The sequence below is a fragment of the Cucumis sativus genome, chromosome 5 (genome assembly GCF_000004075.3).
Source record: "Cucumis sativus cultivar 9930 chromosome 5, Cucumber_9930_V3, whole genome shotgun sequence".
NCBI lineage: Eukaryota > Viridiplantae > Streptophyta > Magnoliopsida > Cucurbitales > Cucurbitaceae > Cucumis > Cucumis sativus.
In genome coordinates, this window is record NC_026659.2 from 8,438,652 (window position 1) to 8,510,740 (window position 72,089).

Sequence of the window (72,089 nt, forward strand, 5' to 3'; positions counted from 1 at the left end):
CCTATTTCTCTGTAGTCTGCACTCCATCTCGTGATCTAAAAAAAACAATGGAGTTTGCCCTATAAAAAGGAAAGAGGAAAAAAGAAAAGGAGGGAGGATCTTTTTTTTATTATTGGAGGATTTAGAAAGAGGTGAAGAGTGAAAGAAGATCAAAAGGAATAACCTTTGGCATTGAAGGGCAGACCTGCCGGTAAGTTTTTTTTTTTCTTTTTCCTCTTTTTATTCTTATTCTTGTTTAATGATTTTTTTTTTCTTGTTTGATATACTGCTTTTAATTATGAACTATCGTGTTCATCATTTTACCATCATTTAACATGTTAATTTTATTATTTGTATCTTTCTGAGCATTCTACCTTCCATTCTATATTAAATTTTTTATTTTTTATTTTTAAATATTGAACATTCTGTTCTGTGTTAATTTTTTTTTAATTGTTGGGTATCCATTCTGTGTATCCATTATGTATATCCATTCTGTGTTAATTTTTAAATATTGAACATTCTGTTCTGTGTTAATTTCTTTTTAATTGTTGGGTATCCATTCTGTGTATCCATTATGTATATCCATTCTGTGTTAATTTTTAAATATTATGTGTTAATTTTCTTTTATTATTGGGCATCCATTCTGTGTTAATTTTCTTTTATTACTGGGCATCCATTCTGTGTTAATTTCTTTTTAATTAATTAGCATCATATATTTGTATTTGGATACTCATTCTTCATTGACACCCATTTTACAGTTAATTACTTATATCCATATGGCATGCCTTAATAATTATGCATAATTAATCAATTAGCCTTTTGTATTTGGTAATACTCATTCTTCATTGGCATCCATTTTACAGTTTTTGTTAATTACTTTATCCATGTATCCATATGACATACTCTGTTAATAATTACTGTTATCCATATAGTATCCATGTTAATAATTATGCATGATATAATTAAATTTTGGCAACAACCATTTTTCATTTGGCCTATTAATTAATTAGCAACTTGTATGCGACATTTTCATTCCCTCATTCTAATTATTTGCATGATGTATTAATTAATCAGTATGCATATGTGGCTATAATTATTTGATATTTATTTTGGTGTGAATCGCAATATTATTTATTTGCATATTGGGCCAAATCTACTTTAGCATTCAACTGTTAATTATTATTTGATATCCATTTGGCCTCGTTTAATTATGCATTAATCAATTATTTTGCATCCTGCATTAATCAATTATTTTGCATCCTGCATTAATCAATTATTTTGCATCATTTTGATTTAATTAATTATGTTGCATGTGTTGTATTAATTAATTATCTTGCATCCTACATTAATATCTTTTACATTTGGCATATATTATCAATGTATTTATTTTATCTCAGCATATTACTTCTAAGTATTTTTCAAATTTCATAATGTTTTGCCATTGTTATTATTCTTTTTTTATTTAAATATAATAATGTAAATTGGAGAAAAAGTATTGTTTTTTATGGATTTTATAATTTAAAATCTATAAATACATGAAATTTTTCCGTTTGAAATTTAATTAATAGATTATTTTTTTTTAAATTAACACATTTCATATTTTAAATGAAACTGAGTAGTATTTTCTATGAATTTATTAATTCTAGATATATGAAATTTTTCATTAAACACCTATGATAGAGATTAAAATATCAAGTGTTGGTATCTTAATATTCTTAAGGTGAATAAAAATATTTTAAAACAAAAATAAACTTAATTTTTCTAATGGCTCCTATGCCACTCATAATCATCAATTCATGCTTAGGTTTTACTTTCTTCGATATGAATTGATAAACATGGGACATTTAAACAAAACCTAAATAAAAATTTTATTTTGTGAACCTCTATAATTTAATTTAAAAGATAAAATTGGGTAACCATTTTTTGGGTGTTGTAGGGTGCTAACACCTTCCCTACACACAACTGACTCCCGAACTTAAATCTCTGAATGTACGTAGACCATTTTTTTTTTTGGGTGACCAATCACACCCTAATATGGTTGGTGGCGACTCCAAAACTATTTATTAAAATTAAATAAACGGGGAGGTCGGCCGCTCCGCGTAGCGATCACGTCGCGACAGTATTTAAGCTTGAGAATGATTTTAGCATGTTTTAGTCTATACCTAAATTGTTCTAAGATATATAGCAATCCTTCGGGGGGAAAATTGCCCATGCATAGAAGGTTGTTTGATGAGTGTATTCAGTATATACCTAGTTTCCATCACTGGTACTTGTTAATGAGATGAGAGCCTTTACAGATTCCTAGTTTTCATCTCAAGAGATGAGAGCTTGTAAGAACACCTAGTTTTCCATCTGATTGTAGCTATAACAAGGGAGGGCACTATTGATGTCTAGTTTCTATCTTGTAAAAATCATATCATAGGATGATGGCTTCCATGCCTAGTTTCCGTCCTTATGATTCTCATGGTATAGTAACTGAAAGAGAAAGTTGAGATAAACTATTTGAATTTGATATTTATTTATGTTAAGTATTAAAATTTAATGTTTAACTATTTAAAAGACATGTTTTATAAAACTGTCACTCATTGAGGTATTTAACTTACCATTTCAAAATATTTTCCACTTTTTAGCAAGAGATAATGAATCGCAAGGCTGACCTTCTGTCACCAATCTGCTGTGTTAGTTATTGTTAGATTTTGTTTACTTAGTGGTTTGTATTTCAAGATAAAGCTACGTTGTGAACATATGTTCTAAGTTAAGTTAGTCAAATTGTTTTGATTTTCGTTCTATTGTTGAGGCGTTGATATGTAATTAATGACATATAGCCTTAACATGTTTCGAGGATTATGTAATAAAGTTTGTTTAACCTATAACTTAGCATTGGCCCACTAATTAAATTCTAAGAATGTTAAGTTGCATTATTACGTTAAAAGTTAGTAGTTAAGGGTCAACTGGTGTTTTTTAAAAGGAAAACGACATCGTTTGATTTCACATTGTCTCTCGAGTCAAGATTAGGTGATTCGAAAGGGAGTGTGACAGTGTGTTAGAGTCGAGGGAGGAAATCATGTGTTGAGTTTGAGATTTGTGCCAAACGTCGAGTGTCGCACTACCAAGAAATGTTGATATTTCTCTTGCACGTCTCTATCTTAATTTAAGAGGTAAATCAGGAGGGATGTGACATGAACTACATTAACCCACTTTACCTATATGAAGTTGAGGGTGAAATGTAAAAAATGAACTAAAATAGCCCAATACTCGAGAAGTTTCCACCGCTAAGTTATAAATAGTGCTATATGATAAATGAAGATTAAAATAGCAGCCCATTAAATTCATTCTAAATGAGTGCTTTCGGCATGTGAAGTAAACCTCCCTAAAATGAAAATTGGTCCTCTATTCTATTTACGTAATTAACAAAAAAAAAAGAAAAGAAAAAAGAAAGAAAAAAGGAAAAAAAAGGAAAAAAAAGGAAAAAAAAGGGAAAAACACTTTTACGTGAACTCTTTCGCACAGTATACGCCGAACGGCGGTCGTTCCTTTCGTCTTCTTCTTCTTCATTTCTAACAGTCTTCACCGCCGGAAAATTCTCTCAACTTCTCCCTTACAGCATGAAGCGCGTCTTCGAAGAAATTTCCGACGAAGAGTGGTCCAATCACTCCTTCAAGCCCTCTCGCGTCTTCACAAAACCACAGACTGAACCTTCGATCCCTCCTCCGATTGAATCTTTCGCATACCGACCCCACCAGCTCTATATTTCCGACGAGAGTAGCGACGATTGTGTCGTAGTCATGGAAAGTTCCAAAAATTATGAGGAAAATTTGGAGGACGAGGATGTCGAGGTTGAGGGAGTGAAATCCACCACGGCAGTGAGTCGTGGCCGTCGGTTTGTGGTTGATGACGAAGATGATGAAAGTGAGAGGGAATTGACTGAGGTTTGTGATGTAAAGTCGACGAGCGAGGAGGAGCTGGAGGAGGGTAGGGAGGATGACGATGATGTCGTCGGTAAGGCTTTGCAGAAGTGTGCAAAATTATCTGCCGAGTTGAAGAGAGAGCTGTACGGCTCTTCGGTTTCTGCCTCTGAACGATATTCAGAAGTGGAGTCTTCTTCCGTTAGGATAGTCACCCAGGTACATCTCAGAGTTCAATCTGAATTGGAGCGCTTTTATTTCCTCAGCATAATTATGGATTGATGTTGAATGGTCTTCTTGCTCGGTTTTGTTTTGTCCCTTAACAGATTTAATAGTTTTTGTTTAATAAGTGGATGCCATAAATCAACATCTAACCCTTTTATGATCCGTTAAATGTGTATATTGTTTGTTCTTTTTGTAAAACGAACCTCACAAGGAGAAATGAAAAAAATGAACAAGAACAAAGCCCGTACAATTGAGCCAAAGACTTTGCAGGATAGAGCTTCAATTGTTGCCATTTTTTTTTTGTTTGGTATGAAATAATTTTATTAATGTTGTGAAATTTACAAAAAAAAAAAGAAAAAGAAAAAAAAGAGGAGAATCTTCTTAGAGATGACAAGAGGTTTCCAATTTGTTTAAAGGGAAGCATAGGTATAAGACTTAAAGGAAGTTGGCACTGTACACCAGGATATAGCAAGATAAATTACCTGATCATAAGACCTATTGCAAGCATGTTTCTTATAGTAGACAGAATTCTTTTATTTCTTTTCATCTAAAAGGTCCCAAAAGAAAGACATAAAAATGTGCAACCACAACAATGCCTCATCCTTCTTTAGAAGGTGGCCAGAGAGGATGGTGAAGCGAAGGGTCTTCATGTCAATAGGGAGGGTCATCCCTCTTGACGATCTTCAACCTTTTACTCCAATTTTTCTGGTTTGGAGATTAATATGGCGAAGTGCCAACTCTTGGGGTAAATTGTCATTTGAACACAACTTGGGGTAAATTATCATTTGAACAAGGTGGGTAGGTGCGTTGATATGGTTGGATGTGAGGTGGGGTCCTTCCTTTATCTTGTCTTGGTCTTCCCGCTGGTCATAGCTTAAAATGTCTAAAGTCTTGGGATCCTGTGGTGAGTAAGAGTAAGATTTGAAAGAAGTTGGCACTTTGGAAGGGGGTTTTTGTCTCTTGAAAAGAGGCAGGATCCTGATCTAGTATTTCTATGTTTTGAGTTGGATTCCAACCTACTTCCTATCTCTCTTCAGGATTTGGTGTCAGTTTGTAAACTTTAGAGAAGATCAGGAGTGATTTCCTTCAAAATGATGGTGGAGGAGAGGAAAGGGGCACACTTAATAAATTTGTGCTGTCCTCTTTTGAGTTGATCCTTTATCTCTCTTTCTTTTCCTAATTATAAGTGAAGTCCTTGTGCTTTTGTTTCTCGAATTCATGAGAATGGAGTTTTTGAAGGTCTCATGGTGGAAAAAGATAAAATTCACGTCTCAATTTCGCAAGAAACAACTCTTGTGGTTGGATGATCCACTTTTATTCTGCAAGTATAATGAAGCTATGTTGGATATTCTGATCCAAACTATTAGGTTCTTTGAATGGTGCTCCGGACTCAAGGTAAAGGAACAAATCATTCTTCTGTGGTGTTAATGTTGATGATAAATTTATGCTTTCTACCTTCTCCATCTCCAAGCTGAAATGTAAAGCTGAAAAGCTACTGTTTTTGTATTTGGGTTTCACTTTCGGTGAGATATCCAAAGCAACTATCTTTTTCGTGGCTAATTATAGATAAAGTTTATAAAAAGCTAGACAGATGGGGTGGGGGCAGTATATTCGCAGGAGGTTGATTAACTTTGAGTAATGCAGTTTTGGCAAATTTACCTGCCCATTATATGCCAATGTTCCTAATGCCCAGTTTGGTGATCTCAGAAATGGAAAGAACTATTTGCTCATTCTTATGGGAAGTTTAAAAAGGGAGTAAACTGGAACATCTTGTGAATTAGGATTCCACTTCAAAGTCTTTACAGGGTGGAGGTATCGACTTGGGAAACTTGGAAAACAGGAACTTGGCTTTATTAAACATATGGAGTTGGAGATTTATTAGGAAACCTGATGCACTTTGGTGCAAAGTAATAAAGAGCATTCATGGTGTTACTTGTTAGCACCTTTCAGTGACATACATTAGGAAAGTATGGTTTGAGTTTGAGAAGCCCATGTTTTAGGATTTCAAGATTTGGAGTAAATTCTACTATCTAGTTAGGAAATGGGGGGAATATTTACTTGTTGCTTGATGTTCGGAGTCTTGATTCTTCATTCGAACTGCATTTCCCTCAACTATTTGATATAGCTTCATTCCCAAATGGTAATATATTTGATAATTGAGATTTAGAAACTTGTTCAAGTAACTTTCTTTTCCAAAGCAACTAAATGATAAAGAAATTTTAAAATTTACAACAGTTGAGGAGGAGCAATTTGGCTGACAAGCATTAATCTCAATCACCTCTTTTCTATTCTGGGTGATGACCATTGGATTCTTCAAGGAAATTTACTGTTAAGTGCTAACTCCTCATCCAACCACTTGATTACCTCGTCCCCTTTAAGAAAAGGAGATTGATTAGGCTTTGTGGAAATCTAAGAGCCCTGAGCTTATTAATATTTTGGTGTGAATAATTATTTTTGGAATCCTGAATTGTTCTACTACTTTGCAACATAAGCTTCAGGTGCACTAACTTTTGCCTTCTATTTGTACATTATGTATGGTGAACTGTGAAGATTTACAACAAATCTTGGTTGGCCCCATATTATCTTCAATGTCAAATATTACTGTTCAATATAGTCAAGGGGACCCACTCTCCCCTTTCTTATTTCTTCTGGTAAGTGAAGTTTTGAGTTCTTTGATTGCAAGACTACACGAAAAGGGGCTGTATTAAGGATTTTGGGTTGGAAAAGAAAAGGTGTATGTCTCTATTCTCCAATTCGCTGATGACACCTTAATTTTCTGCAAGTTTGATGATGAAAATGCTTGATAATCTTGTGCACCAGAAAATAAATTGGGAAAGATTTGCTGTACGTGGCATTAATGTTGATGATGGGAAACTTCTCTCAGTGGCAGCAAGGCTAAATTGTAAGGTGGAGCACCTTCCACTTGTGTATCTAGGCCTACCCTTGGGTGGCTGTCTGAAGGAGGTGGAGTTTTGGCAACCGGTTATTGATAAATTACAACGCAAGCTGGACAAGTGGAGAAGATACAATCTTTCTCGAGGAGGAAGAGCTACCCTTTGCAAATCAGTTCTCTCTAACCTTCCTATTTATTACATGTCTTCCTCCAGGTAAGGTTTTATCAAAGATAGAACAAGTTCTGAGGAACTTCTTTAAGGAAGGGAACAAAGGTGGAAAAATTAATCATCTCTCTTTGGCTTCTCCGCTTGACATGGCTCTAAAGAAGGCTTTTTGGAGGACGAGAAGTCCTAGACGAGTTAATATTCTGGTATGGATTATAATAGTTGGTCACTTAAATTGCTCCTCGGTCTTACAAAGAAAGTATCCTTCCCATTGTGTGTCTTCAAGTATTTGCGCACTGTGCAAAGGAGAAGAGAAAGACATTCAGCACATCCTCTTTGAGTGCGGTTATGCTCAAAACTGTTGGTTTGCATTATTTTAAATTTTTTGGCATCAGCTGGGTTTTTGGAAAAACAGCCGCGAGCAATGTTTTTCAGATTTTGGTGGGGCCAAAGCTTAAAAAGAATCAATAAATCCTGTGGATTAATGGGATGAAAGCTGTGTTGACTTATTGTGGTTTGAAAGAAACCAGAGGGTCTTCCATGATAAGGAAACTCCTTGGTTACTAGATTTGAAGCAGCTCGATTGAACGCATCCCTTTGGACCTCTCTCTCCGAGGCTTTTGCTGATTATTCAAGTCAAGATATTAGTTTAAACTGAAGTGTTCTCGTTTCCATGAATCGCGGATGATACCTTAGTTTGCTTGGTTTTTCAGTTTTAAGAAAACTTAAAGGTTGAAGAAGTGAAAACTTGAAGGTTGAAGAAGTGAGTGAGTTTCAGATTATTAAGGGGCTTTAGTCACACAGGAAAGAAAGGGTTGTAATCAACCAAAGTTAGTGGTTGTTGGCTCCTATTGGAAATTTTTGAGTTAATTCATTCCTCCGAGTTAAAGCTGTAATAATTCTATGGTATTACAGAAGTCTTAGTCGAAAATCGTTAATCTAATTTGGAAAATGGCTTTTGGTCACTGCTTGTCTTCTTCAATCTGCACTTTTGCTTTGCTGCTAGTGACTCTTCACACAACCTAGTTTTGATTGCTTATTGTCAACTTGTTTGCATCGTTTTCAGAATTTTGTGTTTGGGAAGATCCTAGAGATTTATTTTCGAGCAAGCTTCTCAGCGTAAGACCTCGATGGAGTCGTCAACTTTTAGCCTCCTCGTGGTGTTCCTTCTCCAAGGATCTCGAGTTTGTCTCAGTGCGAGTTGATGGATGTTTAGTCTGATATAGTCTTTTAGTCCTTTTATTTGTATTTGTATTTCTTTGTACTTCTTTTGGTTTTGCTTTGCCTTTGGACATTACTCATTTGTTTTGGTTTTTAGCTTGTTTGGATATGACGAGGGTGTTATGGGGTGTCAACCAGGTTGAGATGTCCAGGTGCACCTCATGATCCATGGTTGCATGCTCATTGTATAATTCTCTTGTACTATGAGCTTTCGTCTCATTATTATTATATTAATAAAGAGGCTGTCTCCTTTTCAAAAATAAAATTTGTTGACAGTAGTTGTAGATAAGATGGCTCTTCCTCTACTACAATTCATAGTCTTGTTTTGTTATTTTTATTATTCCTGGCAATGATTGTAAATTTTTAGTCTTTATCAATTTTTTTTTTGAAACAGAGACAAGCTTTTTTATTAATAAGAACTCAGAGTACAAGAGAATTATACAATGAGTAATAAAGAAGTCTAAATTAGGGAACTTGGGGGATCAGGAGGCGCACTCAGACATCTCAACTAGGTTGACACCTCCTTAGCGCCAATCATCATATTCTGAGAATACAAAAACAAAACTTTCTAAAATTAATTAATGTCCAATGTAATACAAAGGGGCCAACAGGCAATAAAAAACTAGAAGAAAATCTAACACCCGATAAGGCCAAAAACATAAAAACATAAAAACATAAAAGTTCTAAGGCTAAAAATGAAGAAATCCACCAAGACTTCAAAACACAGAAAAAGGCCTACGGTAAGAACTAAGAATCTTTCCAAGTTATTTGTAAGATTCTTTTTGTAGGTAATGACGATGCTAAGAGGGTGTTAACCTAGTTGAGATGTCTGGGTTGTATCTTTATGCTTGTTGTTTCCTTTGTACTTTGAGCATTAGTCTCATATCATTATCTTAATGAAGAGGCTCGTTTCTTGTTCTAAAAGAAGTTATAAGCCAATACTGAGCAAAAGCAAATACAAAGATAGTCATTAGAAAAAGCAAGCAGTACTGGAGCTAAAATATGACAAATATCAAAGGGAGCTGTCCACCGAACATGAAGGGCAAAGCATCAACTTGGAGGGAAGATAAAAGCTTGCCAATTCAATAGTCTCTTGCAAAGAGTAGTCCTGGAAGGTTTTGGATAAAGAGCACCACGGTGTTGCATAAGAAACCTTAGATTTATCAGTGAGGAGAAAACCCACGTGAGATGGGATGATCATCAATAAAGGTCACATACCATCGTTTTTCTGGAGAGGTTATAATACTCTAGGTACGCCAAACATCACTACGAATAAGAGTGAAGGGTTGAGAAGGTTTATAAGGTTGGGGCAGAAAGGTGACTCTATGCTGTTTTGCATGATCACAAGATAGAGAAGAGATATAAACTTTATTAAATAAATGAGGAAATAAATATTTTATGTATTGAAAAGTTGGGTGATCAAGGTGAAAATGCCATAACATACCATATTTTTCTGAAGTTGGAAATTGAGAAGACAACAAACTAGTCCCATAACAATTCCTAGAGGGAGCATTATTGTCAAGGAGATAGAGTCTCTTATTGAGACGAGCGGTGCCAATCGTCTTCCCCAAGCTCAAGCCCTGAAAGAAAACATTGTAGGGTTAGAAGGAAAATTAACAATTTAGGTCACTTGTTATTTTACTAACAGATAGTCAATTGTAAGATATTTTGGGTACATGCAACACGTTTTGTAAAGTTAAACCATCAAAGGGAGAAATATGACCCTTGCTTGCAATAGGAGCACAGGACCCATCTGCCATTTGAATCTTTTCATTACCAGCACTCGAGGAATAAGATAGAAAATTATAATAGGATCTAGTCAAATGATAAGTGTCCACTGAATCAGGTATCTATGGCTTCTTACCATTTATGCTTAGGAAACTTAAGGATTTAGAGGTATCTGATTGAACAATGGCCCTAAAGGAAGAGACACCGTGGTTACTTTGACAATTCACCCGAGATTGTGGTTGGGGGGCACTCGCCAATTCTCTTAACAGCTTGACTAGGGCTGGGCTTGTCATTTGAAGGGCGTCTTTTGCCATTTGATGGTCAATCGTGTAACTTCTAGCACTATTCTTTCGTATGCTAGGGTTTCTTGCCAAGTTCACACACCGGGGTTTGTTTCCCATTTTGTTTCATTGTAAGAACCCGATAATTTTGCATTGAAAGAAGCAAAATCAGGAGGAGATACCATCATGATGTTCATAGCACTGACTTTGTCTTCCTCTAGATCCACCTTAGGACACTTCTATAAGAGAACGTATAGGCTTTTGTCCCAATATACGGCCTCGCACTACATCGAACTTGGAGTTCAAATCAGCTAAGAAATCATAAACACGATCAACTTCCTCAAGCTTGGAATATTGGACACTTTCGCACGGACAATCCTAGATATAATTTCACGACACATATCCATCTTTGACCAAATTAGGGGCAATTTGTTAAAGTATGAAGTGACATCTATCGTCCCCTGTTTGCACTTATGAGCATGTTTACGCAAAGTGTAAAGATGAGATGCGTTCTTTCTTTTATAATATATTTTTGAACTGCATCCCAGATATCTTGAGCAGTTGCAACATACAATGGTTTCCCTATTTGAGGTTCCACATTATTGCTTAATTAGCTGTGATCGAAGGAGGGAGTTTTCCCCTTTCCAAATATGCTCTCTCTGGTCTGGGTCTTGGTATCTAATCGGTGGACACTCAAACTTGTGACGTCCCTCAAGGACCATCGGTAAATTGAAAGGAATGCCTGAATTCATTGTTCTAGAATTTAGGTTTGTGGAAGCACCTAGGGCTGCCCAAAGAGCAGAGATTTGCTGAAAATTTGTCTGAAGATTAGCTAATTGTTGTTGTAACATTATCGGGGACAAACCATTGAACCTTGATGTTCATAACTAGGCAACACATGATGAGCAAGACTCGATTGTTGCTAGAAGTTTGTTGCCGTGACATGGAATTTACCTTTGTGCTAGGCAGACGACTCACTAATCTCAGTTTCATGGTGTATGTTTCGGCTAGGGTTTTCGTCAAAAGTTTATGGTGGCACCATAAATGAACGGATATGCAAGAACTGAAGATAACAATCAATAACGACTTGGACAACAGTGACGGCAGGCTGCAGTGGAAAAGTTGGCGACGCTGGCTATGATTCTGTCGACGTTGGCCGTTGTGGCAGTTGTGGCTTGGACAAGACTGGTGCAGAGCTCAGGTGATCTTGCACCGGATAGTTTTCGCCAATGGCGGTTAGGTTTCGTCACCTCTCTATGATACCATGTTAAATGGTAGAGAAGAGAACCCAAAGTTTACGTGGAAAACCCTAGAACAGGGAGAAAGAGGCACGACAGAGAGTCTAGTCCTAATATAAAAAAGGAAATGAAAGTATAGTTACAGTTTGGACTGTGTTTTCTGTTCTGTTCTTACAATCAATAATCTTGTTCATTATTATTTTTCTATTTCTATTGATTTATAATCCTAAATTTTTTAAAAAAGAATTTCAATGCACAAGTTGCTTCTGTAAGACAAAAATGCAATTTAATGAATTTTAATATCCTAATATAGGATGATATTAATGCGGCTTGCAAGGCTGAAGATTCTGATTTTGAGCCTGTTCTCAAGCCATATCAGCTGGTTGGCGTGAACTTTCTTCTTCTTTTGTATCAGAAGGGAGTTGGTGGAGGTACTGAATACTGCTCTTACCATCATAATGTGTATAACATAAATTTGTAGTAACTGCCATGGGTAACATCATGTTTACTTTTATATCTGATTCTAGTTTGACCATGCTTGGTAAAAGCTGTCGTTGTCCAACTGCGGAGTCTTTGTGAAACTGAATTAGCTCATATTTTATGTACAGCTTTGAGCTTAAGTGACTATCAAATTGTGCTGTTCGATTTCTTGTGGATTTTGATTTCATACCACTGGATTGAAATATTCAATAAACGCATGGCAAAAAGTATTGTTGAGTTAACAAACTGGTTACTAATTGAGCAATTTTATTTGGGGACTTTTGGTTGGATTTTGCTAATTAGATAAACTGTTTTATGTAGTCATTGGGGTTTTCTTATGATATCAAAATAAGCTGGCTATGTAGCAAAGAACTATAATCATGGGCGATAATTTTATATAATATATTGAATAAATCAAAATAATTAAGAGTACATATGACCTTTTACATAGGGAAATAAGTAGAAGACCTCAAAAGAGCTACTGAAGGAAAATAGTAATGGAAAATACTAATAATCCATAAACCCTAATTTTCCTTTTTAACTCTCTCAAACTCAAGGTGGTAGAATCACAAATAACTTGAGTTTGGTAAGAAAATGTCTCAATCAAATCTGAAAATGTAAGCTTCTGGTTTTTTTTCTTGAAAAGGAAACAGAATATTTCATTGATATAATGAGAACGGGAAATCCAAATACAAGAGACAACACAGGACAACGACAACCACAATGGCAACAAAAATCAAAACAGATACAATAAATGGAGAAATAACAAAACCAGAACCAAGGCCACACTAAACAATACAAAACAACTATACAACCAAACAAAACAACTTCAAGAAAATAAAAAAGGAAAATTTTCAAAGAATGTATCGTCAGCTGCTGCAATCCAAGAAAAGACTGACAACCAGGGGACAGAACAAGCCAGAGATGACACCAGCTCTGAGGAAGGAAACAACTTCAGTCACCACAATGGCAACACAAAAGCAAGGATAGCTAGAACACTTGAATAAACACTGAACATCATCCAATGATAAAACCCAAGGTAGAAGAGCGCTCAAGCCATAATTAAGTCACAAGTTTCAACAATGAATCTCAAGTGAGCTGGAATTTTTGAAAGGGACAAAGGGGTTCTATTGAAAAGCTCGTCCACTTTTGAAGCCAAATCATCATCATGAAACAAAGCAGCCAAATCTTCACCCAAGATTTCTATTTTCTTCGGAGAGGTTTGAGCTAAAGACTCAATGCTGTCACAAGAATCCTGAGTGCTCACACTAAAGGGAGAACCAACTTTGGACTCTAAAATCTTTTTTTGGTTGGAATGCGGTGGAGAGCATGGAATGCTCTTTGAAAATGAACATCCGAATTAGGATTAAAGGCTGAGAATTTGAATTTCTGTGGTAGGGAAGGGGCAGATTTCTTGGTAGAAGGTGGTAACTGAGCATGCAAACAACGGACTTCTAAAAGATCTAGGTTGGAATCTGAAAAGGAAAAATGAGGAGCGAGATTTCTTTTCTTTTTCTTGAAAAATGCTTGGGATAGGGTTTCAACAACCGAGAAAACTTGTGATGCTGTTGGAACCCAGTTTCCAACACAGATTCAATATGAAATTGAACTAAAATCTTTATTGCTAATAGTATAGTTTGGATTACAATGAAAGATTTCAAATTGAATATTAACTTTCAATTCGATGTACAAGAACTCTCCCTCACCAATCTGTATCCTATCTCTCAAGGATGCACAGAACTGATTACATCAAAGACTAGCCAACTTTTCCCTCCCACTTATTTTCTATTTATATCACTCTCGTCTACCCTGTGGTTCCCCCTTCAGTTATATTTACAGCTAACTCCTTCAACGACTTATTCTCTTTATTTTTCCCCCTTCTACTGTATTGATGAATTATTGGTGGTCTATCATTGCATTACCGCTCCAAATTCACCTTGTCCTCAAGGTGGAAATGAGGAAAGGATTGTTGGAAGTTATCATAAGTCTCCCAGGTTGCCTCATGTTGTGGTAACCCCTTCCAACTCATCAAAACCTCCCAAACTCCCTTATCATTCTTTTTATAACCATAGACTTCGTCCAGTACAGCAGTCCATTCATGATTCTCAGTCATGTAGGGCACTAACTCTTGTTTATCCTTACATTCACTAAATGCTCTTTTCAATAAACATGGAAAACAGGATGAATGGTAGCTGAAGCTGGCAACTCCAACTTGTAAGCCACAGATCCAATTTTCTTAAGAATTTGATATGGACCAAAGTATTAGGGGACAGTTTCTCATTTCGCCTCTTTCTCATTGATACCTGTCTATATGGGTGGGTTTTCAAGTACATATCTCCTTCTTTAAACTCTACATGTCTTCGCTTAAGGTCAACATAGCTCTTCATCTTCTCTTATGCTACATGTAAATGATCCCTCAATGCCCCCAAAGCTAAGGGGAAGGTTCTTAACTGTGAGCCACCCTCCATACCTTGTAATGTGTTGCTTTTCTATGCATCATCCCACTTTTCATATAATAGGTGAAATTTTCGGTAGTTAAACCATTTTCCGGGTTTGATAGTTACATCTTCAACCTTTCCTTTGGTTACTTTGATGACGGCTTTATTGGCATATAACGGGTTAATGTTGAACAAGTCTTCAAGATGGGTCTTTTATGTCCTTCCATTCATCAAAGGCAAATAAACATGATAATATCTAGAGGTTAGAGAAGTCTTCCTTAATGCAATCGTCTGATTTTCGAACCCAATGCATTTTGCCCAAAATTTGATTTTTTTCCTTTGTGCTCGATTGAGAATTGCTCATGGCATCCTTTACTTTATTTGCATAGCTTAAACCTAGGGAGTTTGCTGGAGGAGGCCGTGATTTTGTATTCAGTGAGTCATGTTGTAGGGAGGAATGCTACTGTTTGTATTAAAAAGTCCTTAATCATATTAAGAAATGAAGACCATCCCTTCTTAGAATCACCCGAAAAGATGTGAATAATGGAGAAGTCACTGTATCCCTTTCATGTTACACACCTCATGAACCACCCTGAAGGAGTTCGAAATTTAGTTAGTCTTGCTGATTCACGTCCTTCATTTCTGTTTTCCAAAAAGAACTTCAATTCTGGTTCTTTTACTAGGTTCGTAATAGCTTCCATGAACCATTCAAGTTGGAGCTTAGACACTTTGAGAATATTTCTGAAATCTACATCCTCAATATGGAAATATCCTCTTTCAAACCATATGCAGTAAAACGAATCTTGGATTTTCCAGTTTTTCACCTCCATGTCTAAAACTAATTATCTTGCTAGAATTAGAGGGTGCCGAAGTCAGGGAGAAGCTGTGGAGTGTGGGGGGAGGAGAGAGGAGAGAGGAGAGAGGAATTACCTTCCCCTCTCTTTTTACTTTGTTTCATTGTATTTGGCTTAACTTTTTTCTTACTTTATTTTGGGTTATGTTGTTTTGGTGCTTAGGGGGTGTCAACCTAGTTCAGTTGCCCGGGTGCACCTTCTGATCCCCTTTGCTTATTGCTCTCTAGGCATCTTTATTACACTCATTGTATAACTCTCTTGTACTTTGAGTTTTATTATTAACAAAGAAGTTTGTCTCCGTTTCTAATAAAAGAACCTTCAATTTGGGATTGTGGTGATGGTGAATGGCATGAGGACTATTTTGCTGCCCATCCAAAGTAGCTCAGATATTCTCTCGCCTCTTATGTTGGGCTTGAACATCATATTGCCATTGCCATTGCCGACCCAAAAACGATGCCTTGCATTCATGCAAGGACACTTGTGCACATCTCTTAGTCTCTTTCGTGAGATAAGTGGGTGGTCGGAACTTTTCTACAATAGCTTCACCAAAGCTTTGAATTTCCAATCCTTGTAGCTATATTAGTTCATTTACAGAAGATCCTTTCTCTGGCCTTATGTGGTCTTCAGTGAGATGATTTCTTTGATTCATCTTCACTTTTTGTCTTTTTGCTTTATGTCAATGCCTTTGTGGATTCTAATTAGTTTTGATTTGTTTTTTATTGGATAAGATTTCTGGCCAGGTTTTTCTAGTTGTGGTTCAAGTTGTTGGCTGCTGTTCCTTTTCAAGATTTCTCTGAAGTTGGGCTTTGGTTGTTTGGTCTTTCTTGTTTTTTAGTTGTTCTTGTTTTATTGTATTTGTTTTAAGATCTTGTTGTTTTTTCCCACTCCCTTTTGGAATTTGTTTCCACATTTTCGAAGTTGTTCTAGTTAAAAAAAGGTAGAAGAAAAAACCTCGGCAAGCTTGATCTTTTGTACAATTTTTTTTCTTGTCAATTAAATAGTTTTCTAACTAGAATCATAGAGTTAAGAAAAAGAAATTAAATTAGTTAACTCGTCTTTTAATCTGCAAATATAGTTTTTTTTTTCTTTTTATAACAATGGTGTTAGCACATGATAGTCAACCGATCTTTTTATTATATATAAGGTGTTGCAAATCTGTCATAGTGGGTCGTTGTGCTGTCTCAGTTTTGGTGGCTTTTGGCCATGTTATATGTAAAACATTATTGATCCAAATTCCACATGAATCTAATGGGAATCCATTTGATAGAAATGGGTTATGAAGTTAGTAAGAACCCTTCGGGATTTTTGTTTTGTTAAGCAGTATTTTATTTTTGATTGGCTTTTGTACTTTTCAGCCCCTTTGTGCTTGTTCTGGTGGTTGTTGTTCAGGGCTTTTTGACTACAGCGGTGTGGACGGCTATTGTTTTGTATCTTTGTATGTTTGTGGTCTTTTTGGCAGATATGATGAGGGTGCTAAGGGGGTGTCAATCTAGATGAGATGTCTGGGTGCGTCTATTGATCCATAGGCTCCTTCTTGTTTTTGATGCTCTTTGTATAACTCTTTAGTTTGAGCATTTGTCACAAATTTTAATAACAATGACTGGTCTCTTTTTCAAAGAAAACAAATTATAGCACCACCATTCGAGATTTGCATATACCTTTTCTAGATTCCTATAAATGAAACACGCACACACATGACGTAACACTATCTGCATGTACTTGCTGGATTTTACATGTAGAAGTAAGATTTTACTTGAACTGGCGGTTGAGGTTATTAATCTTTTGAATTCAAGTAATGCATTTTCAGCTCAATTCAACATTTCAAGTAATAACCAATTGACATGGTGTCAATTGATCTGTTGTTGCGATAGATTTGCATTGAAGATTGGTGTAAAATACATTTTGAGACAGTTTCATGCCTTGCCTTGCACCAATAGTGGGCTATTTCATGCATCTCTCCTATAGGATTCTGGATTCTGTAGTGAGCTCAACAGAAAGGTAGGGTGTTCAGATCATGCAACATAGTTTTGCAAGGAGCCATGGACTGGCAGAAAAGATAGAATTTATTTGGTTCTAGTTCTCTTTCTGACAAGCAACTAGCTTGCTGAAGTTTGAAGAATGAAAGTCTCTTGTGTCAGTTATATATTGAAGCCATCAGGTGCAATTATCTTAAGGTATATTATCTATATAATTTCTCCATATGTTTTTACTTGGCAAATTACACAGTAAAAACATGTTTTAGTTGCCATCCATTGGTACATCGTGAAAAGAAGTATTAAGCACTTTTAGTTATGGCAAATGTTTAACTATCTTTTCTAATGTCATAGGATGTGAAAGATTGTCAATATTATTATTCTGTTTCCTTTTGAAAAGAAAAAAAAAATGTCATAGGTGATGTGAAAGATGGTCAATATTATCTATGCCTATGTACTTATTTTGAGAGAAGTATTTGCTTTTGATATTTGGGAGTTTTTTTTTTTTTTTAAATTTTTAAAAAAGGAAACAAGTCTCTTTATTAATATAGATATCAATAATGAGACAATAGCTCATTGGACAAGAGAATTATACAATGAGCAATAAAAATTTTAGATTAGTAGATGCACCCATACATCTCAACTTGGTTAACACCATGGAGCGTTATCATCATCTCCATAGTTACAAAATGAACAAGTTGGGCCATACAAAGCCTATACAGCCGTAACCACCAAAAACATATAATGAAAGAGAAACTAGAGTACAGATGCAAGACAAAAGTACTAAAGGACAAAACTTCACAAAGATTTCTACTAAGCGGAAGAATTTCTCACGAGTTTTGCTGAAAATAATAATTTCTTTCTTATTTCTTTGAGAAGGAAAGAGTTCCTTAAATAAAAGAAACACCCAGTACTAGTAAGGAAAAATACAATAAATACAAAGAACAAAACAACAAAATAGGAAATCAACTTCAATGTTGAAGTTCTTTTGATATTGGTTGGTAGAAACAAATTATTCTAAACTTTTTTTGATCTATAGTTATTTGGCTGTGTTTGAATTCTAATGCTCTTTCTTTAGTTGAGATATGTTTTTTTGTGATAGACTTCTGAAAAGTTGTTGGCTTTCTGGATGTGTGAATTTTCATCCATTTTGTGGCTTTCTGGTTTGCGGATTTTCATTAATTATCCAACGCAAAATATGGTGTTTGGAATTGGAATGAAGATTAGATTTTTTGTTACTGGAGTGGAAATGTTTTATCTATCAATATTGCTTCGTTTACTACTTTGAGTTAGGGTGGAGTTTATTTTTGTAACTACTGTTCTTTTGCTAGCCTTTAGCTCAACAATGGTGTTTGTAGTATCATGGAAATTCTGCTTGTAAGTTTGTCTTATTCTTCATCCAAAATTGAGGACATAAGTGTTCAAGCTGGTGGTGTTGAGGCGCAGTCACTGACAGCGAGGCGAGAGGCAAGGTGATGTGAGGCCATGCCGCTCTGCAATTACCCAGGGCGAGCACCCATAACAAAACAAGCTATCTTCTTTTGTTTTCTTGAATACAAATATCAGTTTCTTATAAAAAGAAAACAAAAGGCAGCATTGGTCACAAATTCATCTGTTGTGGAAGTGTTCCTCACCCCTTCCTGCGTTCCCACCTTCACCCCTTCCCCATACAACCGGTGATTTCCTGCCTGCTCAGGGTGGGTCCCTGCAGGTTAAATGAACATGTTTATATATATGTCCTCTTGACTTCCTTTTTTCATTAATGAAAGATGTTTCCTTTTTTAGAGAAAAAAACTAGTGGGTGTGCGGTGTTCGTTCGTTCGTTCAAAGCCAATCTGTTTTGTTATGGGTTGTATTTTGTTATATTTGCTTTATTTTTTCATGATTAGCCATGCTACGGATTATACTTGGTTGTATGTGCTTTGTTTATTTCATTGTATTTTGAGCATTAGCCTTTTCTCATTTTATCAAAGAAAAGCTTTGTTTTTCTTGTGGAAAAATATCAATTTGTCAATATTTTTTTTGAAATGGAAACAAAACATCATTGAATTAAGGGAGGATCAGAGATGCATCCAAATATCTCAACTAGGTTGACTTATCTTTAGCTCTGACATCCAAGAGACCGAGATTGATATTAACAACAATAAGACTGAACTAACCAAAACAAGAAACCGACCATACAAGTTAAAAACTTTAGTCAACAAAAACAAATTATGGGAATCTTGGCTGCAAAATGTTAATGCTTGATTGTTATCGAGTGTTGCAAAATGCTTACTGGTTTAGGCCCTAACTTGGCATATTAGCAGAACTGTATACATGTTCATCATTTTCTGTTATTCCAATGCCAACCACATCAAAGTAGGAATTCTCCCAAAACCAGCAGGGAAGTATTCTAATCTGATTGAATAAGTATGCAAATATGGGGCTATGATTCAAAAAGTATGCAAACCTTAGGGGCTAACTCTCAATTTTCTTTTGAGTTCAACAATGTATATGTGATGAGGGATTCAAACTTCTTACCTCGAGGGTACATGCTTTGTGCCTGTTGGGATCTGCACAGTTCGACAGGGGTTAAACCCTTTATTTGTAGAGGATTAGTGGCTAACCTCATCAAGCAAGAATGCAAGATGACAACAGGGCATACAAAATTATAGCTGAACTAAACTTTTTAATGAACATTGAACAGCATGATGCTGGTAATTGCTGTAGCTAACTTTGTATTCCGTTTTGATTCCATGGTACGGGAATCTGAGCTTGCTGCTATTCTAAAAGTCCATCATTGTTGTCATAACGAGTGTAGGAAATAACTCCTATGGCTGTGTTTTATGATTGTTGAGTTTGTTCCATGGGTTAGCTTTAATATCTTGTAATTTTCTCAATATTGCAGCTATACTTGCAGATGAGATGGGTCTGGGGAAGACAATACAAGTCAGTACTGAATATTTCTGTTAGCAATTGTTATTTTGATGCCATTACTTCTTCTTTAATCCTTCTGATGACAGGCTATAACATACCTTGTGATGTTGAAATATTTGAACAATGATTCGGGGCCTCACCTAATTGTATGCCCTGCATCTGTTCTGGAGAATTGGGAAAGAGAACTCAAAAAGTGGTGCCCATCCTTTTCTGTACTCCACTATCATGGGGCCGCCCGGTCGGCATATGCTAAGGAATTGAATTCTCTGGCTAAGTCAGGGTTGCCTCCTCCGTTTAATGTTCTTCTTGTTTGTTATTCTCTCTTTGAAAGACACAGGTCTATAATTTTTTTTTTGTTATTTATTTATGTTAGTTTTTATTATGTGAGTTTGTATTAGTCCTTATCATGAACGATTTTCTACAGTTCCCAGCAAAAAGATGAACGTAAAATCCTGAAACGCTGGCAATGGAGTTGTGTTCTTATGGATGAGGCTCATGCCTTGAAAGATAGAAACAGCTATCGGTGGAAAAATTTAATGTCTCTTGCACGTAATGCAAAGCAACGATTAATGTTGACAGGGACACCGCTTCAAAATGATTTGCATGTACTGATCCATTATCAATTTTGTTATTATATGACCATTTCTTTTTATCATGCAACAGCAGATAAACTAATTTTTTTTTCATTCTATTATTTTATTTTATTTTTTTGTGTTTTTCGTGAAAAAGCTAGATATATGTTGACGTGTTATAAGCATTTATCAATTGTCTTTTGAGATGTTAAATGCTTTTAATATTGTTGAAACTCTTTGGTTTGCTAAATGTTTATTGCAGACATTTACAAACATTTCTACGCCATGCAAATTGAAAAACGTATGAGGAGTATTAGCTCTAGCACTCGTCATTTGTCTATGCTCTTTTCATTGTATAAATGAAAAGTTTGTTTCCATTTAAAAAAAAAAAAAATCTAGCACTTTTCATATGTACTAATTATGGCTTGAATCATTTTTGGTAGAATTACTTTCATTAGTAAAAAAGAGAATCAATTCTAGCCGTAGAATCTCATCTACAAGCTTAATCATCTCATGATCAACTATCTTTCTTCAAAAGTATGGCAAACCTAGAATTTGAAACCTGATGCAGGTAGGATCAGAGTAATTTAGGTAAGGCCCTAGATTAATCTCTTTTACCCTACTTTTTTGTGACTTGAAAGAACTTCTCACTTGTCTTTTCTTTTTCTTCTTTCGTACTTTGTTATTATCCAGAGAATATAATCACATATCTGATTTGTGATCTATCTCATGGTCTGCCTGCAATTTTGATTGATCACTGTTTTAATCGACATGATTAGTTTATAGCTCATCTGATAGGATTTTTGTCCAGGAGCTGTGGTCACTGTTGGAGTTTATGATGCCCAATCTCTTCGCTACTGAGGATGTGGACTTGAAAAAACTATTAACAGCTGAGAATAATTCATTGATTAATCATATGAAATTCATTTTGGGTCCATTTATTTTGAGACGGTTAAAATCTGATGTTATGCAGCAACTTGTTCCAAAGATACAGCAGGTAGGTCGGAACTTCTTTTTCTATTATTACTGTTGTTTTTTTTCAACTTTGCTGCACTTCAGTTTTGTTATTCCTTCTTACAATTTTTAAAAATTATATTGTGTATTTCCTTAACTCTGAAAAATGTTGTAGGTTCGGTATGTTGCAATGGAAAAACAACAAGAAGATGCCTACAAGGATGCTATTGATGATTATCGAAATGCTTCTCGCGGCCGCGTTGGTAGAAATGGCAATACTAATTCAGATAACATATACAATATTCTTCCCCGTCGTCAGATATCTAATTATTTTGTTCAGTTCCGCAAGGTGTGTGAGACATTTTGTGCTTACATTTTCTGGATGGATAAGCTTGTTGTGTTGACTTAATTGACTCCAGGAGAGACAGTTGTTCTAATTACATATTTTGTCTTTTGTAGTAACATGACTGTGAATAATATTTAGAAAATTACAGCATCACAAGTACTTACTAATGAAATTGACGACCTCTGATTAAGAAGAATGAAAGGAGAATATTCATTTAGAATATTTATGAATCTTAACCCAATCTCATAACTGGAGATTGATTCATAAGAGGCTGGAAGAATTTTTCCAAACGAAAATTTAATAAATTCTTTATTTGATGAGAATGCTCTCATTAGTATTGATCAAGGATCGATCATAGATTTTATCTGTCAGGGAGGAAAATGACAGGCTTGGGGGAATTTCCACCTCAATTCGAAAGATGGGACCAACATCAAACACAGTCGGCCACTTGTTTTAAAAGGCTACGGTGGTTGGCTCAAAATAAAATACCTTCCTCTGGATTATTGGTGTAGAAGCACCTTTGAGGTTGTTGAGGATCACTTTGGAGGTCTTATTGACATAGCCACTGAAACTCTAAATTTAACAAATTGTAGTGAAGCTTGGATTTAGGTAAAGAAGAACTCATGTGGTTTTGTGCCGATCAATGATTGAAATTACAGATCTAAAGAGGGGAAATATTTATCTACAATTTGGTGACTTTGAATTTCTAAATCCTCCTAGACCTTTCAAAATTCCTATTTTGTTAGATGATTTTAAAAATTCCATTGATCGTTTGAGAATTAGAGATGTTTTGTTAGATGAAGGTTTTGTTCTTTCATCCTCTCCATCAGTATTGAATGTTCCAAAGTTATTTTTTGCAGCTCTCCCTAGGGGTAGAAATCCTTTTGAAATTCTGTAGTTTTTCCCAACCATCCCACCGGCGCTGGAGAAGAAGACAAAGGCCGACAATCAAGTTGATACTGAATTAATTGCGTGGGCATCTGAACAGGCCCCCTTTTTGAATGTTGTCGAACCCAAGATAAACAGCTGTTGCAAAATGCCAATGGGGCCCACATCTATTGATTCTGTTTTTAAAACTCCAGTAGATGAAGATCTATCAAGTGGGAGGAGTAAAGAAAAAAAGGCCCACTTAATTACTATTAAGAGTAATTTTAATTCGGTTGCTGAAGATTTATTAAGAGAGAAAAAATGATAAAGCCTCTTAAATTACCATCATGAATAATTATGATATATTCTCCAAAGTAATTAGAAAACTTTTACCCTTCCACCCAACGGCTCTCTCCAATTCCGGCCAACACATCTCCACTCCCTTCAGTTTCTGGATTCTGCAAAAGGCCTAAATCAGCAAAAGGTAGCAAATTTTTTCAAGCTCCAAAAATCCTCAAGCAAACATCCTTCAACAACTTATGGACTGACTTATTAAAATCTGAGTTTAATGATGGATGTCCTCTCAAAGTTCAACTTTCAACCCCTTCTCGGATTCACTGTGCTGAGCCATCTATTTCAGAATACCTTTTGGAGGCATGCAACTCCAAAATTCAGACATCTAATAGCCTCCTCAGGTCAGTAAACTCAGTTTCTCCTACCAAGCAATTCAATTATTCGAAACTTCCCAACTCTAACTCTAAAATAAATTTGATGCGAGGCTCTCCTTGTCTTGCTGCCAATTCCTCTGAAAAGCTTCCCACTGAGGCCTTGGATTCACCTTTTAGTGTCAGCAGTGAGGAGCCTTTGGGTTTCCTCAACGGTTTTGATCACAAGTGTAATGCAGAAATTGAAGGGGAGTAGATCTCACTGCCTTATTTGATGAAGCCGTCACTCCTCTCAAAGTACCCTTGGAATTGCCTAAGGATCTGGTGTCCTAAGTCATTGGTTGTGGCATCGTCTTGGTTTAAAGAGACAGCTGACTGGAGGGTTCTTGACTGATAAATGGGCTGCATATGGGTGGATGTTTAAATTAAGCGAATGAGCGTATTTTTCATCTTATGATGTTGGTCTAAACTCTGGTTTGAGTGCATCACATATTGTTGTTTATGATCGGCAGAAAAAAGGCTAGTGGAAGTGATAATCGATGGAAAGATTGTTTTGTTGATGATGGCCATCTATCAGTCAAAAGTAGGTCTCACTCTTATGGATAAAGAGGTGAAGGAACTCATACATTGCATTTCTGGAAAGCAAGGAAAGTGAAAAAGCTAGATGGACCATAATAACTCCGATAATGAAATCTATTTTGGCTGGCTGATCATAAGAATGTTTTTCAGAACCATAAAATAGCAACCTAATTAAAAGCTAGATGGACCAAACTTATAGGAGGTATTAGAGGGATATTAAAGGTATATTAGTAATTACCTAGGGGAGTTGGTTATGGAATTTGGTTACAATAGAAATTGGGGGGGGGGGGGGGGGGGGGGATTGGAGTATGAACCAGAATATTTTCAAGATTAAGAGGGTCCAAGTACTTCAAACACTTGGTTTATCTTGTAATTTCGTTACCGTTTACAATAATAAATGTGAGTTTTGTTGCTTTAACCGAAAATTAAGACATTTATTTGTCATCGGTTCATCATTTCAACTTATTTTTTTATAAAAATTTATTTATTTTTAAAATAATCAATTTGTCCTTGGGATTTGAAAGTTTGTTTATGGTAAATAACGAAATAAGAAGGGGTGGATTTGAGGACTGCAAACCTTGAGCTTTGACAAATTACATCTTTTTGTATATAATGAAATAGGTTAAACGCTACTGATTAGAATCTCTGTCTCAATTGGAAGTGAAACTTCTTTGCTTCTTTAATTACACGTTACTGTTTATATGGTCTATTGGTTGTCACGATCAGTACACCCAGTATAATCTTTTAATGTTTAAATTTTTAATCTATTCAATTTTTTATTTATATTTCTGCAACTTTTCCTTTGTCTTCTATTTCTTGTTTCAGATTGCTAATCATCCTTTACTAGTACGGCGCATTTACAAAGACGAGGATGTTACCCGTTTTGCTAAAAAGTTACACCCTTTAGGTGCATTTGGATTCGAGTGTACCGTGGAAAGGGTAGCTGAGGAACTTAAAAGTTATAATGATTTTTCCATTCACCGGGTACTTATTTTATTATCCATAATTACTTTTATCTAGTTTGATTTTAGATATCAACTGTCTAAATTCACATCTTATTTTCTACTTGTAATTTGTTATGATGACTGAATTGACATGTTATTTGCTGCTTTCTTTCTCTTTCGTGGATACATTATGCATGGTATATTGTATTGGACTATAGCCTGCTTAATTACACTTAATATTGTCAAGCAGTATTTTTTTTGTTTCGTTTTAAGTTTGGTCTAACCAAAATACGAATTTTACTTGGAACATTACTACGATGGTCCATACCTTTATTTTCTTTTGGAACCGAAACGGGCTATTTCGTTAAAATAATGAAAAAAGGCCAAGGCTCAAGGTTCAATAAGTGATTGGGGTGTTTGCAAAAATAACAAAAAAATTTATGATAATAGGGTTCATGTACATTTTCTAAATTGCAAAAGTAGCAAATTTAAAAGCGGATAGCCCTTTGATAGTCGTCTGATAGCCGTTCGATACATCTAATTATTTGCCATATTTGTCATATTTGCAATATGCAAAAAGAAAAAGGTGCCATGGGCTGCTTTTTTTTTAATTTTTGTCATTTGATGCAATTTTCCATAAATAATCAAAGCTACAAAAGGCAAAAACAAACAATATGAATACAACTTCTTCCAAAAAGGAAACAAAAGAAACAAAACCAGCTGAAACAAGCCAAAAGAACAAACAAGAGAAGGAAAATAGTAATCCTAAAATTTGCAGAGATCGCAAAGGGTGAAGATAAAGTGAGTCAATGGTTGAACCACTACAGTAAGTTGATGCCCTAGGCAGACGGTAAAAACTAAGAACAAATCTTTCTAAAGTAGGTTCCACCGTTCTAGCTTTAATAATTGGTATTACAAGTTACAACATAATTTCTGAAATGCCTACATCAGTTTTCTTCGTTTAGGCTTGTGTTTTTTATTAGTTGTGTTTTTCTTCATTATTTGTCTTCTATTTAGAGATCTTGTATTTTAGAAGTAGTTATGAGTTAGTTCAGAAGATGTTCATCATTTAACTCAGCCACAATGCATTTTTTTGTTTTGTTTTACTAGTTTGCAAGAAATGTTACAGTTGACATATCTGTTTGGACCATCAAGTATTTCACTTTACGATGCCATTGCATTTGATAACCATTTTTCTTTACTTTGCAATTATTTCACTGTTCAAGTTTCTTTTAATCATGGAACTTAATGGTTCTTTCCATTCGTCCCTTCCAAGTGGACACCAATGGTTGAGCATTACGTTTCTCTTTTGTTGTGATCTGTTTTCCATTCTTCTATTTGCAGTTATTACTTTCTTATGGCATTACTGACAGAAAGGGAGTTCTATCAGATAACGAAGTGCTACTTTCGGCGAAGTGTCGGGTATCGATTTGCCATCCCTGATGAATGATTTATTTGGCTTTAAATTTTGTGCTTTGTTAAATTTCTTCTGAACTTTTTTCTTGAACCGATTTACTTTTGTCGAAATACAGGAATTAGCACAACTACTTCCTTCACTGAAGCGAGATGGACATCGAGTTCTTATTTTCAGTCAATGGACTTCAATGCTTGACATCCTAGAATGGACATTGGATGTGATTGGGTTTACTTATAGACGACTAGATGGAAGGTATTGTTCCAGCTGTATATATCTTGGTTGACCTTCCGTAGTTGTAACAGAAAGGAGTAAATGAACTTACCTCTACCATTTCTATGTTTCAGTCTAAAATTGTGAGGTAGGAAAATTTGTTTATCAACTCCATCCTTAACTCTTCAAGTGCTTCAAGGCTCATATTGCATTTGGAGATAATATATTACTCCTATAAAATAATCATACATAAAATTACGTGCTTGCCCTTGTATAAAAACATTTGATTTATTTTCGAATTTCAATTACATCAATCACCTTTATATATATATATGTAAGAAATATCCAAAGAAACAGAGTCAACCACCCTTATCAACATTTTCTTTTATTTATGAATTATGCAGTGTTCCTTGTAGAAAAGCCCCAAGGCAGAGCATATTAAAGAAGTCGTGATTGTTATATATATATTATATATATATAAATAGCTGTTTCCCTGAGAAGCAATTATAGAAACATGCAGTGAAACTTCTGCCTCAATTACATTCCAGAAATATGCATTATAACATTATAACATTATAACATATAACATTCCAATTATTTTAGTTTAAAATTTAGGACTTTATCATTTGTACTTTTTATGGAGTACTGTTCTTTGCTTAGTTATAGGGACCTTGGATTTTATGAAAAATATTATGTATCTATGATCAAATCATAATGGACTTTTTTTTGAGTTCTTTCTTTATGACAGTACGCAGGTAGCAGAAAGACAGACGATAGTTGACACTTTCAATAATGACACGTCTATATTTGCATGCTTGCTTTCTACTAGAGCAGGGGGACAGGGGTTGAACTTAACTGGGGCCGACACTGTTGTCATTCACGACATGGATTTCAATCCACAGATTGACCGCCAAGCAGAAGATCGTTGTCATCGAATTGGCCAAACCAAACCTGTCACTATATACAGGTATTCCCTACACCTTTCCATCAAATTCTGGTTTACTTTTCATTGGTACAAAATTTGGATTCTCGGTGTTAAAGGAAATTATGGCTTATTGGATTTATTCTTATTTAATATTTTCCATATTTGTATTTTACCTTTATTAGTATTTTTGTCTGTATTTATTCACCAATGCAATAGATTATTATGTAACATTGATTTATTCAATATATTATATACAATTATCATGGTAACAGAGCTCTAGGATTTATTTTATTGAAATTTAGCTGCCGTTGCCGCCACTAGCCTTGTTCGACCTCTACCTCTGTCGTCTTGACTAGCAATCGACGGAGGTAATCGACAAATGTAATCGATGGAGGTAGACCCACATGTAGATTTGCCGCTCTCGAATGCCAACCCTTTTGCCCAACTCGTCGTTCCGTTTAAACCAGCACTCTGGTCCAGTGTTGTTTTCCATCTTTGGTTCATCCTTGAACCATTTGCTGTCCGTTTTTACATCTGCTCACCATTACTTAGATCCATTCATGCCGTCCAGATCTGTCTCCATGGGTTTTTCCAATTTGCTGTTCAGTTTGCTCCAGATCTGTCATGTTGAGTTTACGCCTTTGTAGGTCATGTGATTTTGTGGGTTCATTCTCTTTGTGGTCGTACAACTATGTCCAGATTTGGTTTCCGTTAAAGTCCTTATCGATGGAAAATTCATGCTTTTCTCAACCAGTTTGGTGTGGTTTAATAGCTCGATTGGTTCAATTTGGTTCAGTCTTGGTTCCCCGGTCTGGTCCAATTTTGGTTGGTTTAGCAGTTTGGTTCAGTTAGCCCAATTGTTATGTTCTATTTCCTGTTTTTGTTTCGTTTTCAAATGAGTTGTTCATGGGGTTTGTTATAGATCTCTCAATGAGAATCTTTGTTCCTGTTCAGAAGTTCTTGTTCTATATTAGGATTTATGAGTTGTAATGTGTTTATATTAAAATTATGTATAGTTGTCCTTTATTGAAATTTTACATTCTCTAGATTAAGGTTCCTTAGTTACGTATATTTATATGTATCTTCAACTTGATTAAATAATAAGACAATTATATTCTCCAAAAGTGGAGAGTACATGGTATCAAAGCCCGTTTAGGGTTTTGAATACCTGTTCATTTGTTTCACGACTACCTTCACACAAGGTTAGGGTTAGGGTTTAAGTTTGGCTCATAAAGTTTGAGTGGCTGTTTGTCTACACCACCCACTGAGCGTCGCTGCTGTTCACCTGAGTCTGAGTTCGTTGTTTGTTGGAAACAGTCATGTGTGAGGATCACATCCTGTCAGATGGAAATTGTTATGTCTCCATGCGCCGGTACGTGTAAGTGCGTGGGAGTTCCATTTTTTTTTTTCGTCGGTTGGTTTCGTGATGATTTGCGTTCTTTGGCTGGTTTGTGCATTTGGTATTGTTAGAATTAGTGGGTTTGTTGTATGTTGAAAGGTCAATGGTAGTTAGAATTATTCTTTTCTTTTTAATTAGGCTCTTGTCATCTATTGAGTTTCCCCTCTTGTATCATTTGTTGAATAAGAAAAATGATAACAACCCCCTACTGTGGGTTTTTTTTCCCTATACTAGGGTTTCCATGTAAGTTTGTGTGTTGTTCTTTGTCGTTATTTTTAATATGGTATTAGAGCGGAATAACGACGAAATCCTAGACACCAATATCGATAAAACCCAAACAGAGGAGAACCTCACTGTTGTTGTCGAGATCAACGCCACCGCCACGGACGATCTGTTCTATCGTCTTCAGATAACGGCTATCGAAGCAACCCTTCAATCGCACATGCCTTCAATTGCTTTCACAGCCCTTTACCAACCACAACCATCAGTTGTCCACGCACCATCACTTCCTATCTTCACGCCATGGAACAGTCTTGCTTAGCCGCAGCTGCACCCAACCCTACCTCAGTTGCGGTTTGTTAGTCTTGTCCAGTCAACTTTTGAGGTTGGTGAATCCTCGACTTAGTCCAAACCTCATGTGCAGGATTTCTATCAGGTTACCACCCGACAACAACTAAACAAGCTTCAACAGTAAATCACAACATTTAAGGCAATGTTAGGGGCTCTTACTAATACTTCCAGTCGTGGTCTTCATACAACCTTACTGATGTATTATGAGAATCCAGTAACTTTGTTCCCCATTTTGTTCTCTACTTATGTGTTTAATTCGGTGGTACAATTTAAGAAGTCTTTACATGGGAGAAGTTGAATGGCCAAAGGCCCAAAACTATTTCTTGTGGTCCCCATTTGTTAAAATGATCATGGAGGCTGCTACAAATTTGTCTTTTTAACGAGAGAGATATCATGTCCTCTACCAGGAGATCCCTAGGAACGCTACTGGAAATGGGAGGATTCTCTTATTCAGGCCATGTTGATCAACACTATGGAGCCACAGATTGGCAAACCCTTATTGTATGTTACAACGGCCAAGGATATATGGGGCACCTCAAAAGCTCTATTTGAAACGCCAAAATACCTCTTGCCTCTACACACGGCAAAAGCAAGTCCATGCATGCAAGCATGGGACTATGGATGTAACATTTTACTTTAATAAAGTCTCTTATTTCCTGATGGATCTTTAAAGAGATTGTTTGGAACTGTCCCAGTCATGGCATACAACACTAGGGACTTGAAGAGGTTGACAGAGTATATGACTTCCTTGCTGGTCTCAACTTGAAGTTTGATGTAGTTCATAGTTGTATACTAGGTCGGAGACCTATTTCCTCCTTAATGGAGGTTTGTTCTGAAGTCTGCCTTGAGGAGGATCGTATGAGCGCCATGAACATTCTCACCACTCTTGCCATTGATTTTGTTGCCTTCAGTGGGAGATTCTTTATTCATGACAAGGAGAAGCACAATGAGAAACTGGTTCCCGATCTATGAGCATTGCAAGAAACAGTGGGACACTAAATAACAATGTTGGAAATCATGTGGTCATCCTCTAAGAGGCAAGGAATGTCCTCCGAACGAAAAATAGAACGCCCTCCATTTCTCATCCCATCCATTTCTTTGCCCCATGTATTGCATTTGCCTCGGTTGTCCTTTAACTTAATTTCTATTAGCCAGCTTACCCGTGATCTTAATTGTTTTCTCGTTTTTTTCCTAGTTATTACTTGTTTCAGGATTGTATGACGAAGAAGATTATTGGTAGAGGACACAAACGGGGGCCTTTACATTTTTTACCAACAAATATTTGTAGCTTGCTTTGGAGTTACATTCCCGTTTGAAGCTTATTGTCGTTTGGGGCATCCATCTTTGTTCATGTTGAAGAAATTTTGTCAAGAATTCTATTCCTTGTCATATTTGACTTGTGACTTGTGTCAATTTGCTAAATTTCATCGTCTTAGTTCTAGACTTAGAGTCTCTAAACGAGTTTGTGCTCCTTTTGAGTTAATTCATTTCAATATATGGGGTTTTGTCCAGTTTGTGTCTCAAACAAGTTTTTGTTATTTTGTTACTGTGGTTGATGATTACACTCATGTAACTTGGCTATATTTAATGAAAAGTTGTTTAGAGTTGTCTCATTTTTGTGTTTTTCATGTTGAAATATGAACTCAATTTAATGTCTTGTCAAATCCTCGCACAAATGAATATTTCTCTCATGTACTTGGCTCTTACGTGATCATAGCATCATTTGGCAATCTCTTGTGTAGACAATCCATCCCAAAATGGAGTTATAGAAAGAAGGAACAGGCACTTACTTGAAACAACTTGAGCCTTCTCTGTTTAGATGCATGTTTCGAAGCTCTTTTGAGCTAATGCTGTTTTCACTGCTTACTTCCTGATTAATCGAATTTTTCCTCTATCCTCAGTGGTGAGATTCCTCATCGTGTCCTCTTTCGTACCAAATCTTTGTTTCTATAGTCCTTAAGATCTTTGGTTGTGTCTGTTTTGCTCAAGGTGTTCGTCCTCATTGTACTGAATTAGACCTAAAGTCTTTGAAATTAATATTCTTAGACTATTTGCATGTTCAAAAGAGTAATTGTTGTTTTTGTCCCACTTTAAACAGGTATCTTGTATCTCTTGATGTTCAATTTTTTGAAACTTTGCCCTTTTGTCAACCGTTGTTGATTTCGAGTAAGGGAGAGAGTGGTGATCTTTTTATTTGTTAGATACTTCTCCTACATCATCCCTCTCCTACACCTTCCTTTGATTCTCTTCTTTCTGGCCCACCTGTTTTTTGAATCTACTCCAGGCACCTTCCACAACAGCTTTCAGACCCATGTCCTACACCACTAACTTCTTTGCTATCTGATCTAGGACCAAGTGATGATCTTCCCGTTACCCTTTGTAGAGGTAAATGCACTGTGCTTACCTTATTTCTTCGTTTGTTTCATATACCCAGTTGTCTTTGTAATCTAGAATTCAGAGAGTATATTTCTTATTCATATAGAGTTAGAGAAAAGTTACATATATATATAGAGAGAGAGAACAAATAAACCCTTCCCAATATGTATAATTATGATAAAGGACATATATTATAAATATATATCATAACAATCTTCACCCACATATTCCTTTATTACATTCGTTGATTCGACCTCCATCCTTAACTCTGTTCATGACGCTTTATCTTATTTTGGGTCACATAGTGCAATGATCGAGGAGATGACTAATCTAAATGATAATGGTACTTGGGATCTGGTTTTGCATCTAGTGGGAAAGATATCTATTGGGTGTAAATGAGTGTTTGCTATAAAGGTCAACCTTGTATAAACAATGGCTTGGTTGAAAGTTGGTCTTGTTGCTAGAAGTCATCTCCAAGTCTAAGGGATTGATTATTTTGATACATTTTCCTGTTGGCAAGTTAATTTCCATTCGACTATTTCTTTCCATGGCGGCTGCTCAAAGTTGCTTTCACATCAACTCGACATTAAGAATTCTTTTCTTAATGGTGATATTCAGGGAGAAGTTTATATGGAGCAACCACCTAGGTTTGTTGCTTAAAGAGAGTGAAAAGGTGTGTTGCCTTCTGAAGTCTATGTATGGACTGAAACAAAGTCCTCGTGCATGGTTTGAAAAGTTTAATCAAGCACTCAAATGTTTTGGTATGAAGAAAAGTATGTTTGATCGTTCTGTATTCTACTGATGATTTGACAATGGTGTAACTTTGCTTGTTGTATTTGTTGATGATATCGTTATCATGGGAAATGATATGTCAAGTATATCATCTCTCAAGATTTTCTTCCATGGCCAATTTCATACCAAAGATTTGAGGCGATTGAAGTATTTCTTGAGTATTGAAGTAATGAGAAGCAAGAAAGGTATTTCTGTCCTAACGAAAATATATATTTGATTTGTTGTCTGGGCAGGTAAATTAGGAGTCAAAGCATGTAGTATTCTAATGATACCAAATTTGTAACTTGTTAAGCAAGGAGAATTGTTTAAAGTTCTTGAGAGATATAGAAAATTCGTTGGAAAGTTGAATTATTTAAAAGTGTCACGACCTGATATGTTTATTTTGTGGGTATAGTGAATCAATTTATGTCTCCATCGATTGTGGATCATTGCGTTGCATTAGAACAAATCCTATGTTATCTAAAAGCTGCACTTGGACGTGAGATTTTATATAAAGATCATGGTCATACAAGGGTTAAATGTTTTTCAGATGCTGATTGGGTTGGATCTATAGAGGATTGGAGATCGACCTCTGGATAGTGTGTTTCAGTTGGAGGAAACTTGGTGTTGTGGAAAAGTAAGAAATAAAATGTAGTTTCACGTTCGAGTGTTGAGTCTGAATATGGAGCTAAAAAACAATTGGGTGAAAGTGTGGATACAACTTTTATTTGAGATCGGCTTCAGTGTTAATGTGCCAGGTAACTATGGTGTAATAATCAAACTACTCTTCACATTGCATCCAAACCAATATTTCATGAACGAATTAAACATTTTGAAGTGGATTGTCATTTTATTCCCAACTTTCCAACAAAATAGAAGGGTTGATATCCATGGGATATGTGAAGATGGAGAACAATTGGACGATATCCTTACTAAAGCAGTAAATGGAGCAAGAATAAGCTATCACTTGACATATTTGCTTCAACTCGAGGGAGTGTGTTATAATATATGTTTATATTATAATTATGTATAGTCATCCTTTACTGTAATTTTACATTCCCTAGATTAGGGTTTCTTAGTTGCCTATATATACACTAAGATCATTATATTCTCAAAAAAATACACAGTACACTATGTTTCTATCCCAAAAGTTCTTGGTTCCGCTCTTTGTGGGTTTGTGTTTGTAGCTTAGAAGTTCTTGTTTTTGGTCTTTGTGGGTTTTTGGTTCTATCCCAGATCTGCTAAGTTGATCAGTAGTTTTTGTTCACAAACTCGAGTTCTCCATTCTAAAGGAAATTAGGGTTTATTGGATTTATTCCTCTTTAATATTTTTCATATTTGTATTTTTCCTTTATTAGTATTCTGGTATCTATTTATTCACCAACATAATAAGTTATTATGTAAATTTGATTTATTCAATATATCGTATAACACTATCACTTGGCATTTCGATAGTAGATGTTCAACTTCATATATTTGAGTCTTTTGCAGGTTGGTGACGAAGGGAACGGTGGATGAAAATGTCTATGAGATAGCAAAACGGAAGTTAGTCCTTGATGCTGCAGTTCTGGAGTCGGGTATAGAGATGGATAACGAGAGGGAGTCATCTGAGAAGACCATGGGGGAGATATTATCAGCAATTCTTCTTGGTTAGAGATTTTGTTACTGACTATAACCCAAAGTCCAGATTCATATTCTCAGTGCTCGCTTCTCATTCATTATGGTCGTAACCTTATATAGATGTAACATTTTGTTAACGCCTCATTGGTGCACAAAGCAATAGAGCTATCAAAAGTGTTAGTTTGTGCAGTATTAAATAGATGTAACATCACTAATGGCAACTAGGTTATACACATGTTATATATAGGAGATGGTACTTTTATAAAAGCAGAGGTTATTTTATTTTCATTTGATGTTTACGGACTTTTCAATTTGTAAGGATAAGGATGTAAAATACTCAAATGGATTAAATACCATTTTGGTTCAGTAGTTTTGGACTTTGTTCTATATTAGACCTTATACTCTGTAATTATGATAAATATCAACAGTGTTTCAATTCACTATGTTTCTATATTTTAATTTTATGAGAGTAACCATTTTTGTCTAATTCAAGTTGATAAACTCATTCGTTAACAGTTAAGCCCTTGAATTTAGTAATAATTTAGTGTTTTATAACCATTTTATTCTTGTTATGAAAAATATTATTAAAATATAATGATTAATGTTATATAATGAACCTTACACTTAACTTTGAGAGAGGTTTTATGTAATTAAGGGATTAAATTGTTAAAAAATGAAGTATGGAAATTCAGTTGTTTTCTACTATGGAAGGTTAGGGTCCAAAAATTTAAACAAAACAAACTTTTACCAACTTCAATTAAGGACAAAGTGTTTTTTAACCATATTAAAATTAGTTTATAACCTCATTAATTACAAAATTTACCTGTTTTTGCAATCCTACTTCTATTAGTAAGGAGATGGACAATAATGGGGCATAGCCATTTTACTAAAATACATGCTTTTAGTTTATTGGGAAACTTTAGCAATCCTAATTTTATTAATAAGGAAATTAACAATAATGGGTGTTAACTCGAATTTATGGGATGTCGGTAGAAAAGAAATATGCAAAAAAGGTTCAAGAAATCTTGAATAAAAATTAACAAAAGAAGTTTATAAACCAAACTCGTTTATACAAAATACTAACAAAAAATAGTAAAGAGTAAGCAAGGATATTGTATCCCAGGGGAATCTTGTTTAGGAAACATCAAATCTTTAATCAGAAACCAAGAATTCTAATATAGGATGAGGGAGTTTCTGACGAATACAAGAAAGAAAAAGGAAAGCAAGTAAGTGTTTTGGGATTTGAAAGAGAATCTTGGGCACAAAGATAAATGGGGTTCTCTTAGTCAACTAAAGTAGGAATGATAAATTCTAGCCTTCTTTCCATCATATAATAAAAATATATACTTCAGTCAATTTAAATTCAAGGACTAATTACTTCAAGAAACTAATCAATAAGATCGAATCTAAATTCATACTAAACTTACAAAAAAAAAAAAAACATTTTCATCGTAGCAATTTTTATGAATTCTTTAAGTTTGCCATAAGATTTTAGGTTTTAATGTTGTGACATTCAAAAGCAAGGAAAACCTCTATTTTAAGAATGATTAACTAATTGAATTCTAATTGAAAATTCAAGAAAAGATCTAAGGAAAAAAACAAGCTCAAGATCCAATCAACAATTCTCTATCAATCTTACTTCAAAATTCTTGTTTGAAGCCATTAAAGATTAAACAAAGTTCATGCTATCATGGGTCGATCGAAAAAGAAATCATGCAAGAAGAAGATTGGAACACAATTTAGACATTGAAAGAATTGCAAGAATTTTCATTTCCAAAGGAAGTACCACCTTAATTCTTCATTGATTTCAAAGTAGCTTAAAGAAGCAAGGGGAACAAAAGAGACATTCTCGATGGAAATGAGAGATTTTTATTGATCTTTTTAGAAAGAATTACAAGAGAAATTTCCTAACTAATATGAGTAAATTTGAAAAATGGCTCACATAGTCGATCTACATTGGCTAAGCTGAGGGAGGCATGTGACACACAAGCATTGACGTGAAATTAAAGTCCGTAGCACTACGATACTGAACTGGGGTTGTAGAGTTGATGCGAAACACAACTCTAGGGTTTTTGCCATTGTGGCTTGGTATAACAGTGCTGAGGGTGACGCCATAATGCTTCTTATTATATTTTGCCACTCAATCTTCTTTTCACTCGTTTTAACTCGTTCTAGCTTGGAATTGAGTTGTTTTTGTTGCGATGGACTAAGTGGCTTCTCTAGATCATAATTCCCTATAAAATAAGAGAATCAATGCATAAGTGTGGCTATTTTGAAAGTTTTAACCATGAAAACCTAACCCGTTTATGGTACGATCCATGGGGCACAACCTTTTTACTAAAATATATCCTTTTATTGATAAAGAGTTTGTCATAAATTTTTAAATAATTATTGAAGGTTTTAAAAATAAAAAAACAATATAACAAAATAAAAGACTAATCAAGTAAAATTTTGAGACATCAGTGCTTTTTCTCCAGCGTTCTCCTAGCAACATCTTGGTCCGCATATTCATATTCAAAACCTACAATACTTGGAAGGTCATCAATAAATGTTGAGACTAGTAATGCAAACCTTTGACTTTCTATCTCATTATTTTAGAATAATGAAGCTTGCTTAGTTGTGTTGTTGTTGATGTCTAAATTAGTTAGGCAAGCATGTTGAGTTATTAAGAAAGAAAAAGTGAAGTGAGATTTTGAAGAACATAAATAATTTTCCTGTGTTGTGTGTAGTTGTTGTGTGTAGTTTGAAGATAAGTAGGCAGCCAAGCAAGTGTAGCAATATGTCTTGAGGAGTTGTGGTTAGGCCACCAAAAGAATGAATAGTTGAAATTTGGCTAGTGTTGGCTAGGCGAGCTAGGGGTTGCCATGAGGCCAACCTTGTCTAAATAATCTCCATGTGATCAAGAGAGTGTTGTGAGGTGGCCACATGAATGTCGTAGGTGGCTAGAGGCAAGGGGGTTGGGTGACATGTTAGAATGAGTTGTAAGAGTGCTGAGTGCTTATGTGGCCATGGTGGGTGCCTATGTAAACCTTGAACCTTAGATCCTTAAAGCTTTTTTTAAAGATTCTTGTAGTATCCTTGATGAAAGGAAGTTAAGAAGAAATTTTATTAAGAGTATTAGGTGATAAGTGACATTTTTGAGGTGACATGGTTGAAGTGACATAGTTGGTGTGTCATTGTAACCTAAAGTAAGAAAGGTTAAAGGAAATTTAGTTAAGTGTTTGTGTCATGGCCAAAGGGAGGTTAGTGAGGTGGAAAGTTAGCCCAAGCGTCAACAAGACGTTTTGAGTGAAGGCTAGGTGGTTAAAGTTGTCAAAATAACCTTCATGGACATGAAGTAGACAACCATGAGTGAGCTAGACATTTTAAGATGGACCAGATAGCCATCCATGTCATGAAAACCTCTAAGAAAAAGGTTATGTGACCAAGAAAAGTATGCTAGGCAAGGAGTGTCATGCTAGGCATTTAGGTAGCAAACTTGGCTAGGTGAGAAAGACGTTCTAGACGAGCTACATCATGCAGCCAAGGCAAGGGCCACATGAGTCAGTGTGCGGCAAGGCATGAGTGTGTGCTTTGCGAGGTGGCTATGCAAGTAAAATAAACCGTAGGCATTTTGAGCAAGAGGTGGAGTGGAACCCAAGTGTCATAACATTCAAATACTTAGATTTCTATGAGTAGGAATTAGGCATGCAACATTCATTATAAATAGGAAACTTTGGACAATTAGAGCTTCCATTATACTCGTGTATTTTCTCTCCAACCGGTCCTAAAAGAATGATGAGTGAGTCTATTTGTTGAGATAGGACTGTCGAACTAAAAAGAGTTGAGAAATGAGTTCAACTTTTGAGTTAAAGCACCAAAGATTATTTTTCGACCAAGTTTGAGTAGTGTTAAGTTCTTGAGAGCTACATAACACACTACTTGGAACCTTAAGCTAACATTTGGAGGTAAGATACTTAAGATAATTCTAAATAACTTTACATCAGAAAGTTATCTTATTTGAGATACGAATTTTGAGTTAATGACCTCCAAAGTTGGAAGTAGGATTATGAACAGAAACCCAATTTCTAGGCATTGAGCAAGGTGGGTTGAACATCCGGACACAAGAATTGTGTTGCGCAAAGAAAGGTAAAGAGGTTATTTTGTAAGGTATAGACCTACGAGAGGCATGACAACGCATGGCTAGGCGGATGAGGCATGAGCCTAGAGGCCATACGACATGCCATGCACATTCGAAACATTTGACACGAAGCCAGCCATGCACGTGCAAGACACACGTTGCGACATCTAAAGACGCTAAGGGATGTGCTTGACATGCACATGCGCACGAGGTTAGCATGCGGCTAGGCCTTAAGGCCCTGTGTGCGCACATGCCAAGCTTGTCGCCCATGCCTGCGTGCTAGCCTAGCCCACATGCCACTTTTAGGCTTTTTTTTAGTATTTTGGTCATTTTTGCTTGGAGTTCGAACATTTCTGGGTAAAAGGGACTAATTAGAGAGTAAATGACATTATTTCAGGATGAAAGGAGATTGAGAAAATTTATGAGTCAAGGATTTAACTACCATCGTGAGTGACAAAATGATTTTCAAACTGATTTCTTAACTTGCTTTTATAAGATGTTTTTATAAATATGCTCTGAGAAGAATATTTGATCAAGTTATGTTATATAATTGAGTTTTCAAGCATGAACTTAGATTTTAGAAAAAACGAAAGTTTTTAGTATAATGATTTCTTTTGAATATTTAAAAGTTCTAAAATAATGTTGACTGGATTTTAGAAGGGAGTTTACGAGCATGAATTTGATTAATAACTTTACACTATGCATGTTTTGACAAGCTATTTTCTAGCATGTGTGTTTATTTAAATACAAGATGTGAAAGATATGTTTCAAGAATATTTAGTTCTGAATGCTATTGATGCAAGAGATTTCAGCTACTAGTTTTAAGAAGTTTAAAGTATGTTTAGCTTTTAAAACCACGTTAGTTCTATAAATCGAGTTATATGTGGTCAATGTGCATAGTGTATTAGGGGTATAAGACTTCAATGACCACTGACCACTTAGACATCTACCACCGAGTTTAGTTAGGATAGTATCAATCTTACTCTAGTATCTTAACCAAGTTCAGTCATGATAAAATTATGATCGAGTTTATCAGGCACGATAGTATTAAGTTGTCAAGCTAACATGAACGAGTTTACTTCAAAATGTAGAAAGAATAGAGGATTATTTTAGTTAGCAAGATAGGTTTGTTAGAGTTTCTCTTTAAATGATTTGTTTAATATAGTCTTACAAGTTGATGACTATTTACTTAATCTTCTAAAACATGGTTTGCTAAGCTAAATGAACTTGTATTTTGTATTTTCAAAGTTGGAGTTTGGGAAGAATACTTGTATTTTCAAAGGAACTTCAATCATCGATGGTAGTCAGTTTCTAAAGTTAGATAGAGTTATGGTTGTTGGTATAATTCTCTCTAGGCTCTGAACACCCAACAAATGAAGAGAACTTTTATATTTATAGAATCCTCTAGTAGACTTTATGAGTTTGAGCTTGGTTGGTTTATAACTCAGACCCATGAGCTCAACCACGTAGATTTAGACCTTATTTAAGATTTGAGTTAAATTAAGTCTAATTTTATGTTCAATTGAACTTTAGCCCAAATAAATAATATTTAATTTATCTAAATTATTAACTTGATTCAATGGTCATGATGAAAACACGTGGCGTCATAAAAAATAGTCAAATTTTATGTCTTCAATTTTAATTTAGAACACATGTCAACTTTCAATTAGTCTCCAATTCAATTATTTATATTTTTTTGTTATTAATTTGATAAATAACATGACAATGTGTAATTGGTTCAAAATAGATTGTTAAAGAAAGGTTTAGTTAATGATATACTTTCAAAACAGATGGGGTTAATTAGTGATGGGGAAAAACAAGAAGAATGAGAAGAGAGATTGTTAAGAGGAAGAAAAAGAATGTATAAGAGAACACGTGATCCAACAGTGAAATGAAAAGAAAAGGGAAAAAAAAAAAAAAGAAAGAAGATGTTGGTAAAATATTGAATAAAAATGAAAAAGAAATAATAATAATAAATAAGTAAAAAAAGAAAAAAGAAAAAAAGAAGTAGAAAAGTATGATGAGGTAAGGATGGCGATGGATGGGTCATGGAAGGGAAGGTAGTTGTCACAACCTGTCTCTAATTTGACACATAAATACAAAAGAAAAAGTGAAAGAAAGGAAAGGCCCACACGTGAGGTGGGAGCCAATACCACATGCCCTTTTTACATTATGTCAAATATTATCATAACTCACATACATCCATCACTAAATCAAAACACATCCCATCCATCTCTCCCACATATTCACTTCTTCTTTTTCTTTCTTTTTCTTTCTTTTTCTTTCTTTTTCTTAATATTCAATAATAATAATATTAATGCTTCTCTTCATCTTCACGTATTATACTACAAACCAAACCCTACAATTCCATTATATATATATATATATTCCATGCAATATACTCACTCACAAGTCACAATTCATTATTTGCTGCAAAACAAATTAGGCTACAAGCCTACAAATAATGGGAATACAAATTGATAACACAATTACCTCACCAATAATATATTATCTATTATAATTGCATCTCTCTCGAATCATACAATAATGCTATCCTAATCCTTAAACTACATCCATATTTTGAGTATATTGTCAATGAGTTTAAAAGTTTAAGTAATAAGTAATTACTTACCATAATGTTTTATGTTTTGTATTTCATTATTATTTCCTTCCATTATTAATTTTTTTTTATATATCTTTAATATTTTTTTCTTTTTTATTATTTTTCATACATATATTTAATTTAATGAGATATTTTTTAAAATAATAAAATAAATTAAAATATTTACAAACTATAGCAAAATTTTTAATTTTATCAATGATAATTACTGATAAACTTCTATCATTAGTGACTATCAATGCCTATTATTGATAGAATTTGAAAATTTTGTTATATGTTGTAAATATTTTGTCAAATTTGCTATTTTTGACGATTCTTCTAAATTAATTTTGAATTTTAAATTTTTAGATATTTAGATTGATGTACTATTTGATTTCAAATGTCATATTTAATTTCAAATTTTCTTTTCTATTTAGCTACATTTATTTTTTATATATATTTTTTCATTTTTAATTTATTTTTAAATTTTAAACGGTTCAATATTTAAATGAAAAACTTTCAAAAAAATAATAAATTTTACCAAATATTTACAACCTATAGCAAATTCTATCATTTGATAGTCATTCATATGTCATAGTAATAGAAGACTATTATTGATAGAATTCAAATTTTTTTGCTATAACTTGTAAATATTTTAATTTATTTTACTATTTTTAAAAATGTCCTTATTTAAATTTGTATATTATTTTGATCTTCAAAATTTAAATATTTAATATGTTTATTTAATTATTTTTTTGAATTTTAAAATTTAAATTTTGTATTAAACATGTTTATATCATATTGTAAATTTATTAAATTTTTTATTTTTATTTTTTATAAATTAGTTGTAATTTTTTATTTGGGATATTTTTAAAAATAGTAAAATAAATTAAAATATTTATAAGCTATAGAAAATTTTTGGATTTTATCATTATAACATATCAATAACTATCGGTGGTAGAATTTGCTATAGGTTGTAAATATTTTGTAAAATTTACTATTTTTAAAAATCCTCCTTTTTAAATTAACTAAAATATTCATTTTGATTATCTTTCATATTTTAGAACATCGATATTTACGTAATAATATAATTGAGTTGAATTTAAATTAACATTATTTAAGACAAATGAATTGAACGAGACATAATATTTCAAATCAAAATTTAATAACATATGATTAATAAAATCTATTGTAATTTATTATTAATTTTGCAATGGGATTTATGTATATTTGATAATACTAGTGTTTAGAATTATTTTCTGGATCTTTTAGAAATATAACAAACTCGTAAAATATTTACATTGTATATACAATTTTGAAAACGAAAAAAATAAAAAACCCCACAAGCCCACAATTTCGTTACACGCATGCGAGTATTTTTCTTCTAAACGATCATGATACGCGAGCATGTACCAATAGCTAAACGACCTTGTACTAAATTTAAACGATCTTGGTATACTATCTTGTATCAAAACTAAATGATCTTGGTACACGATATTGGGCACTAGATCATTTAGATATTGGTACGCGATCGTTTAGATTATATCAACACGATCATGTAACTCTTTTTAAATGATGAAAAAAGGACTTCAAATTTAAACGATCGTGTTGACAATGGTAAATAATTGTTTTAGATCATGTCAAAATGATATTTAAACGATCTTGATATTCTCGAATATGAAGTAACTTAAAATAATCTTGTCAAAAATATTGAAGATGAAATAGGAGATTTAAACTAAAGAATAAATTGTTTAAAAATATATAAGAAAGCAAATATGGAAGAAGAGTTGAAGAATTCCGAAAAAGAAGATGAATAAATTGAAAAAAAAGAATAAAGAGAATGACAAATCGTCTATAATATCAAAAGCAAATATGAAAATTAAGAAAATATTTCAACTGCTTCATAGGTTTTTTGTTAGATGGGTTGTAAATATTTTTGGAGTTTGCATTTATGAAAATTAGCCTTATTTTTTATATTTTAATATTATGTATATATTTTTATATTTTACATAATTAAATTATATTTAAATTAGAAAAATAAACAAAAATATTAAGAAAAATAACACGAAAGAAAAAAAAACAAAAAACAGGAAATAGGAAATGAGAATAGTTCAAGAAACAAGAGTAATGGTTATTAAACAAATCCTTTTTCGTTTCAATTTTTTAACGAATAGAAAATAAAAATAATTATCAAACGAAGTCTAAAAAGAAAAAAAAAAGAGAGAAACAAAAGAATTAAACGAAAGACAAACCTTCATATCAGTTGATCTTTTAAGCCTTTCTTAACCATGCATACATTGGTTCAAGTGTTGGATTTTGAAAAAAATTTAAAAGTTTAATTCTCTCCTAATGAAAAGATATAAAAAAGATTATGAGCTCCGATTACTAAAAACTTAAGCATATAACTTTCGCTTTAAATTGTCTCATTAAGAAATACTTTAAGTATTTAAGTATGAGACTACAAATTCTAGCTAAATTTTCTCTTATATTCTGCCATTTAATTAGAGTAAAAAAAGATGTTTGTAGTACAAATTTTTTGAGAAAGTACTCTTCAAATTTGGATTAGTGAGAGACTTACAATATCTAATTGTAACAAATTTTTACAAGGTACGTTTATTACATGTGTGTCTTGATTTTTTTTAGTATGGAACTACGCACATAAATTATTGTGCTTCTAATCATGCATGTTCATAATTTCTCAATTATGTCATCCTTCATAATAGATTAGTAAATGAGAAGCTTTTTCCAACATCAAAATCGATCATTTTCTTATTTGGATGGTAGTCTCAATCCATTTCATATACCTCTTCTTCTACTCGAGAGTAACATTATTGTAGGTCAACAAGCTCAATAGTACCGTATGAGTGTTTTCTCACTCAACACTTTTGAGATGTTCTCTTAATTACTTTTTCTCCGAGTATTATTATTACTTTCTCCTAGTATGAAAGTTTGTAAGAGTAAAAATAGTTATAGGCATATCAAAAGTAGTACTCCTAAATTTAGTCATTCCCTATTTTCACAAAGCTAAGGCTTTTTTTATTACTTCTAAACATGGAAAACTTAAGTTATAGACAGGACCAACCCAGTCCCCAAACACACACAAATACTAAATTCGATTTCTCCAAAAGGTTGGACGTCTTTTGCTTTGTTTAAAATATAGAATGTCCTTAGTTTGATTGAAAGAAGAAAATAATAGAAAAATTCCATAAAAAAGAAAAGAAAAGAATATAGCCTAACTTTTGGAACATCCATGTGGATTTTACCATTGCAAAGACAGAGGGAAAAAGGGAAAAAAGAGAAACACCTACTCTCTCCAAAAGACAATTGGACAAATAAAATAAACAAATGAAAGATGGAAAAGACAGAGACATGTCTTAGGAGGAGGCAGAGAGGCACATAGAAGGAAATTAGGTTTTGTCTTTTAGGTTGTCCATATCAAATTGAGAAATTGGATTCCATAAAAGAAAAAATAAATAAATTGAAGAGTTGAAGGTTGATGAAAAGGATGGAGAAGAAGAAGAAGTATATATATATATATATATAAAGTTGGTGAAGAAGAAGATTTTGTTGTGAAATTGAGTTGATATGTTGCCACTCAACCCCATGACATTGAGAATCATTCCAAATAGCTAATGGTTAATTGACTAACTTTACAAATAAGAACATGTCCCACTTAAATTATTTGCTTATATTCTTTCTCATTTTAAAAATTCATTCATTTTTCTTCTCCCTTAGTACTGTGTGTGTGTGTGTATGTATATATATATATAATGCTTTCCTTTTTCCTCTCCGTTAGTACTGTGTGTATGTCTATATATATATATATGGTGGGAGATTTGCTACATGATTACATCATTTTATCTTTCTTGAATTCATGAATATACATGGTGGATTTATTAAAAGCGAGGAAAAATATGAAATATAGTTGATTTTTACTATCAACCTTTAGTTTTATTCATTTTAAATTTATTGTCAAACAATACCTGAATTTTGGCTGAATTTTCTAATTGATTTTAATTTTAATGTTTTTAGATGCAAGTACAAATATTTAAAACCCTATAAACAAAAAAAATTAAACTTTGCACAAATAATTAATACACAAGAGGGATGATCATAAAAAAAAGAAACATTTCAAAAGTATGTTTAGTAATTATTTGAATTTTGTTTTCAGTTTTTGAAAATTACTTTTACTTCTAAAATTTTCAATTGTTTTTGTTATTTAATTTCTACTCGTGTTTTGAAACCCAAAATTAAAATTTGAGATCTAACAGATAATTTTTGAAAAATAGTTTTTACTAAAAATTGAACTCTTATTTAAAAGAAAATGAGAATCAAGCTAAAAAAATTCAAAAAATTGAAAAGTAACAGGGTCCAATCTAGGATTACGTTTTTCTTAATATTTTCACTCTTCTTTCTAAATTACAATTTATGAATAGTTGTTTGAAATTATTTTAATAAGAATTAGTTTTTTATTCCTCTTTTCATGAAAATGTTTAAATTGTTATTTATTTTAAACAATGATCTCAACTGAGTTGAAAAGTTGGATCGTTCGTATCAAAGCGCAAAAGTTTTTAGGTTATGTAGACTAACTCACGATGTGAGTATATGATTTTGTCTTTTTGGCTAATGCGGCCCTTTATTACTCACCAAGAATTTTTATGATTATGATTATGTAGACGACCTTGCATGTATTAAACTAGAATTGCATTAATGGTATGACTAAATTTTGAAAGACTTGGTAGTTGAACTTAGAAAAAATGATGTCGCATAAAGGTGCTTGAAGGGGTGGTTAGAGAGATAGAGGAGCAGAGACTAATCAACTTGATGGATAGCTTGCCGAGCAAGGTGCCTGTTAGGATTTATGTCCTAAAACTTGTAGACTGTAATTATAATCCATTGATCGTTATTAATAAAGTGTTATTATTATAATAAATGTTATTGATTATATTATTAGTTTTGTCTTAATAACCCAAATCCAATAAACTATTATCCTAAGTTGTTTAATGAGTCTTGGACAGTATGTAGAGATATACAAGAATTAATGTTTGAGATCAACTTAAAGGGTATACAATATAAGGATAAGTCTGGGTACCTTATCCTGGTAACACAATGGATACGACTTGCTTTGTATTTGATATAAACGTAATGATCCAACACGTTCGTGTAGTTGACATGCGAGTGAGGATATCCTAGGCAACGAGTTTGCATAAGATCGAACCATGAAATAGTAACTACGAGATGTAACTTCATTAACTAGTTAGATTTCTATTTCACTAGGATGACCTAGATAACTTAGTCTTAATCTTGAGTGTATTATGAACTCTTGTTCGCGAGGAATTGTCTTTTGATTTGTACTGGTGAGAGTGGCATGATCACCAACTCAATAAGCTTATCATTTTGGGGACAAAATCGAGTGGGGAGCTGGGAACATAATTACACAAGATGAAATTCACTCATTCTCTACTTTAGGGTAAGTAGATGAGTGTTCTCTTAAATGACATTCCAGGTCTTGAACAAATGGCCCTACCCTCTCTATGGCACAAGAGGGGTTTCTGTTTATTGGTAGGACTATAAACATGTTGTTCATTGGAGGAACACTGATATTTAAGGATTAGAGGTAACCCATGGGTAAAACAGTAAATTGACCCAACTGGTGTTAGAAACACTCGTGAAGGACTAGCTTACTATTATTGGTCTATATCCATGGACACAAAAAATATATCTACAGTGACAAGAGTTCGACTGTGAGTTTTTAGTTGAGTGTACACATAGTTAACGAATATTGATTAATGTGGTTAATGAGTTTAGCCAATTAATCTCATATCATTGTAGCTTCTGATTTGTAGGTTCATTAGGTCATCTTCTTAGCTCGTAAAGGATAATGAAATTTATTTATATTGGTTGTAATTTGAAATGTTCAAATTTACTTTGAGAATTAATATAATGTATGGTGATACATTATAATATAAAGTTTATATTTTAATCAAACTTTATTATATAAATTTAATTTTGGATATGATTCAAAATTAATTTATGAGAGATAAAATATTTGAATGAGTTCAAATACTAATTTAATATGAATTGGATTCATATTAAAATTATTGGTTAGGAGAGAAATTTATATTTGAATATCATTCAAATATTAAGTTAAATATAAGATATTTAATTTAGTTATTAATTATTTGGAGAATTAATTAATAGTTTTGTTTAATTTTATTTAATTATATTAATTAAAACTATAAGATGTTTGAGAGATATTCATTAATATGAGTTAAATGAAATATTAATTAAATATGATTTAATTAATTGTTTAATTGTTAATTAATTAATTGATTTGAAATTTTTATTAATTTAATATTTTTTAAATTAATAGAATCTCATGATTCTCTCCTAGTCCCTTTCTAATTCCATGAATGATAGAGAGTTATAAATATGTAGAAGAAAACAATTTTTTAATAAAAAAATAGAACTAATAATTTTACGTTTATGCATAGTAGTTTCTCTCTAAAACTTTTTCCATTCGAATTGGTTCCACAAGCCAATCTCCCCCGAAAGGATAGAAAGGTCTTTGACGGATCATGTCCTCAATTCAGTGGATTGTAGATTTAGAGATGTCAACAAGATTAAGTTCTATATATCTTTTAATTTAAAAGCATGCTTAGTTTTTTTATTTATAATTTTGATTCTAAGTATTGTCAATGTACTAGTATTTTGGGATTTCAAAGTTAAATTGAGGAATGGTTCTGTAAAATCTTTCGCTGTCATGGGCTTTTATCCCTTCATTGCCAACCCTACTGCATTTGTAACACACGTGGATCTGATCGCCATGTTAGCTTGGCTAAAGCAAAGGTTCAGAGATATTGTGACAGAGGCATTGACATAATACCAGTCAGCCCAACCAACTTCTTTATTCGTTGGCAATGAGTTAACAAAGAAGTTATTTAACTTTATTTGTTGCGTGAAGTATTTCTTATCGCCTAAAGTTTAACCTTCAAGTTTAAGTTTTTGTGTTGGAACTGGGCGATTAAGTTTAAGTTCTTGAAGTTATGTAGATCGTTATGGCATTTCACTTGAGGCGTCATGGCTGCTCAAGTCACGTCGCGTGTTGCATAGCAAGGTTAAGGATGCGTGCGAGGCGAGGCATGATAGAACTATTGTTGTTTGTCAAGAATACAAATGGGTCGATGCGCTTGTGCATTGAGTATAGAGAGCTGAACGAGGTGATTATTAAGAACAGATATTCGCTTCTCAGAATTGATGATTTATTTGACCAACTGTAAGGAGCCACTGTATTCTCCAAGATTGACCTACGATTAGGCTATTACTAGTTGAGGATTACAAATATTGACATTTATAAAACCGCCTTCTCATCCTATCTCAATTCAAAGCTAGGACTTGAGAGTTTACATTATAATGAATGCATTTGCAATACATCACCGAGTCAAATCATTGTGAATAATACACTCATTGAAATTTTATGTATCAAATGCTTTCATTACGGGCTATGGGTCATAGGGTGTGATCATAGCATATAAGGAGCTCACAATGTACCTCTTCATCGCATGAATCTTAAGTCCTCTTTGAGTACAAGTTTTCCTAATGCTTGCCCAAGTGCAAGCGAAATAGTAGGTTTACCTAGGTGATCCAGGGTCGAACATAGAGAATTGTTTTAGATATTAGTTCTTGGTTTCACTCTTTGTTTAGACAAGTTGGAAGAATTAAAGAATAAAAAATGTAAGAATTAACTAATTGCACAACGAAAGTCTGATAACTTACTAAGACACCCTTGTGATTAAGGCATGCTTCTCCCAAGTGCATAATTACCACACATGACTGCTTTTTAGAGATCCATATGACCAAGTATGGCTAGGCGAGCTATGTCTAAAAGAAACAACTTAAGTATCTTATAGTATTTCTCATTTAAGGAAGGTTACCTCTCAGTGACCAATGTCCACACTTGCTCTCATTTTGGGATCCAAATGTTCGAGATACTTTTGTGGGGAGGTAGAGTTTCTCTCCACGCATGTTAATCGAGTTCTAGCTACTTTTCCCTCTCAGGTAGTTAGCAACTTATACTGGCCAAGCATTCACACAAGCACAATTAACACGTTAAGATTTTTAAGTGACTCTTCTTATCATAAACTATTACCTACTCTAACATTGGATAACATGTTAACTTGCAGAAGATGAGGAAAAATGGATTGAATGGTTATATTTACATAAACATAACAAAGAATGTAAGAATACGTTTATACATAATATGTACAATATGAGGTATACAATACAAATGAAAACAACAAAAGTGGGTTTATAAATGAAAACAACAAAAGTGGGAAGAAGAGAAAGTGTATTACTAATACAAGTTAAATAATCACCAAATACTAATATTTTCTTCATCACAATTGCATATTCTCCACGTAGCTTTCTCAAGCTCTCTCTTTAGACAGACTTTTGGCCTTTTCGGGTCTCCCTTCTTTGGTGAGGATGGAATGTTTGTATAGGCTGCTTTTCGACGGAAAAATCATTTTCTTTTTTAGTGTGTCAGCGCTGTTATCTGACCTTGTGAAGTCACATAATTCCAACTACCATTCTTGTCTTTTTGTGAGCTTTCCTCACATAATGTTTAGGTTCATCGCCTGTGGTTGTTAATCGTCAAGCAAGATCCATCACGTTGCCTTTGCGGGAGATGTAATGTATGAGATGCTCCTTTCTTTTTTTGGCTCTTGTCCTGCGTTTAAACATTATAATCGTGTAAAATAGGAACAACGTTTATGTATGCCGTATTTCTAAATATTTATGCGTTTACAACATAAGTTTTGCGTTCTGAGCATCTCCTTATACGTTTTAATCCCATTATTCTAATCAAAAGGGATATAATAGTGGTCCTTTTTCCCATTATCACCTTCCGTTCCAAATATATACATTACAAGTTCATTGTAATGTCTGTATATTGACGAATGCTTCCACAATATTCATGGGCTTAATGAACATGATATTTAAGGATTTCTTAGACACTTTTGTGTTAGTTGTCATTGACGAAATCTTGGTTTACTCTAAGATAGAGGGAGAGCATGAAGAGAATTTACATCGTGTTTTAGAGATTCTTGGAGCCAATAAGTTGTATGTCTAGTTTTCAAAGTGGGAGTTTTAGCTAAAACTGATATCTATCTTGGCCATATTGTCACTCCCCGCCCTAAAGATCGCTTCTCACAACCAACTAGATGTGTGTCGTCTAGACACTTATGGTCTACCTCTTGCAAGGTAACACATTAAATGTCTAATAAGTGAAAAAAATTTGATAATGTATAGAAATACACGTTATTGTAGCCTCTTGTATTAGAATAATGAGGTCGAAATTAGGAAGAAGTATATCAAAACATGTAGTTTGTATTGAAATTGCATAAATAATTGGAAATATATTTTACATAAATGTCCATGTTTGAATTTACACCGTTTTCAGTGTCTTATTGCATGATTAATAAGAAGGAAGGAACTAGTGAATCCCAAAGGAGCTTTTTACACGATCAGAACCCCGTCTAGCGAGTACAATTTGTAGGTGAGGAACCATGTCATTATGAGAAAGGATCACTAGAAGACAAGAATGGTAGTTGAAATTGATGTGACTTGACAAGTTTGTAATCGGTGCCAACATGCTCAAAAGAATAGAAGTTTTTTGTTGAAAGTGCTTATAAAAGGACTCTACCACCACTAAGATAGTTGTGCCTGAATGGGCCAAAATTTAGAAGAGGCCTGAATGGGCCAAAACCTAGAGAGAGGCTAAAGGGAATCACCTTTCCGCCATCTGTAAAGAGTGTTTTTCTTCTTGTCTTTCTTCTTCTTAAGTCATACTGTGAGTGAGAGCTTAGAGTCTGAGTAGCGAAGGTTCCATTTTCCATTTTCCCCCTAACTTGTACTTATTTCCCTTCTCTTTATCTTCCATTTTTGTATTCATTTGCAATATATACTATTCATATCATACAAGGGCCATTGGCCTATATTCTTTGTTATATATTACATGTTTATACTTGTTCAATTCATCATTTTTTTACTTTTCATAAGTCAATGTGTTATTTGTGTTGGAAAACGAACTAGGGTTAGATGTAGCAAAATTAACATAAAAAAATATTTCTCTAACCCTTAGAACGTAAACAGACCGTGCATAAACAACTAAATCATGAATAAACATACATCTATGTCGATGTTAATTCTTCAAGTTGGAATTGCTTTCGTTCTGAATAGAACAATCCTTCAAATTCATATCACCAAAACGCTGTAAAACCACTAGTGTTCTCGAACAATATCCGCATACAAACTGGAAATTCATCTCCTTGAATTCGAGTTTGCTAGAACCTCACAAATGAGAATTTTAACTCTCTATGTTCTCTCTTTGTGTAGAACGAATTATATGTCTTTCCTTGTATTTTGTTGTATTTTGCTTCTCTTAGTTTGTCTATAAGATTAGACCCACAAGGCCTTATTTTTATAGGCTTCTTGGGGTTTCCTAGTAAGCTTGGGATTCCTATTAAGCTTTTCCAATTCTCCAATTCTCCAATTGGACTTATTAATTAATTACGTCTCATAATAAGTTTCCAATTGTCCAATTGGTTTATGATCCATAAGTCATAATTGGTCTCTAGCAAGACATTATGGCTACCCATATTAAATTGGTGATCTAACATAACCTAATGTAATTATTGCTTTAATCCTTTTATCACGAGATATCTATAATTGAATATAAGACATGGACAAAATCACCTTATCTAATTCAATTGATTTCTTGATCAATAAGCATACTGAAATAATAAATGACATTAATACCCTTATTGATTTATTTATAGCACGGGCATGCATTTCCACAGTCAAGCTTAATCGAGAGACCTAGAGATATCTCTCCATTAACAAGAGGGATAAATTCCATCTTGATTAATCATTGTCAGCTATATAATTCATAACGTATTTGAGTACAACTCTATAATTATCTAGTTAAAGATAACATTTGATTGCATCAGAATATATTAATTCTTATGTTTGATACAATGATAATCTCAGGTCTCTAAGGATAAAAACAATTAATTATTTCAGATTATTTATGACACATGTCCATGTAACAATCTCAAAAGGGGTGAGTCCAATTCTTATTCTCTAATAAGAAAATATGATTATAATTTATGTATTTACATATAATCATCATATATGATTATCAATTGTAGCTCATACTAATCTTAATTTATTATTTTTTTCACAATAATAATCAATTAGAGACATTACGAATATAACATATTCATGGATATTATTATATAATAACATGCAATTGAATAATAACGAGAATAATAAATTTTATTATATAATTAAACAGTAAACCAATTATGCATAAAATTATTATAGAGCACAATAAAAAATCAATAATTTGTAGTTTAGGTTTGTGATAAGTTTTTTATAAGAAGTTTTGCTTATAAGTTTTATCGCGTTAGCTGAGCTATTCTCATTGCTTGGCCAGTGTAAGTCACCAACTACTCGAGAGATAACACGTGCAAGGAAGAACTTTCTCTTCTTTTATGAGATAACTTCCAGCATTTGCATCCCGAAAGGTGAACAAGTGTTGACACTAAGCGTCAAGAGGTTGCTATCCTTAATCTCGAAGTTTTATACGTCTTATACGTGAACTTTTCTAGATCTATCTCTCTTAACCTCACTAAGTCATATGAATCCCGAGAGGCGACCATGTGTGGCGTTTAATGACTCAGAGAGGAGCATGCCTTAATCATGAGTTGGTTGAGTAAGTTATATCACATCAAGATTATCACATTGCTTAATCGCATTATAATGCTTGGACATTCCTTCACTCTTTATCACCTTCAAGTTAGGTCACATCTTCATCTCACATCCATCTTCATACCTTTGTAGACTTTCTAGGCATAATTAAGTAGTGTTATTTATAGTTCTCATTCTTTTATTTGTTAATTGTTTATTTTTGTATACTGCTCAATTGAGAGGAAGACTCTAACACTAAGATTTGATATTGATTCCCTGTGTTTGATCCTGGATCATCTAGGTAAACCTATTGTTTAGTTTTCACTTGGACAAGCATTAGGAAAACTTGTACATGATATGGTGACATACCCCCTAGACTAATTTGTAAATTCCGAACACGAACATAAATCCTCACCCGCGTAAAAATAAAAACACCAACAACTTATCTCTTCTTGCATAACTTAAACGCCTTACTCTCCTTGGTAGAAGGAAGCAAAAAAAAAAAAAAAAAAAAAACAAATTAAAATTTATATTAATGTATCATTTCTCTTTTTCTTTATTCACTTACGCGATAAACAAAGATAATAGAGCGAAATGAGTACAAAAATGCTCTTTCTTAACTTAATACTCTTACATGAATGAAGATTAGAATTCTCCTTGCAACAAAATCTCTCATAAAGTTAGGACCCCATCGCTTTTTACAACTTTTCTGACTACAGTGCTTGACTTGCTCACCTCATCGTGTAGCAATGCACCTTAGGCCTTTATAGCCACTCAATGCTACTCTTTAAGGTTGGGTACCTTGAAGTGTAAAGGTTCCATTGCTTCCATTACCTCGAATGTCCAACGAACCATAAAAAAGACAACGCAAGGGTTCCCTTTCCTTGACCGAGCCCTTTGGCTCTCTTACCTCCTTGGTTGGATCTTATCAACTGCGGTGCTGTGATTGTCTTCCCTTCGAACTGAATCTTCTGTGTTCAGGAGCGATCTGCTTTCCAGTTGGCTCCTTGGATGCGGGATAAGATGACAAGGCTATCCTGCCACATAAGACCATAAAACAACTCTTCTTTCCTTCTTAACTCGGCTACAAAGCCCGAGGACTAACTTTCGCATGGTCTTAACACCTAACAATCTGAGGAGGGGAAAACTTAAAATGTAAGTCAAAGACTTTGTGAGTGAGAGTTTTAGAAATACCTTTTTGGGAAAAACAAAAAGTCACGTAAAGAACTTTCTAATTTATAAACACAAGCTTTCAACTCTTCTTTTTTGCACATTAATAAGTCACACAATAGCTCTCTTATTCCTTGTCTCGGTTCATGAATCCTCCCTTTGCCAAGACTACCGAGATTTACTATCGCCAACACCTTACATTCAGGCTACTGTGATGTACACTCCATCCACAACACCTGGGGATTTCCTGGATTCATTTTCATTTATGCTAGACGTCCATACGACGCCAACACATATTATATGCATACCACATAATAATAGCACAACAAATAGGAATAAGACCAACGGTTTGCTTATGCACAAGTATCATGGTCATCACATAGAAATCATTTGATTTTCTCTTGCAATTAACACAACAATGGTATCAATAAAACCATAACATATAAGAATATAATTGATAGAATATGAATAGCTACAAATCTAGAAGGAATGCTTTCAAACCTAACATTCATACCTGAAATCATTTGTTATAATCACAGGATTAAAACATTCATTCGGTAAGAAAAATCCACATCTTTTAAGTATTGAAAATGATTTACACAAAAGTTACTCACACAAATCTTGGTCTCAGCTCCACCTCATTTTCTTTGAGGTGTCTCCTTTTCCTTAAAGGCCTCTACGACCAACCTCTCAGTACTTGAAGCTTCTTTTTGCTATATTTTCCATGATTTTTAACATTGGTTCGAACTCCTTCTTCGTAAATTCTTTGGCCTATTTATAGCTACCTTTTACGTCCTGGGTCGTTTACATGCTCTACACATGTCGTCGTACCAAGTCGTCGTACCATGCGACCAACCCGTAATTGACATGTAAGCTAAAATGCAAGTGGCTATTGGATGCTTCCTTGAGACGTCAACCTTAACTTCTTGGAAACTTAAATTATTTAATTTACCTAACTCTCTTTATCTTCTTGGGAAGCCGCAACAAGCATTTATTTTCTTTAGAGGGTCGTCTAGTCTTGTCAATCAAACACCCTTTCTTTGCTAAACTTCCTTAGGTATAATTACTTCTTCTTGCAATGCCCATCTTTAACATAATTTATTCTTACACATCGTTCTACGCATAACGCTTTTTCTAAACTTAACCATCCTCATTGCATCACTCATTTTTTTGTGATAGAATAACTTGAGCGTATCTTACTCCTCTTTCCTTTCTTCACGTCCCTTTTCTCGCAAAATATCTAGCATTTTTATTTGTCCGAGATAGTTCTTATGGCAAGGCTTTTTCTTCGGATTAGAACCTCAAACATATGGCGTCTAGTAAGGGTGTTTATGTGGACCTAACAAAGTTGAATTTGTTACTAGTTGGACTCAAACTTCCACAGCCAATATGGTTCGTAGTTTTCTAGGTTTAGCAGGTTCTTACTGAGGGTTCATGGAAGGCTTTTCTCACATAGACACTATGTTGGCTCAGTTGACATGGAAAAGGAGTCCGTTTATTTGGAGCCAAGCAAGTGAGAAAAACTTCTAGGATCTTAAACAGAAGCTTGTTACTACATAAGTAATCACAGTTCTAGATCATTGTTGAAGTTTTGTGATTTACAGTGATGCTTATAAGAAAGGATTGAGTTGTGTCTTAATAAAGCAAGGTAAGGTGGTTGCTTATACATCTTGTCAATTGAAGAGTCATGAGGAGAACTACCCTACTCATGATATAGAGCTAGCAACTATGGTTTTTGCACTTAAGATTGGGAAACACTAGTTATATGCAAGAAGATTTGGTGGCACTACTTTCTTGGCCATGTCCTAAGTAGATTTTCACTACTACAAAATCCACTTTACTTGACACTAGCTACTTTTACATACTTGACATTTTTATTAAAAAAAAAAAAAACGTCAAATATTGACAATTTTAAAGAAAAGACATCAAGTATAGTTAAAAAAAAAACGAAGATTTTACAGATTTTTTTGAACTATTTTACGTTAACTTTTACTAGATGTTTTTTTCACGTCAAGTATAAGGAAGATTTTACTTGATGTTTTATTCGCATCAAATATAGCGAACATTTACTTGACGCAAAAAAAAAAAAAAAAAAAAAAACGTCAAGTATAATTTTAAGAAAGCAAAATTTTCACTAAATTTTTTTCAATTACTTTACGTTAGCATTTACTTGTAATTTAAAATGTTCAAATTTACTTTAGAAATTAATATAATGTCTTGTGATACATTATAATATAAAATTCATATTTTAATTAAATTAATATAATGTCTTGTGATACATTATAATATAAAATTCATATTTTAATTAAACTTTGTTATATAAATTTAATTTTGAATATGATTCAAAATTAATTTATTAGAACATAAAATATTTGAATGAGTTCAAGTGTTAATTTAACGTGAATTAGATTCATATTAAAAGTATACATTAAATTTTAGTGTTCATATCATACACATTAAAACTAGAGATGTGAGACAGATTTATATTTGAATATGATTCAAATTTAGATTAAATGAATTGGAGAATTAATTAATAGTTTAGTTTTATTTTATTTAATTAAAATAAAACTATAAACTATGAAAGTGATATTCACTTAAATATGATTTAAATGAAATATTAATTAATCATGATTTAATTAATTATTAATTTACTAGCTATTTAATTTAATTTAAATTAATTAATTATTTTAATCTTAATTCAATTTATTTTTTAAAAAATTAAATTAATAACTACTTTAAGAACAAAAGTTGCTTAGGAAACGTGGGAGGTTTTTCCAAGTATCTCAAATTCTTTCTAACTCCCTTTTCTTTAGTCTGAAGAATAGAAAGGTAAGTACCCGGTAGAGTATAGGGAGATGTTTTTGAAATATTTTCTGGAACACTATGTTTTCTATGCAAATAAAAGTTTTTCTTTCTAATTTTGGTTCCCACGAACCAAAATCTCATTCTTAAAGAATAGTAAGGTTTCCAAGTGGTGGTGTCCAATTTAGTGTTTTAGTAGATACAGAAACTTCAACAGGAGTAAGTTCATTTTTTCTCTGTATTTGTTTTATAGAAAACATAATTAACCTTATAGTAATTTAGTTTCTGTATTCTTTTCCAATGTAGTGGTATTATTTTTAAAGTTCCCAATTAAATTATTCAATTGCTAATGACTTTTACCCTTTCAAGAGCATCTTATCTTAGATCACACAATAAGGATAAGGCATCTCACACCAGAACACTCAGCAAGTTGGAGGCATCTCATCGTATAGGATACTATAGATCATCATATTTCATCATTTCAATTCATGTTAGAACTTATGCATTTATAATTCTCACGTATTTGGAAAACATAATAGAAATCATATATCTCTAATTTTTTAATGGAAACATGTTGTAGGATTTAAACGCATTGAAAATCCTTTTTGGTTTTTGAAAACATTTTAAAGAGAACCACACACAAATAGATTAGCATTTTTTCCTATTCCTTAGTCGCGAACCCCCTTGCACTCTCTCGAGCTTGTGAAAATCTCTGGAAATCCTGGAAATTCTCTAAATTCATTCTTATGTGAGCCTAAGGTAAAATCAGCTTCAAAATGACCAAAACTCATCTATTTATAAGATTTTCTAAAGATATTTTTCATACAGAAAGCATAAATTTTGCCCGCCGATGATGTCACATTGATAACTTGTTGAAATACAAGTTACTGTGGCCTTTTGGATAGAACAATAGAGCCAAAAGTCGGCATAAAGTGTCAAAATGCTTAGCTTTCATCATAATTTTATAGAGATAACATAATATAACTTACATAAGTCTTCAGGTTTGTTTTACTATGCCTTTTAGTGGTTTATCGCATGATTATAAAGCAAAGAAGAAAAATAGTGAATCACAAGAGGAGCCCGCGCATTAACATGTTCAGAAGAATAAAAGTTTCTTGCCTAAAGTAGTCTATATAAATCATCCTTCCCTACCATGAGTAAACATGTTTGGACTAAATGGACGAAAACCTAGAGAGATCCATAAGAGCTTGCGGAAATGACTAGCCTTTCCCCTTCTGTAAAAGCTCATTCACCTCTTCTCCAATCAATCTTATGAGTGAGAACTTAGGGAGAGAATCAATGATTTTCTTTCCCCTAACTTGTAAAAGAGCCAATGAATGCTTAAGCATTCTCCAACTCGACTCCCTTATTACTTTCCATTTTTGTACTCTCTTTGTAATGTTTGACTTTTATATTGTAAAATGGTCGAAAGGAGAACAAGTGTGGTAACTTGGTGGTAAGAGGCTATCACCCTTAAAAGAGAGGCAATGTAAGTGTTACAAGTAACAAACTCAAGATAGCTATTGCTTATTTTCTTTATCATTTGCATCCTGAGAGGTGAGTAAGTGTGAAGTTTAGGTAGTGAGAAGTGTTCGCCTTGATCAGAAGATGATTAAGTGATCTCTACCGAGTAATCGCCTAACGCAGAGATATTCCTTCACAGTTTCTTAATACAAGTTATTTCAATTCCTACCATTATGTCATCCAATGCCATCTTTTAGAGAATCTCTAGTGTAAATAGTAGATTTAATACCCATACATACTTTTAGTTCATACCATTAAGAAATTGTATATCGCTTAGATGAGAAGTGGACCTTATAACTAAAGCTTGATAGAAATTTCATGCATTCAACCTTGGCTTACCCAGGAAACCTATCACCTCTCTTATACTTGGGCAATTGAGAGAAAAACTTGTACTCAATACAGATGTAAGAGATCGCGAGAAAATGAGTGTGCTTTTATTGCACAATCTTGATCTAGAGATATAGTGAGCATCTTGCATGCAATGACCATACCCACTGTGTAATGTAGTCACAGACTTAGAACCTCAATGACACACCAATGAATTAATTGATTTTAAAGAGGTTTGCAATAAGACCATTAAGACCATGAATCTAATTTACATATATCAATTAGCAAACCTATGCGATGAAATTTAAAACCTATGTATTTAAAAACTTGCAATGTGGTACACGATGTAACTTACATATATCAATTAGCAAACCTATGCGATGAAATCTAAAACCTATGCATCCAAAAACTTGCAATGTGGTACACGATGTAACTTGAGCAAGTCTGGCGCCTTTAAAGCAAAGCACCAAAACGCTCACCCTAGGTCGAAATGAATCAAGTTCATTTATGAGTTAGTTTGATTAGATTAGGTCACACACATACATGTATTACAATTAATTTATAATTTAAATTATTGTATAAACTTTATCGACTATGTGTTGTGAGATAAAAAATAACGACGGCAAACACGTATTATCATATAAGCCTTTATTAAACAAGAACAGTATAGTAACCATCATGGGTTGGCTTAATGGTAAAAAGTTAAGAAACTAACTATGAGGTCTCATGGGTTTGATCCATGGTGACCACCAATCTAGGAATTAATTTCCTACGAGTTTTCTTAACACTTGAATGTTGTAAAGTCAGACGGGTTGTCCCATGAGATTAGTTTCGATGCGAATAAGCTCGCTCAAACACTCACGGATATATATATATATATATATATATATATATATATAAACAAACATTACTATATATTGTCATTTCTTGACAGGGGCTTCAATGACTCAAGAATTGCATCGTTAAAGGCTAAATTTATAGCACGCCGCCACCGACAATCACTATTCGACATTGGTGACAACTAAGTTACCACTACATGTCATCGCTCGATTCACGGATCACTCAGATCTAAAGTTGTAGGCTCGATCTATGTTGTTTTGTCCTAGTTCCTCAAGGCTTTTATTGCCAGTTGGCTTTTGTGTTTTGTATGAGGTAGTTGTTGTTTCGTTTATGATGTTGGGAAACTTAGTTGTTTTTTTCATCATTACTTCTATGCGACAAGTCATAGGTCATGATCACTGTATAACAGATACTCAGTATGTACCTCTTTGTCGCACAATTACCAAGTCTTCATTAAGCATAAGTTTACTTACTGCTTGTCCAAGTGCAAGCGAAAGTAGATTTACGTGGGTGATCCAGGGTTGAACACAGGAAATTGACTCCAAACATTAGTTCTAGGGTTTACTTATTCTTTAAGCAGTATAAAAGAATTAAAGAATATCAAATGTAAGAAATGTAAGAATAAGCTAAACTATAAAATTGAACATCAAGAGTATGTAAAGAGGAAATGAAAAAGTGGAATAGTAATACGAACTAACTTGTATCCAAAAACTAAAGGAAAGAATGTCTATACATTATCACGCAATTAAGTAATATGGTGGCCTTGATGCGATACAACTCACTCAATCATGCTTACGATTAAGACTTACCTCTCTCGAAGTTACTGTGCACCAAGCATGCTCAAGCGAGATATATCTAGAGGAGTTATTTATAAATCATGTAGGATTTCACAATTAAGGACACCGACCTTTCGGTGCTTAAATGTCCACATTTGTTCATCTCTCGAGATATACATGACGAAATGATCTCGCTGAGGTGGAGTTTGTCGCTAAACTCTTCATCGTGTACATTAGCCATGTCCTAGCTACTTACCCTCTCTCAGGTAGTTGACGAAGAATGCTGGCCAAGTGATGAAAGTAACTCAGATAACGCGATTGGACTTATAAGTAAAACTTCTTATAAAAAACCTATCACGAACTTAACTACCAATAACACATGGGCAGGTGAACACTAGAGAAGTGATGGATTGAAAAAGGTATAAACATGTAATATATATATATATATAAGAAATTTAGGCATTCGGCCATTGTACAATATGAACAGATTATATATATTATACAAAGAATACAAAAATGGAAGACAAAAGAATGAAAAAGAATACAAGTAGGGGAGTTATGGGAACTGGGTTCTCCACCACTCAAGCTCTAAGCTTTCACTTATAGCCTAACCAAAAAAGAAGACTCTTTACGGTTGGTCTCTCTTTTGTGATCCGTTCAGACCACCTTTTGGCCCATTTAGGTCCCCCTCATCTTTGATAGGGGTGAATAATTTTTATAGGCAGCTTTTGGGCGAGAAACTTCTGCTCTTCTAAGATTGATAGCACCGATTGCAGCCTTGTGAAGTCACATCAACTCCAACTATCATTCTTGTCTTCTAATGAACCTTCCTCGCATGATGACATGACTCCTTGTCCGAAGATGTTAATCGCCGAATGAGTTATTGTCTAGTAGTTCTTGCGCGAGATGTCTCCTTTGATTCACTAGCTTCTTCCTTTCTATTCATCCCGCGTTTAGACATGACAATTGCGTAAAACAGGCATAATGTCATTGTAAGATGTATTTTCTAATACTTATGTATTTGCAACATAAGTTACGTACTTTGATCATCTTCTTATGTGTTTTAACCTCATTATTCTAATAAAAGAGACTATAATAACGAGTATTTATACACGTTACCACACCTCCAAATTTAGAATAATGTTTGTTCTCAAGCATCACTCTGTATTATGCTTGTCCTCAAGCACCATTCCTCTTTGAAAATTCACATTTCTCTTTGCGCTTCTCAACTTCTCAAACATGAGCATGTTTTTTTTCGTTATTCAAGGTTTACTCTCATTGCATACTTCTCGCTTATGAAAATATTTCTAACTTTAGAATGTCGCAAGCTTAATACTCAAAATACCTTTGTTCATTTCCTACATTAAATCTTATTTTCAGAACCAGAAAGGTCTAAAATTTATGAAAGATTTGAATCCTTTTATTTGGCGATAGAATGCTTTTTATTATATTTACTTCAGGCTTCATATTGAGTGGAAAAGCATAGCTACTCTATGAGTTTGTTTCTCTCCTCAACTGTAACTTGTATCATCTTTTATTACTCAATTCTCTAAACATTTTTTTCTTTATTGAAGCTTTGCTTCTTATTTTTGTGAGAGGAGGCAACATAGGAGTTGTTATTTGAAATGAATACAAATTTTTCAAGTTTTTTTGGCGAAGATTTAACTTTTGTTAAAACGCCTTGTATTTTAATGCCTTCAGAGGATTTCCAAGAGGTTTCAAAAGATTTATCGTGGATCTCGCAGACCCCCAAATTTAGGGGATAGCAATTTTCTCATTGCAAAAAGTGAATGATAAGATTATTCGCAAAAAAACTATTACAAAAGAGGTTTGAGGTAAAGCTTGCTCCCTTAATAAACTAGAGAAATATTTTCTAAGTGAGGTTTCTTAACAAGTTAAACGCCTAAATAGCAAATGAAACTTTGAAGTTAAAGTTACTTTGCTAAGTTGTTGTTGAGGGTGGGAATGAGTTAAGTGTGTGTTCTCAAGTGCCTATTAAGTATAAGCGCTAATATTAAATTATTCATAATACTCGGGTTATAAAATTGATTGTTAGGGGTTGAAAATTGTTGGATCGGTATGGCAACCCTAGAGGGGGGTGAATAGGGTTTAAATAAACTTTTTGACAAATAAAAAGTAAAATCAACTAATTAGATATTTTTTAATATTTAAATAAAGAACTTTGTAAACTTTGTTAAATAACAAGATTGATAAAAAGATATGAATAGAAGTATGCAATCAAACTCAACCAATAAGAATATGTAACTAAAATTAAATTAAAAAATAATTAGAAAAGAGTTAGAGAAGAAGACACTGTAATTTTATAGTGGTTCGGTTAAACTCAACCTACATCCACTTTTCCAAGCACCTCTTGGGATTTTGATTGAAAATCTTCTTTAGACTCTTTCCACGGATTTGAGCCGAACCGATTCTTGCTCCTTTTTCGGGTTCAAGAGCAAACCCGATCCTTTCCACGGGTTAGGATCCAACCGTTACAATATGTTGAAGTTTTTAAATCACACAAAAGAAAACTCTCTAAAAGAGTGATTATACAATTTGAAGCTCACAAATTTAATCCTCACAATACAATAAGAAGCTCTCAAGAATAAGATGAAAAGAATAAAAATTGGAAGCTTTAGAGAGAATAACAATGTTGGCTTTTTGCTTGAGGATTGTAAAGATTTTGTGATCTTGTGTAAATGTGAAGTATTTAAAAAGAGAGGAAAGATAAATTCAAAATCATTTGGGTCATTAGATATAAGTAAAAGAAAAATGAATGGTTGAGATTTAAACTTAATTAGCCGTTAGACACAATACAAATAATAATATAATAATATGTCTTTTCAAAATACTTTGTTTAAAAAGAAATCAATAAAGCAACTTCACCATCTTTTAAAAAAACTAGCCGTTAGACACAAGAAAAAAATAATAATATTAAAATCATTTTCTTTTTAAATTTATTTTCTTTATAAAAGCCAATAAAACGTAACAAAAAGCCACATTTGTTACTCCTTCATTGCTCCAAGTGGCTTTCTCTAATTGGTTCAAATTGAATGCTTGGTCGCCACGTCACCATCTCGGGTATTTTTCCGTTAACATTCTTTTAGCAATATTTTCTCCATTTGAACTTCGATTTGGGTGATTCAAGAGGCGTTAGAATCATTTTTCCAAGCTCTACGATATGGTCTATTCAAATTAATAAAATTATCAATAAAAAAAATCAGATTTGTTATCATCAAAACATAAATTAATTGAATAATTAAAATAAATAAATTTGAGATTAAGGGCCAAAAAGCCAACAAAAATGAGCTTACATTAAACTTGGAGTTCATTTGGGTGTTTATTTCTATAAAGTTTAGAACATAAAATGAATGTGGATGATCATAGGAAGTGTTTGAGTTTTTAACTTATGGTAAAATATTGAATATAAATCTCAAGTATCACTGATAATGGAAGTAAAAGTATATCTACATAAAAGACCCGTTGAATTTTGAACTAAGCTGGATGCTTATGGGGTTAAGTATCTAATTTTCGAGTCCAAGGATTCTTATGTGAAAAGTTTAGTCTAATCCTAGGCATTAGAAAATTCAAGGACTTTACAAGCATAAAAAAGATTTACGTAGCCTTACAAAGTATTTTTGCAAATAGTTGTATCCGCGTATCATATAAAGATATTGATGTGAATTTGATCATTATTTTAGACCAAATTAAAGTGGAAAGAGCGTGCAATCCCGGGGGATCGAGTTATTAACTGTAAGTGGCTCATTTTCAAGTTTTCTTTGTATTTATACATGTTATTTTATAATATCATTTGAAAAATACCATGACTTAACCTTTTTATGACAACATTCATTTATGTTTAGACAATGTGTTACTCATCATGATTTTCAGAATGTATGACTTAGAATTTATAAAAAAAAACGTGAAATATGTGATTTTGTGGGAATGTTGGTGATTTACCCATAAGCTACACGAATGTATTTTCATAGTTCCACCTACAATTGTCAGGGGTGCCAGGACTGAACGAAGTCATGACCAGAGATTTGAGAACCTGAGCTTAAGTGAGGACATTAATTTACGATTTGATTTTGGCTTTGAGCCTAGTTTAACCCATGGTGGGTAGCTCTATGTGCACATAGGAGTGGATATAGAGATGGTTACTGTGGTAGGTACTAAATATGTGTGAGCTCTATTTGGCAGCATGTTTCCTTGTGGATATATATTGCGTGTGAGCTATTCCGAGTTGTGCATTTTGTATATTATCATAGTTGGATTGGATGAAGGTTGTTTATTGTGGTAGGTGATAAATATAGGTGAGCTTCGTTTGGTCGCGTGTTTCTTGTGGACATGGATCATGTGTTAGCTATTCCAAGTCTTGTATTTATTATTCTAACATAGTCGAATAGAATGAAGGTTGCTATCGTGGTAGGTACTAAATATGCATGAGCTAGTTTTGACCACATGACTCTTTGATAATGTGCGAGCTATTCTTGGTCGTGTATTTAGGTGCCTTGCTATGGTTGGATTGAGTATAGGTTTGTTGACTTGACTCATGATTTATAGTATGATGTAATGATGTCATTTTAACTATTGCTTCATTATCACATTGTTTTAGTATATTTTACGAGCTTTTATTTTTAAAAACTTGCCACTCACTGAGTTTTAGCTCACGCCTTTTCAATGTTTTTTCTCCTCCCACCCCAGGTAGCGGTCAAAGTCCAAGCTTCTGTTGAGCTATCCCTCACCATTTGTAGTTTATCATTTTGGTGTGTATATACTTAAATTTTGTATTACTTCACGAAGTAGTTAGAAGTAGCAAGATTTATGCTATATGGAGACATGTTTTGAGAGGTTTATTAGTGGACTGTAATTCTTTGGTAACTAAATATCTAGTTTTGTTATAAACCTTTCCTAAGACTCTCTGGAATGGAATAGTTTGGATTAGTGTGTGGTAAGACACACTTGAGGTGTTGTTGAATCTGAAGATTGTATGTATGCATATTTAAGTGAGAATTTCTTTACCTTTCAGGTTTGGCTAACCCATATTTTAGGGGAGGTGCTGCCGAATTTTTTGTAGAATTTTATATTACTTGTTCTATTATAAGTTTAAGTTGAATAATGCTTGGATTCAAAAAGCGTTCTTATAACACGATCTAGGTTAGGAGGGGAAATCTAGAATGAGGTGTGACATGTATTCTTTAGGACTCAATCATTTCTCCCATTCAAGCAACCATAAGAGTAGTAAGATATACACACACATATTTATATATGTACACACAATGCTTTAAGCATATCTACATATTCAAAGAGATACCTCCAATATATTTTCTTCAAGAAGATCATTTGCAAGGCATTGTTTTATTTGTAAGGGTTACTACCATATGCATCTTTTAAATTATTAGTTGTCACTTCTCATGAATGGTATGATCATTTCATTTCTACACTACTATGTCTCGTTTGTGCATAAGATGGTGCATTTTAGGATTATAAAATATAAGGGAGAAGGCATATAACCCCAATCTCTTAAAGAAGCACATTTACATATTCATTCAAGCCACGCTTTCAAAATTCTTGTTACGAAGAATAATCACTCACAATCACAAACAACTAGCTTCTTTGTCTGGCCTTCAATTGAAGTTCTCCTTTCGCACTCGCTTTCATAACCTTGTGGGATTCTAGTTGATCTTGATTCCCTAAGGCTTCAGGATTCTTCAAATTTTTCTCCCAAGGAAAACTTATGGACGAAAAAACAACCTCCAAATGACTGAAATTGCACTATTTGTAGCCTTTTTTAGGGGAAGTCTGCCTATGTCGTAATGATTACTTCTGTCAGCGACAAGAAGAGATCCAATACTAAAATGCCACGTATCTCTGTCATATCCTTATCTTGAATTTAGATGGGTGGCAAGGTCAAATCGTTCATCGACTTTTTTTCATAGGCAATGATCTCATTACTTTCTAGAGAAGTGAGTCTACCTCACGGTAGAGGTTCTTTGCTTAGCCTTTTATTGTCGAGTGCTTCTTCTCGCTTGTACCACCTTCGTCATGCATAGTCTTATCGTATAAGATAGTCCGCGATATGGGCCTCACAACTGCTACCTTCTTATTGGAATTTTGTACCCAAAATTCGATAGCTAAGAGAAAAGTTAAGGGTGCTTCAGTTTCACTTGTTCTTCATTCTCCCAAGTGGCCTTTTCCATACTATGGTTAGTCATAGTATATGAACCAAGAGAATCACATTTCCTCTTAATACTTGTTCTTTTCGGTCTAAGATTTATAGAGGCGTTTCTACATAGTTCAAGTTTTCTTGTACTTCTAGTGGTCGATCTTGGAGAACATGCGAGAGATCTGGTATGTACTTCCTTAGCATGAACACATGGAAAACATTATGGATTTTAGACAATTCCAGGTAATACTCGTTAAGTAATATGATATTCCTAGGTGTATTTTGTTAAAAAACAATCGTGTAGGAAGTTAAACAATCGTATGAAAAGTTAGTTGATCGTGTAAGAAGTAAATGGTCATTTGAAGGTAGAAAGCTAAATGATCCCGTAAGAGGGTAAATGATTGTTTAGAAAGCTAAACAATCGTTAAGTTGAAAATGGAAAAAAAGAAAAACAATGTAACCCGATCAACTGTTTACAGGTTGTGAACAATATGGGTTAGGTTGAGAAATGAATTCGGGTAATTTGGGTTCTCAACCGAACCAACTCGAAAATATGGGTTGAGTTAAGAATGTCTCCCAACACAACCAACTCAACTTGTTTACACCTCTATTTCGAACTGTTAAAAAATATGGTAATATAATTTTGATGTCTTAGCCCATCGAGAAAAGTTTTTCTTGACTGTTTTTGCCTATCAACGAAACCACAACTCGAGAACTCATACTTTTTTATGTTTTTGCCTATTTGTTCAACAAATTAAGGAATATTTTCTTGACCTACACAAATGTTGAAATAAATATTGCAACAAGAAAAAATGGTCTTTTGCCATGATCATTAAGAAATCAAAATGTGTGTGCGTGAAGGAAAGACAAATTTGTGGGAGTGAACTATCCCAATTGTAAATATGGAAATTTTTAAAAATAGTAGATTTTACGAAATATTTACAACCTATAGCAAATTCTATCAATGATAATAATTGGTGTCCTACAGTGATAGAATCTAAAATTTTGCTATAGCCTGTAAATATTTTATTTTATTTTGCTAGTTTTAAAAATGTCCCTTCTAAATACTATTCAAATCCACTAGTTATTTTTTTTCTTTTTTTATTTAATTTTGAAAGTTTGTTGACCAACTCCAAACACCATCTCTATTAACCAGTGACTTGCATTTGCCACGAATGATAGTTGATTCTACCATCAATTTTTTTCACATCAAACTTTACCGAATTCATAAATCTTGAAACATATCTACTTCTTTTCTTAGCAAAAGAAAAAATAGTGAACAACCCATACTATTCACAAATATTCAAGAAACTACGAACATGACGCTCTGATACCATTTATTGAATAAAAACTTCTCAATTCTACAACATGAAATAAATAGAAAAGTAATGGAGAAATTAAGAGAAAGCTAAAAACCGAACAAAGGAATTTACATTTAGAACTCACAACTTGGAGAAAAACCACGAATAAGAAAGCAATCCACTATGTAAAAAACTGCTATAATTACAAGAGAAATCAATCACAAAAAAATAGCTCTCTCTCCCAAGCACAACTACAAGCACCATCTCTCATAGCTTTTTGTCACTCACAACTTTTTTTCTACTCTCCAATTAAAGAATACAAAAGAAATTTAATTAGACGCACCACTAAAACTGGAAGGTGTTTCAAACTAAGACAAATTAAAACATAATGCATAAACTCCATTTATAGTCCACGACTTTCCTAAACCTTTTTATTCTGGAAAAACCTTCTGACTTTCCTAAACTCATTTAATGTATAACAAACCCACAACTTTCCTAAACTTGTTCGATATTCGACAACTACACTTCTAATATTTTGTCAAAAATTTAAAGTTGTTTAAAATACACTTCAAAAGCTATTTGGATTAGTTGTCAAACGCCCCAATTTTTTCTAGAGTGACTTATTTTTTAAATTAAACACTTAAAAATGTATTCCAAACATACTCGCAATCAATTAGTTGATTTTAAATTATTCTATGTTAATATTTGAAAATTTAATATTAATCATTCAACAAAATAAACTTATACAACTCACTCAAGATAAGATTAAAATATAAGAAAAAAAAACTTAGTCATTGTAATTTGTACGGTAATTAATTATTGCAAATGAAAAAGCTGTTAAAAATATTTATAAAATATAACAAAATTTCATAATCTATAATCTATAAATGATAGATAATAATAGATAATGATAGATGTTTATTAGTGTCTATCAATATTACTGATAAATACTAATAAAAATATATTAATGTATAATAATGATAAATTTAAAGTTTTTTCTATATTTTATAAATATTTTGGTTCTTATCATATATTTCAACCTGCCTTTTATTTTGTTTTCTTACATGATTACCAACTTGATATAAAAGCACGAGTTCCAATACAAATTAAATATATATTAAGATATTGATATACCACGAATGGACATTTTATCCAAAGTTCTTTTTTTTTTTTTCGTTATTAACTTTTCACGTTTTTAGTTTCGAAAATTTGGAAGTGTTAGCATCAGTTTAAATGGACTTAAGAAAAATTGATTTTGGCTAGACTTTCTTTTTTAAAAAGAAATTGTTTAAAATACATTTCAAAATCTATCTCTCATATATTGCGAAATACTTAAATTATATTTTAAAAAATGGCTTAATTTTAAAATTAAACTCAAGCATTAGTGTCGTAATTTCTCTATCTGCCGTGCTATGTGCATGTGAAATTGAATTTATGTACCCTTTATTTTCTTTGATTTTCCTTTATAATCATAGCTATTTGGTGGGACACACTTTTGTGAGGTGCTGTTTTCATATGAACTCTCATTTAAATACAAAGCTCAGTTGATTTTGTCTCCAATAATTTCATTATTCAATATTTAATCAAAATTACATTAAAAAATATAATAATTTTTTATGAAAATGTGAATACAATTAAAATACTACATAGTTTTTAACCAATTCTATTATAATAGTTTAATCTAAAAATAATTAAAGTACTTTTTAAATATAAAAAAAATATATGTCAAACTAATTACACGTTATAATAAATTTTTCTACATTTTTAGTTCCAAATAGATATGAATAGAAATCTATCTATGATAGAAGCTAGTACAAATCTATAACTAATTAGAGATAAAAATAAGTTTAATAAATAAGTAAGTAAATCAGGGTTCGTGTATGTACCTATCTAATTTCACATAAACAGATAAAATAAAATAATCATAAACCTAAATATTTTCTTCTAAAATGTAAACCATAGAGATCAAACAAAAAAAATATATATAAATGTTGAATAGTACAAAAAAACCATATCTAAATTCAACTAGCTAACTTAATGTAACACAATTTAAAAAAAACTAATCTAACAATAAAAGGTAAAAAGACAATCTAAATTTATGATATGTTCAAAAAACATAATCGAAAATCAGGAGAAAAAAAGTTGGTGAAAACTTAAAATAAAAATGTTGTAAGAGTAGAAATTTAATATTAATTTATTTCAAAAATATTTTTTAATAGTTAAAATAAACAATTATTTAAGAGAAAGAAAGTTTGAAATATATTAGAGAAGTTAGAGGAAGGGGATAAGGAGAAGAGAGCCAATTTGTTGTGTGAAAGAGAGGAAAATTTCATTTAAGGGTAAATTGGACTTTAGCCTATTTTCTCCTGTTCAATCCTCAAATTCCCGACTCCTTACGGAATGGATTATATTTGGTAATTTCTCGAATTTATTATTAGTTTTATAATTGATAGAGATTAATAATATTTTATTTTTGTATTTCTATAAATAGTTTGATATTTTTTGTATGATCGAAAATCAATAATAAATATAATTGGGTTCATATTAAAAAAAAAAAACATATTTATTTAGTATTATTTGATCGGCCATCAAAACTTGTTGTGATTTGAAATTTCTGAAAGGAAAAGTACAACAAAGTATTTATTTTCTTTTTGTAAAATTGGGTTTGGGGGGTAGCATTGGAAGGTTGGGGATTGGATAAGCAGTACAGGGGAAAAGGTGAAATTAAAAGGAAAACGGAATTGTTGAATGATAGAGAGACAATGGTTCGTGCTGGCCAAATGGGCAGGCCCTTCACCACTTTTCTATTCATTTTTTACAAATCCAATCATGTTCTTCTCCTATCTTCCGTTTTATTTTCAATTCGATCGTTCTTCGTTACTTACATTAAATCTAACCTTTTGCTTAGGATCACGTTAGATTTGATCATGTACTTTATTATAGCCTTAATGTGATAACCATGTCTATCATGATCACTATATTTTTTTTTGCATGTTGTTGTAGTATCGTAATTAAATGAAGATAGTGATAGATATGACTGTCATGTTAGATTTAATTATGATAAACACAACGTAACTCTTGAATAAAAAAACTCCTAAACACGTCATTCATTATTTATTTTCTGAAAAACTTAATAACATTCTGTATAACCAAACACCTTCTAATTTCCAAACGTTCTTTTCTATATATCTTTAACTTTACAAACAGTTACAAAACTGTGATCCAAACAAACATCTTACAAAAATAATATGCATAAATTATAAGATAAAAGATTGTAAGATGTTGAGTCATGACTAAATTTGAATACAAAGGGAATGACTTTCTGAATTAAATTATGGAGTAGGGAGAATTATTTATGGGTCACACATTACAATATTGTTGGATCTGGTTGGTGTTTCTGTAGCCAAAAATGACCCCACTTTAAACATGAACAAAGAATCCCATGCCAATGCTTCTTTCCACTCATATTTTACAGTTCCTCGGACTTCCCTTAGCCAATTTCTATCCATCATTATCACATATCAATCTCCATTCTTCTTCTTAAATATCCATATATGTAGATATATATGATTGCCTACTATGATGTCATTTTGGTTGGAGTTTGTGTCCTAAATATTGTGGTTCTTCTAATTTGTACATTTGAATATAAATTTTATATGCTTTTTTCAACGCATAAGCCAGCTTCTTATCACCATGTAGTCCGTACACCCCATGGTGGCCTTGACTTTTTATGTGCACGTAAAAGTTAGCATCATCTCAAGGAATCAACTAATGAATTGAAAATAATTTCATAGCATGGAAATCGTAATCATCAAATAAAGCTTTACCATGATTTTTTTTATAATGCTAGCACACGACCCTTCCTTACTCAAATTAAACTAGAAACTCTAATTTAAAAAATAAACACAAAATGGAAAATTTTGAGACTAATTTCACTCAAAGCACTCGAGTAGATGGTTAGAAATTTACATTGAAGCTGGCCTATTTATAGAGTTTCTTGCATGAGTACAAGTCGACACCTCATCCTTGCTTAAATCCACCTTAAACCCTCTTAAGACACCTCCTGCTTACTTTGACACTTCAAAACGCATGCTAACAAGGCTTTGATACTTCATTAAATCTTTAAACCAATTACCTTAAACATGCCACATAGTTATCCAAAACGCATAGCTAGCTTTAATGAATATCTCGTCTAGTTTCT

At 33.3% G+C, this 72,089-nt stretch overlaps 1 protein-coding gene across 2 annotated transcripts; it reads left to right on the top strand.

Moving 5' to 3' along the window:
• Positions 1-3,318: 3,318 nt before the first annotated feature.
• Positions 3,319-34,955, top strand: LOC116403816 (protein CHROMATIN REMODELING 19-like). 2 transcript variants are annotated; one of them, XR_004216657.1, is made up of 13 exons: positions 3,319-4,103; positions 11,950-12,067; positions 20,269-20,309; positions 20,384-20,634; positions 20,722-20,902; positions 21,681-21,866; positions 21,999-22,172; positions 25,106-25,264; positions 26,569-26,646; positions 26,757-26,893; positions 27,600-27,818; positions 33,443-33,650; positions 34,384-34,519. XR_004216657.1 is itself a non-coding variant. In XM_031885428.1 (12 exons), exons 1-12 carry the CDS (start codon positions 3,585-3,587, stop codon positions 34,544-34,546), a joined length of 2,226 nt encoding a protein of 741 aa, XP_031741288.1. In that variant the 5' UTR covers positions 3,324-3,584; the 3' UTR covers positions 34,547-34,955. The 2 variants fall into 2 exon arrangements, 1 of the variants encoding a protein (XP_031741288.1); XM_031885428.1 differs by lacking the exon at positions 33,443-33,650 and having other exon boundaries at positions 3,324-4,103; positions 34,384-34,955.
• The last annotated feature ends 37,134 nt before the right edge of the window (positions 34,956-72,089 follow it).

Excerpts from the sequence above, each read along its gene's own strand:
- LOC116403816 (XM_031885428.1), top strand. The coding sequence starts at position 3,585 with ATGAAGCGCGTCTTCGAAGAAATTTCCGACGAAGAGTGGTCCAATCAC. Across the intron at positions 20,903-21,680 it reads CGCTTCAAAATGATTTGCAT|GAGCTGTGGTCACTGTTGGA; the intron begins GTACTGATCCAT and ends ATTTTTGTCCAG. Across the intron at positions 27,819-34,383 it reads AAACCTGTCACTATATACAG|GTTGGTGACGAAGGGAACGG; the intron begins GTATTCCCTACA and ends AGTCTTTTGCAG.